The 69,065-nt window shown below is 50.0% G+C and overlaps 5 protein-coding genes across 9 annotated transcripts in view; 2 read left to right on the forward strand and 3 right to left on the reverse strand.

The window, feature by feature from the left end:
* Positions 1-2,439: 2,439 nt before the first annotated feature.
* On the forward strand, positions 2,440-14,915 carry asl (argininosuccinate lyase). The gene is given in 18 exon segments (NM_001292413.1): positions 2,440-2,461; positions 5,945-6,029; positions 6,552-6,746; positions 6,989-7,072; positions 8,054-8,074; positions 8,077-8,109; positions 8,252-8,349; positions 8,765-8,842; positions 8,983-9,060; positions 9,252-9,304; positions 9,665-9,727; positions 11,274-11,388; positions 11,989-12,073; positions 12,566-12,625; positions 12,727-12,810; positions 13,223-13,303; positions 13,982-14,088; positions 14,427-14,915. Coding segments are annotated over 17 exon segments (1,398 nt in total). The 5' UTR covers positions 2,440-2,461; positions 5,945-6,014; the 3' UTR covers positions 14,575-14,915.
* Positions 14,916-17,263: 2,348 nt separating this feature from the next.
* On the reverse strand, positions 17,264-21,091 carry LOC103180626 (acrosin). Its single transcript, XM_007896581.2, has 5 exons — positions 20,826-21,091; positions 19,719-19,908; positions 18,917-19,176; positions 18,384-18,526; positions 17,264-17,745 (listed from the first exon to the last, which is right to left on the reverse strand). Exons 1-5 carry the CDS (start codon positions 20,926-20,928, stop codon positions 17,335-17,337), a joined length of 1,107 nt encoding a protein of 368 aa, XP_007894772.1. The 5' UTR covers positions 20,929-21,091; the 3' UTR covers positions 17,264-17,334.
* Positions 21,092-22,451: 1,360 nt separating this feature from the next.
* On the forward strand, positions 22,452-35,518 carry gusb (glucuronidase, beta). Of its 4 annotated transcripts, none has more exons than XM_007896578.2 (13): positions 22,452-22,660; positions 23,207-23,395; positions 24,685-24,866; positions 25,592-25,734; positions 25,977-26,167; positions 26,568-26,708; positions 27,189-27,367; positions 28,009-28,155; positions 28,644-28,728; positions 29,140-29,316; positions 29,770-29,905; positions 30,282-30,393; positions 35,283-35,518. In XM_007896578.2, the coding sequence occupies exons 1-13, from the start codon at positions 22,478-22,480 to the stop codon at positions 35,332-35,334; spliced, it is 1,917 nt and encodes a 638-aa protein (XP_007894769.1). In that variant the 5' UTR covers positions 22,452-22,477; the 3' UTR covers positions 35,335-35,518. The 4 variants fall into 4 exon arrangements, with proteins under 4 accessions (XP_007894769.1, XP_007894767.1, XP_007894768.1 ...); XM_007896576.2 differs by having other exon boundaries at positions 35,023-35,347; XM_007896577.2 differs by lacking the exon at positions 35,283-35,518 and adding an exon at positions 31,400-32,417.
* Positions 35,519-37,348: 1,830 nt separating this feature from the next.
* Positions 37,349-49,416, reverse strand: vkorc1l1 (vitamin K epoxide reductase complex, subunit 1-like 1). Of its 2 annotated transcripts, XM_007896575.2 has the most exons (4): positions 49,193-49,255; positions 47,225-47,333; positions 38,498-38,607; positions 37,349-37,636 (listed from the first exon to the last, which is right to left on the reverse strand). In XM_007896575.2, the coding sequence occupies exons 2-4, from the start codon at positions 47,314-47,316 to the stop codon at positions 37,410-37,412; spliced, it is 429 nt and encodes a 142-aa protein (XP_007894766.1). In that variant the 5' UTR covers positions 47,317-47,333; positions 49,193-49,255; the 3' UTR covers positions 37,349-37,409. The 2 variants fall into 2 exon arrangements, with proteins under 2 accessions (XP_007894766.1, XP_007894765.1); XM_007896574.2 differs by lacking the exon at positions 47,225-47,333 and having other exon boundaries at positions 49,193-49,416.
* A 12,551-nt stretch (positions 49,417-61,967) lies between these two features.
* castor2 (cytosolic arginine sensor for mTORC1 subunit 2) overlaps positions 61,968-69,065 on the reverse strand; it is a 14,728-nt gene continuing 7,630 nt past the window's right edge. Inside the window, exons 2-9 of the mRNA XM_042338639.1 lie at positions 66,931-67,001; positions 65,004-65,197; positions 64,553-64,685; positions 64,159-64,282; positions 63,654-63,764; positions 63,433-63,515; positions 63,158-63,252; positions 61,968-62,157 (exon numbers count right to left, since the gene is read on the reverse strand). Coding sequence (XP_042194573.1) covers positions 62,092-62,157; positions 63,158-63,252; positions 63,433-63,515; positions 63,654-63,764; positions 64,159-64,282; positions 64,553-64,685; positions 65,004-65,197; positions 66,931-67,001 — 877 coding nt within the window. The 3' untranslated portion in view covers positions 61,968-62,091. The remainder of the gene's footprint in view (positions 62,158-63,157; positions 63,253-63,432; positions 63,516-63,653; positions 63,765-64,158; positions 64,283-64,552; positions 64,686-65,003; positions 65,198-66,930; positions 67,002-69,065) is intronic.

Consider the following 69,065-nt stretch of genomic DNA (forward strand, 5'->3'; position numbering starts at 1 on the left):
AAAAGCCATCGTTAGCGGTCAAAAAGGTTACGAATTTTTCTTTTCTAAGTTTATTTTGATTCCGATGCCTTTGCCAAGGGCCGAAGGTGCATTTAATTCCCCACAGAAACCACTTTAAAAAGACTTGGAAAATAAATGTCAAACTTTTTGCCACTGCTGTTCACTGCTGTGCCCTCTTGTGGCACAATAACCCTCCAAAAAAAAACAATAGTAAATTGGTCATTTTCAATCTACGACTGTTTGTGGGACATTGCTGTGCGCAATTGGCTGCCGCGTTCGCCCACAAATATACAGTCAATTCACTTTAGAGTATATTCTGTGAAGCGCTTTGGGACGTCCTCCCGACGTGAAAAGCGCTATATCAAATGCAAGGATTATTATTATTATATCATATTGCTGGCTCCTCCACCCATCAAACTAAATTGAGACAGCGGGCAGAGAATAACTGTAGAAATGATGTACAAAGACAGATCACACAAGATAAAAGTTTCACATTGTAGAATTAAAAGCCGAGACTCTGCTCGGACTGCAAGATATCGTTGAAGTGGGCCTGCTCAAAAGAATTCGGAGCTTGGAGACGGTAGACCACAAAACTATTTCACTGGTGTTTCCCCCTTCAAAGCACTGGTTCGGTGGAGAAATACAGGACTATAAATAAAATGGGGAAGGAAACAGATAAGCATCTGGCAATTCTGGCCTACAAAAAAGATGCCGAAAGACAATGAGGGACAAGTCAGCACAAATACCGCTGTCAAGACGGTTAAGAGATCTGTTAAACTCGGAAGAAAAATAATCGAGACGGCAGGTGAAACACAAGAAAAATAAGGAGGGAAACCCCGAATTGAACCAGAGAAAGGAGAAAACTTTTACAAGAGGAGAGAGAGGAATCTGGTTCAGGAGGAAACATCCGAAAGCAGCAGGTTAGACAAAAGGAGAAATTTGGAAGAAGGATTAAATACCCACGATTAAAAGTGATAAAAGGAAAATATACAGAAGAACGTCGTGGGAAATACACCCAAGAAGAGCCGAAGGAAGATCCGGGGGTGGCAGAAACATTGAGAACCGCCAGGTCAGGAAAAGGATTGAAAACGAATCCGAAAAGTAATTGAACAAGACTGAGACAGGGAGAAAGAAAAACCAGAAGGAAATAAAAAAAGGGGAAGATGTTTGGATAATCTTTAATGAGAAATGACCAATTAACTGGAAACCAATGAAAGGGGATCAGGAAGTATGGAGCAGGAGGCAGGAAAACTAACTGAAAGACTTTTGGTTGTGTTATTGGATGGTATCAATAACCTGCACTTTCTCCTCGAAAACAGAGGAGAACTTGAAATGAATTTACCTTTGATGTCCACGAGGTGGTGATGTGTTATCACAAGTGGTTGGATGGGTGAAAATTTGATGATGATAACAATAATAATAATAATAATCCTTGCATTTGAGATAGCGCCTTATCGCCTTGTTCCAAGCGCTTCACAGAATAGGCTGTAAAGTGGATTAACTGTTGATTTTGTGGGAGAAACGCGGCAGCCGATTGCGCACAGCGACGTCCCACAAACAGTCGTGGACTGAGTCACCAAATTCTTTTTTTTGAGGCATTATTTAGCCAATCGATTAACAACCAGAACCAGGGTTCTGCTTACTGCTTGGTAAACAGAGGCGTGTGGGGAAAGGAAACATGGAAACATTAATCAAAAGCAGGTCCTCTCGCTTCCGAGTCGAGCGCTCTAACCACTACTCTATGGGGTGCCACAAACAATACCCTTCACTACTCTAACCATAATCGCTAGGCACTTGTTAAGCTCGGTCTCTTTTGCAGCCTCAGCCCTGTGTTATCTGATCGTATCCCACAGAATGTGGTGTGTTTTACCAGATGCAGCAGATTTCACACCAAATTTGTTTTCCTCTGTCGCAACCCGGTGGGTGTGTCTGGGGCCTTGGAGTGTGACCGGCAGAGCGAGGCTGTGTATTTTTATACATTATGCTTTGTTTTTGTCGAGTCTCTCCCCGTCTGTGCCCTGTTCAGGCGGACGTTAAAACGTTAAAGATCCCGCGGCGCTATTAGCAAATAGAAGGGAATTTCTCTCTCCCGATGTCCTGGCCGACAATCAAACTCAACTCATGGGCTATAGTCTCTCTCTCTCTCTCTCTCTCTCTAGGGGAGTCATGGCCTGGCCTGGGGGTGAGGGTGCTGGAGGGGGGGGGTGTTGCTTTGACGTACAGAGCATAACTTACCCGCTATCAGAGCACTGAGCTGCCTATCAGAGAGACACAAACACATTCTTGCAAGTAACCTCAGGGCCATAGATCACGGTGCAGTGACCCCCAATGTTGGGAAACACTGTGAACCAACTTAGGTCACGTGTTGGGGTGGGGGTTGGGGATGACGGGGAGGAGGGTGGGGGATATTGCACGGGGTCTAAAGCTCTGAGCAGATCACTGACACACCGGACAACTTTAGGTAAGCAAGCGCCAGACAGGAGCCTGAGGATTTGGAAATTAACTAGCGGTCGGTCTAACCGTAACACTCAGCGGGGCTCGCGTTCCCTTTGATCACCCAGTGCCAACCTTAACCATCTCCAAACCAAACTACCCTGAGCTTTCCTCTAGTTTGGTAATGGAGTGAGCACTCTTTTAGTCTCTCTCTCTTGACCAGAGAGCATTAGGCGATTGCCGAGGCTCGGTGGTGGGTTGGGGTGGGGGGGGGGTGGGGGGGTGAGGAGCAGGGGGTGACGCGGGGGAAATAACACCCAGAGAGTGCGGATTGGAGATGGGGGTAACTGCTGGAGCAACTAACCAGCTAAAGCTGCGTGGCTTGGCCATTGATATTACCGCCTGACACGCTTTCCCGCTGCTTGTCCAGCTAGGACCACCCTAGCCGTTAAGAATTTGTCTTGCAGGGTTAGCAGGAGCTGAGTGAGAAGAGTCCCTACCCCCCACTGGGTTACTATTATTATTATTATTAATAATATTAATACTATTTTTATTATTGTTGCTATTATTACTACCGTTAGTGTTGCTGTTTTCATTATTATTACTACCGATGTTGTTACTATTATTAATATTATTATTATTATCATCATACAACAACAACAACACGATTACCATACGCAGGATATAAGAGAAATCCAGGCTTGGGGTATTTTAAAGCTTTTATGATTTCACGTTGGGCATTTGCGCACTAATTATTTTCAAAATCGGGCAGGTGGGATTAGAGAATAAATTAATTACAATCGGAATTCAAAAGTGTTTTCTTCCTCTACATATTTAGATAGTGAGAGAGAGAGACACACACACACACACACACAGAGTTATACACAGAGAGAGACACACACACACAGAGTTATACACAGAGAGAGACACACACACAGAGTTATACAGAGAGAGAGAGACACACACACAGAGTTATACACAGAGAGAGACACAGAGTTATACACAGAGAGAGAGAGACACACACAGTTATACACAGAGAGAGAGAGACACACACACAGAGTTATACAGAGAGAGAGAGAGAGACACACACACACAGTTATACACAGAGAGCGAGACACACACACAGAGTTATACACAGAGAGAGACACAGAGTTATACACAGAGAGAGAGACACACACAGAGTTATACAGAGAGAGAGAGAGAGAGACACACACACAGAGTTATACACAGAGACAGACAGACAGACACAGGTCTGGGAGGGGTTTGGGAGAATATAACCAGAACTGCAGTTCCCAGTGATCTCTGGTTCGCTGTTTAGCGTTTTCCGCTTTATAACACTGGGAGTTTCTACACAGAGCGACTGAAAGCGAATCAGGTACAGACACACACACAGGGTACAGACACACACACACACACACAGGGTACAGACACACACACACACAGGGTACAGACACACACACAGGTACAGACACACACACACACACACAGGTACAGACACACACAGGTACAGACACACACACACACACAGGTACACACACACACAGGTACAGACACACACACACACACACAGGTACAGACACACACAGGTACAGACACACAGGTACACACACACACAGGTACAGACACACACACACAGGTACAGACACACACACAGGTACACACCCACAGGTACTCACACACACACAGGTACAGAGATACAGGGGCAGAGAGGGGGGGACTGGGCAGAGAGGGGGGGACTGGGCAGAGAGGGGGGGACTGGGCAGAGAGGGGGGGACTGGGCAGAGAGGGGGGGACTGGGCAGAGAGGGGGGGACTGGGCAGAGGGGGGGGGACTGGGCAGAGGGGGGGGGGACTGGGCAGAGAGGGGGGACTGGCAGAGAGGGGGGACTGGGCAGGAGGGGGGACTGGGCAGAGAGGGGGGGACTGGGCAGAGAGGGGGACTGGGCAGAGAGGGGGGACTGGGCAGAGAGGGGGGGACTGGGCAGAGAGGGGGGACTGGGCAGAGAGGGGGGACTGGGCAGAGAGGGGGGACTGGGCAGAGAGGGGGGGACTGGGCAGAGAGGGGGGGACTGGCAGAGAGGGGGGGACTGGGCAGAGAGGGGGGACTGGGCAGAGAGGGGGGACTGGGCAGAGAGGGGGGGACTGGGCAGAGAGGGGGGACTGGGCAGAGAGGGGGGGACTGGCAGAGAGGGGGGACTGGGCAGAGAGGGGGGGACTGGGCAGAGAGGGGGGACTGGGCAGAGAGGGGGGGACTGGGCAGAGAGGGGGGGACTGGGCAGAGGGGGGGGACTGGGCAGAGAGGGGGGACTGGGCAGAGAGGGGGGGACTGGGCAGAGAGGGGGGGACTGGGCAGAGAGGGGGGGACTGGGCAGAGGGGGGGGGACTGGGCAGACGGAGAGAAAGAAGGAAAGAGAGACAGACCAGGAAAAGGAGACGGAACCAGTGAGAGGAAAAGACGCACAGACACAGACAGAAGGACAGAGACACACAGACAGAGAGAGAGACAGAGACAGAGACACAGACAGAGACACACAGACAGAGAGAGAGACACAGACAGACAGACAGACAGACAGACGGAGAGAGAGAGAGACACAGACGGACAGACAGACAGACAGACAGACGGAGAGAGAGACACAGACGGACAGACAGAGACACACAGACAGACAGAGACACACAGACAGAAGGACAGAGACAGACAGAGAGTCACAGAGAGAGAGACACAGACAGAGAGAGACACACAGACAGACAGACAGACACACAGACAGACAGACAGAGACACACAGACAGAAGGACAGAGACAAACAGAGAGAGAGACACACAGACAGACAGAGACACACAGACAGAAGGACAGAGACAGACAGAGAGAGAGAGACACACAGACAGACAGAGAGACACAGACAGAAGGACAGAGACAGACAGAGAGAGAGAGACACACAGACAGACACAGAAACACACACTGAGGAGTCGGTGGAAAAAGAGACAGAGACACAGAGAGGGAGTGATCTAAGTTGACATCGTGTTGTTACCCAAAGTGGTGAAACTTTGGCTGATCACTGACTGATGTCCTGAGGGACATTCCTGGGCTGTGTGTCTGCTTTATCCTTCTCTGTGTCTCTGTCTCTCTCCCTGTCCCTGTCCCTGTCTGTCTCTCTTTTTTTCTGTATATGTGTCTATCTCTCTTTCTATGTGTGTATCTGTCTGTGTGTGTGTGTCTGTATGTGTGTTTGTGTGTGTGTCTGTCTCTCTGTGTGTCTGTCTGTCTCTCTGTGTGTGTCTGTCTGTGTGTGTGTGTGTCTCTCTGTGTGTCTGTCTGTCTCTGTGTGTCTGTCTGTGTGTGTGTGTCTGTCTCTTTGTGTGTCTGTCTGTGTGTGTGTCTGTGTGTGTATCTGTCTCTCTGTGTGTGTCTGTCTTTCTCTGTGTGTGTGTCTGTCTTTGTCTCTCTTTCTCAGTGTGTGTCTGTCTCTGTGTCTGTCTCACACTAACCAGTTTATCTCTTCCCCCCCCCCCCCCAGACCCAGTTTCCACACAACCAGTCAGTCTCCTCTGCACTTCAGACCCCCCCTTACACCACCAGTGACAATAATGGCAAACTCTGAGGTAAGACATCCGAGAAATACTGTACACAGAGAGATTAAATGTTTATTTCCTCTCTCTTTATTTCTCCACTCACTTCCTCCACCAAAAATTCCTCCTCCCTCCCAGCCTGTGATTACCGGGGGTACCATTCCATGTTTACCCTTTAACCCCTCTCGGCCGTTGGTAGAGAGACAAATCCCTCTCCTGCCCCCCACCCTCCCCACCGCCTCCCCCCACCCTTCCATCGTGAGCAAATTGGTGGCTGCGTTCGCCGACAAATGCTGCAGTCACTACACTTCACAGTGAATCTTGTGACAGTGTGAAGCCTGGGATGGGGTGGGGGGATGGGTGTAGTGGGTTGGATCGAGATTGGGGGAGTGGGGTATTGGGTTATGAATGGGGGGGCGGGGGTGGGGGTTGAGGTTGCGATGGGGTGGAGGAGGGTGGGGGGAGTCCAGGAGGGTAAGACGAAGTGTTGGTGAAATCGGAACTCTGCTCTCCCCCCACCCCTCCCGCTCCCACCCCACCCTCACCCCACCTCAGGGCGCTAAGCTATGGGGCGGTCGCTTCGTGGGCGCCATCGACCCGATCATGGAGAAGTTTAACGCCTCCATCGACTACGACAAGCGCATGTGGGCGGCCGACATCCAGGGCAGCCAGGCCTACGTCAAGACCCTGGAGAAGGCCGGGCTGGTCACCGCACCCGAGATGGTCCAGATTCTGAAAGGTTTGGACCAGGTGAGGAGCTTGTCTTGCGCGTAACCCGCGCGCGCCGGGATGTGCCAGAGCGCGGCCCGCCGCCCGTTTCCATGGCCCGTGCTTGGAAGTTCGCGCAGGTTTCCGGAGCGTGCTCTCTCTCTCTCTCTCGCTCGCTCGCTCGCTGCGTCCCAGAGCGAAGGCATTCGCGGTCGAGCTCCGGGCATTCCAGAGTGGACGCCGCCGGACGGTCCTTTTGATCTGATTTGCTTCCCACCCGGTAGATTTATGAGGAGTGGGCCCGCGGAACGTTCCAGATCAAAGCCGGTGACGAGGACATCCACACAGCCAACGAGCGGCGACTCAAGGTACCGCGGGCGATGGCTGGGTCGGTTCGGGGCTGGTGAGGGAAGGGCGAGCGGGTGTGACCCCAGTAACTCCCGCCTGTCATTCCGGGATCCTTTCCGCAGGTTTAACGGAGAGGCATCGCTGGGGCAGTGAGGGTGGCCTTTGGTGGTTACCTGTGTCTGTCTCAGTCTCTCTGTGTCTCTGTTTCTCTGGGTGTCTCTGGGTGCCTGTCTCTCTGGGTGCCTGTCTCTCTGGATGCCTGTCTCTCTGGGTGCCTGTCTCTCTGGGTGCCTGTCTCTCTGGGTGCCTGTCTTTCTGGGTGCCTGTCTCTCTGGGTGTCTCTGTGTGCCTGTCTCTCTGGGTTTCTCTGGGTGCCTGTCTCTCTGGGTGCCTGTCTCTCTGGGTGTCTCTGTGTGCCTGTCTCTCTGGGTTTCTCTGGGTGCCTGTCTCTCTGGGTGCCTGTCTCTCTGGGTGTCTCTGTGTGCCTGTCTCTCTGTGTGCCTGTCTCTCTGGGTGTCTCTGTGTGCCTGTCTCTCTGGGTGTCTCTGGGTGCCTGTCTCTCTGGGTGCCTGTCTCTCTGGGTGCCTGTCTCTCTGGGTGTCTCTGGGTGCCTGTCTCTCTGGGTGCCTGTCTCTCTGGGTGCCTGTCTCTCTGGGTGTCTCTGTGTGCCTGTCTCTCTGGGTGTCTCTGGGTGCCTGTCTCTCTGGGTGTCTCTGTGTGCCTGTCTCTGGGTGTCTCTGTCTCTCTGTGCGCAGCAGGTTGGCTAACAGAGCAAACACAGTTGAAATGTCAGGGACGGCTGATAACCCGTGTTGTTTGTGATCACCACCGTGGCCGGCGTCAGCTCCAAACCCAGGCCTGGCATTGCCCTCGCTGACCTGAGGCACAGTCATGTGGCAATTCCTCACTGGAGGAAGGGTGGGGAACATTACCTTAAAGGCTCAGTGTGAGTGAATGAGGGAGTGAGTGTGTGTTGAGGTGTTTTTTTCCCCCTGTTTCAGGAGCTGATTGGGGAGGCGGGGGGAAACTCCACACAGGACGAAGCAGGAACGATCAGGTAAATCCACAGCGGAGTGGTTCGGGGGATGGACGGCCGGGGTGGGGTGGGTGGGGGTGGCGGTGGGGTTGAGCGGGAGGGTGAAGGTCAAGGGCGCCGTACAAGTGCAAGTTTTTGTCGGTTCACTCTCTCCCTTTTCCAGGTTGCGACTGACATGCGGATTTGGCTGCGGAGTGGGGTGGACACTCTGACCGGCCACCTGGTGCAGCTGGTCAGGACCATGGTGGAGAGAGCTGCCTCGTGCGTTCAGTTCTACACTGGGGGGGGGGCTGGGGGAGGTGGGGGCTTTGGTCACAGCGTTAGCGAGATCAGGGGACGCTGACCTCTTCCTACTCTCCTAATTCTAACCCCGATATTGTATTGGGGGTGGAGGGGGGGGGCTTGGGATTAGAGAAGAGAATGTGTATCTGTGTGCGTGTGTGTGGGTGTGTGTGTGTGTGGGGATGGGGGTGGGGGGGGCGGAGGGGGTGCAGATCGAGCATCGGCATAGACACAATGGGGAGAGAACTGGGAATGGGGTTAAGGGTAGAGAGCTCCAGTGGGGGAGCGAGCGCCAGCACAGACACGAACGACCTCCTTGCGCTATAAACGTTCTCTGGTGACTTTTCGCCTCTTGGCTTGTGCCCAGCCTGACCCAGTGCCCTCTGTCCTGCAGGGAGATCGATGTGCTGTTCCCTGGATACACTCACATGCAGAGAGCTCAGCCCATTCGATGGAGTCACTGGATCCTAAGGTAATAATCTTCGGTTTGCTCTTGGATTATTAACAGGCGGACGTTAAAGATCACACAGCCTCCTCGAAAAGAGAAGGGATTTTCTCCCCCACTCCCATGTGTTCTACGTCACAGCCACATGCGTGTGTTCTGTGTTACAGCCACGCGGTTGCTCTGCGCCGAGATGCCGAGAGACTGGATGAAATCAAGAGTCGGGTCAATGTGCTGCCCTTGGGGAGGTGATGTATCTCAAGCGAATGTTTCCTGCCCTCACCTCGCCCCCCCCCACCATTCCCCCGACCGACCCACTCTCCCCCAAGCTCAGCGTTGTGGCAGGGGCTCGATCGTGATGGTTTATGACCCCCCCCCACCACCCCTCTCTCCTCCCAGTCTATCTGTTCATTTCACAATCAATGCTTTTCATTTCCAGCGGTGCCATTGCTGGGAACCCCTTTAAGATCGACAGAGAATTCCTGTGTCGAGGTACGTTTAATGTGACATTAGTGAGTTCGGGTTTTTATTCTACATATACAGATATATATATATACGCACACACAGTATATATAACTTGTTATTTATCCCCGGGTAGTTACCGTGTGTTTATTTGTCCTCGGTGAGTTGTCGGATGATTAAACCTGGTTAATTAACGGATCAAAACTAGGGCCTTCTCGGGTGATCTTTGTGGCTCATCGTCTAAGAGATTGAGTTCAGTCAGGAGTTTGAGAGGGAGAGAGAGATGGAGACACAAAGAAAGAGAGTGAAACAAAGAGAAAATGAGAGAGCGAGAGGGGGCACGAGAGAAAGGGAAAAAGGGAGAAGAAAGTAAAAGGTGTTGTCTTTCAGAGCTGCAGTTCGCCTCTATCAGTCTGAACAGTATGGACGCAACAAGCGATCGAGACTTTGTGGGTGAGTTCCTCTCCGTCTCTTTAAAAACCCGCTTAATATATTAAAAACCTCCCAGTTTCTCTTTGCAACCGCACCCACGAGGGAGAATAATAGTAATAATAATCCTTGCATTTGATACACAGCCTTACCACATCATCGAGACGTCTCAAAGCGCTTCACAGAATATACTGTAAAGTGAATTGACTGTATATTCTGTGAGCGAAACCCGGCAGCCAATTGCGCACAAACCGTCGTGGATTGAAGTGACCAATTTATTATTATTATTATTATTATTATTTTTGAAGAAATGGAATAAAAGGGTCCGGGGGAGGAGGAAAGATTAGGAGGGGCACAGGTGAGTGTGGTGTATAAACTCCAGTACAAACTGGTTGGACGATTGTTTTGGTGCTATAATGGTCTATGTAATGAATCGACACACCCTCACACACTCGTACACACCCTGTTCCTGAGCGGTGCTGTGAAATTGCACGTCACTGTTCAAACTTGTCCGGTTTCTAAGCTCGCTACGACTTTCCTTGTAACTTAGATGTATTTTAAAACATACCGGGTAACCAAACTTTTGCAACGGGGGAGGAGATTTCAGTGGCTTTCCTGATACTGATTTACAAATCTAGAGATAAGGGCCGTGTGGGGTGGGGAGAGAATGATCCATGAGCGGGGAGGGGGGAGGGAGATGGTCTCTTACACACTTTTACAGACTCCGCTCCTGCCGCTGAAATCTGTATATGAGAGGGCGGGTAATAGCAGGGATCGGGAGGACAAAGGCAGCGTTTAGTGCAGACATTGCCCGGTGAGAGCCCGAGATTAACTGGGGATTTCAGCCATTCAGTAACAAAGGGAGGATTAACTACACGGGGAGGTTTTGTCTGGTCTGCGTGCATCATTCGTGTCTGCCTGCGTGTGAGTGTCAGCCTTGCGCAATGGTAGCACGCTCTCCTCTGAGTCGGAAGGTTGTGGGTTCAAGCCCCCCCCGCTCCCGCTCCCGCTCCCCCGCACCGGTACTTGGAATCACATAGTCTAAGCCGATGGTCCAGTGCAGTGCTGGGGGCGTGTTGCGTTGTCGGAGGTGCCGTCCTTTAAATGAGAAGTTAAACCGAGCTCGCCATCTGCTTGTTCGGGCGGACGTTAGAGATCCCAACGGCGCTATTCGTAAAGGGAAGGGAGTTTCTCTTTCCCGGTGTCCCGGCCAACAATCCCCCCGGATAAAATCGGTCGCTCACCCCATGACTGTTTGCAGGACACTGCTGTGCGCAAACTGGCTGCCACGTTTCGCCCGCAAAAATACACTCCACTTTACAGTATAGCCCGTGAAGCGCTTTGAGATGTCTCGACGACGTGATAAGGAGCTCCATCAAATGTAAATGCAAGGATTATTGGATAAGAAGTGTGTGCGTGTGTGTGTGCATATCGCGTATGCGTGTGTATATGTATAGCGCCTTTGCTGTAAAATGTAAATGGTTGTGTGTGTGTGTGCGCATGTGAGCGCCTGTGTGTAATACTCCTGTCCAGCTACAGCGCTGACCTGTGTATCTCTGCGCCATCACAGCTGAGTTCCTGTTCTGGTGCTCTCTCTGCCTCACCCACCTGAGCAAAGTGGCTGAAGACCTGATCATTTACAGCAGCAAAGAGTTTGGATTTGTCATTCTGTCCGACGCCTACAGGTAAATCTACGCGGAAAGCCCAATACCTCTTCCTCCCCAAACATTCAGTGGAGTCCTGTTGCGTAATGGTTAGTGTGCTCGCCTTGCAAGCGAGAGGACCGAGGTTCGATTCCCAGGCGGAGCGAAACCTTAGGCAAGTTTCCTTATTCCACATGCCTCTGTTTACCGAGCAGTAAGTAGGAACTCGGCTGTTAGTCGGTTGGCGGATTGCTCTCTGTGGGCAATAATCCCTCCCTCCCCAAATAAAGATAATAATAATAGTTTGGTCTCTCAATCCATGGCTGTTTGTGGGACACTGCTGTGCACAATTCTGCCGCGTTTCACCCACAAGTTACAGTCAGTTCATTATGTACCCTGTGAAGCGCTTTGAGACATCTCAAAGACGTGATAAGTCGCTATATGAAATGCAAGAATTATTATAATGAACGCCTCGTTTAATTCTGGTCTCTGGGGCAATGTGTCGCCCCCTCCCACACACACAGCCCCCCCCCCCCCCCCCCCAGCATCCGATCCCGTCTCCCTGCAGTGCTCCAAGCCGTTATCCTACAGGAAGGTCGCTGTGTAAATAAATGTAAGCTGTTGTTGTTGATGATCTTTCAGCACGGGAAGCAGTCTGATGCCTCAGAAAAAGAATCCGGACAGTTTGGAACTGATTCGCAGCAAAGCTGGCCGTGTTTTTGGCCGGGTGAGAATCTGCGCCTCGCGCATACACACACACACACACGCACACACATGCACGCACACGCGGGCAAATCGGTCGCTCACTTCGCGGCTGCGGAGAAAACGAAGCTAATTGGATCTTTTAGGGAATAAGATCACGGGATGTAGTTTGGGAAGTGACATGTGCACGTGATTGCCACAATGGGGGAAGGCGAATTGGATGGACCCTGGTCTTCTTTCGTCTGGAAATTCTTCGGTTTGTATGTAAGAAATCCCGTGAAGAGTTTTGAGACAGTACATGAAAGGTGCTGTTTATTGATGCTGCAAGGAGAGAAGTGGGCGACGAGGCAAGGGAGAGGGTAGAATCAGGAGGGGCGGAAGGACTTGTAGAGTGTAAGTAGCAGCACAGACTAGTTGAGGCGAAGGCAGATGGCCTGTATGCGCTCTCTGCGAATCTCTACATTTTATCCCCCCTCCCCTCCACCCACCCTCTGATGAAGACCTCTTTCCTCCTCAGTGCTCGGGATTCCTGATGAACCTGAAGGGTTTGCCCAGCACCTACAACAAGGACCTGCAGGTGAGGAGCGGTTCCCAGTTTTCGGTCAAATTGCCTCGTTGTGCCGGCCAGGAAGCCAACGCCCTGAACGTCCCGTGGTTTTTTTCTCTGTTTCTGCGCAGGAAGACAAGGAAGCCATGTTCGACAGTTTTGACACGATGACCGCAGTACTGCAAGTGGCTACTGGGGTGATCTCCACACTACAGGTGACCCCAGCGCTGTGAGCATGGTTCAGGCATTCAGCCTTTCTGCCCCCACCCTCTGGAACTCCATCCCGGAGCCCCTCCGCCTCGCCCCCACCCTCGCCTCCTTCGAGGCCCGTCTCGAGACTCTCCTTTTCGACCGTACCTTCGTTCACCCTCTTACCCTTAGCCTCACGCTGCCCTCAACCCCTCCTGATCCCAACCCCAGGTACAAACCCCTCATTGTCCAGCGCCTTGGGACATCCGCCCAACGTGAACGACGCTATATAAGTGCGAGTTGTTGTTGTCGTTGCTGTTGTTGTTGTTGATGGGGTGTGGAGATAGGATTGGAGATGTGGGATGGGATGAAATGGGTGGAGAGGACTCCGGGCAAAACCGTGACCCAACGAAACCGAACCTCCTTCTCTACCTTCAGATCAACGAAGCAAACATGAGGGCGGCCCTGAGCCCGGACATGCTGGCCACCGACCTCGCCTACTACCTAGTCCGCAAGAAGGTGAGTGTCTTTACCCAACAAAGCTTGTGTGTGTGTGTGTGTGTGTTAGTACCACTTATTTCACCAGCCTCGCATTTGGTACATCGCATCGCGACCTCCCAAAGTGCTTCGCAGGATCTTTCTGTGAATTGTAGTGACTGTGTGTTTTTGGAAGCAAATGTGGCGGCCGATTTGCGGGCAGCGACGTCTCCACGAATGGTCGTGAAGTGAACGAGTGGTTTTATCTGTTTGTGTGTGTGTGTTGGGGGTGGGTGGGGTGGGGGGGGGCATTATCAGCCAGGACACCACGGGGGAGAAACTCCCTTCCCTTTTCAAGTAGCGCCGAGGAGATCTTTAACATCCGTCTGTCTGAATAGGGCACGGGCGGGGAGTGACGTTTAATGCCTCAACTGAAGGACAGCACCTCCGACTCCCCCCCACCCCCCCACCCCACCCCAACACTGATCTGAAGCATAGCCTAGACTTTGATCTTAATGTGCCCGACCCACAACCTACAATCTCGGAGGAGAGACTGAGCCTCAGGGTTGCAATCCACTTCCCCCCACCCATCACCCTCCTCCCGTGTGATGCAGGAATATTAGCAAACTACCTGTCCCTCCAGCGAGGGGAGGGGTCCTAACGGCTCACTCTGTGTGTGTGTGTGTGTGTGTGTGTGTTTGTGTGTGTGTCTCCCTGCAGATGCCGTTCAGAGATGCTCACAGTGCCTCGGGGAGAGTGGTTCATTTGGCCGAAACCAAGGGAGTGGCTGTCAATGAGCTGTCACTGGAGGAGCTCAAAACTGTGAGGTACGAACAATCTGCTGTGTCTTGGATCTCACACAGGGCGGGGAGGGGGAAGGGGTGTCTGGGGAGGGTTGATGGGGGTGGTGGGGGGGTGATTGACAGGCTGGGAGGGGGGGGGGAACTGACTGACTGGGGGGGAAGGATAACACTGACTGTGAGAGCCAGGGCTTCACGGGTTATATTGTAGAGTGAATTGACTGTACATTTGTGGGCGAAACGCGGCAGCCAACTGCGTACAAACAGCTGTGGATTGAAGTGACTGATTTATTCTTTAAAATTTTGATGGAGATTGTGTGTGCGCGTGTGTGTGTGTGTGCACGTGTGTGTGTTTCTCTCCGCAGTTCGCTGTTTGAGAGCGACGTGTCGCAGGTGTGGGATTACACGCACAGCGTGGAGCAGTACCAAGCCACAGGGGGGACGGCCTGTGATAGCGTCTTACACCAGGTCCAGCAACTCCGGGAGTGGATGGAGAGGAGGCAGAGCGTCTGAACCACTTCCCAACCTCTCCGTCACCCCTGACTGACGAGGCGGGGGGGTGATGGGGAGAGGATACAGCTCCTGTTTGGCCCCTGTATTTTGTTGGAAGCTGCTGGGGCGGCAGCGAGGTAGTGAGGGGGTGGGTGGGAGGAGTGGGGAGTGAGGGAGAGAATGGGTGGGCTGTTTTTCTGAGACTCTTTCCCCACCACCGCGCCCCCCCCCACCACCCCCAGGGGAGGTTGCATTATGTAATAAAGCTCTCGTTCTCTGCAGCTTTGCAGACTTGATGTGAAGGGTTAAGGACCTGTGTGTGAGACTGGTTACAGGGACTTTGAATACAGACCATTTTCATCATAAAAGCAGCTTGTGTTTTTTTCCCCCACCCCCCCACACCGTGTCGTTGCCTGTGTCATTTGCGCTCTCTCTCTCTCTCTCTCTCACAAATTCCTGCTCTCTGCTCGTAAACTCACGGTGAACGACTGATTCTTTACCCACGCAACCTCCTGCTCGGGTCCAAATCCCTGACTGTCCTGCACCTCGGGACGTCCTCCTGACGTGAAAGGCGCTCTATAAATGGAATCTTGTTGTTGTTGTGTGAGCGCCTGTGTGTATCTGCGTAATAAGGCTGTTGTTGTTGTTGGTGGGGGCGGAACAGAAGGGGAGCTGGGTTTAACATCTCATCTGAATGATGGTACCTCCGACAACCACCCCCTTCCCCCCACCCCCACCCCGAACTGTGCTGAAGCATCAGCCTGGACTGATGGACACAGGGTGTGTTTGTGGGTGTGTGTCAGTGTGAGCTGAGCTGCCCTGTGTCGCTGATCTCCCTGCTCTGTTGCGTGTGTGTGTGTGTGTGTGTATTGCCTGGCGCTCGGCAAGTCGTGTCCCTGTGTTTAAAGTGCTAGAACGCCCCTGGGCAGGACGCGCAAACCAGCAGCACAAAAGGCCAATCGTTCTAGTAGAAACTGCCCAGAGCCAACAAAACCCACACGCGTGAGCAAGTCAGCCTTTGTGTTCTCAACACCGTGCGCCCTGGGTTTGTGCTGTGAACACAGAGAAAGCTGGAGAGGCAGAGGGGGAGGGGGGGGGGCTGGCGGGGAGGGGGAGGTGGTCCTGTAATGATATGACAGCGGCCAGAGTCTGTGTGTGAACAACCTATCAAGAGCTGTGTTACATCAACAAGGACGCCACGTGTCAGCAGTGTTCATGTCCGTCCTGGTGCTCGCTCCCCCTCCAGCCCCCCACCCCCAACGCTGGAGCTCTCTGCTGTAATCTCAGTCCCCTGCTCTTCTTTCCACAGCCCCCCACCCACCCCGCCCCGCAATGTATCCTCGGTGGAGCTCTCTAATCCCATTCCCCTGCTTTTCTCCTGTGTGTGTTTTCTGCTCCGTTCCGACAGTCTATCTCTGGAGTCTCCGTGGGTAACTGGGATGCATGGAATTCTCAGTGCGGTCTGGGTACACTTACGCGCAGTGATGTCAGACACCTGTCTGGCCTTTTCTCTCCCCCACCCCCCACCAACATCTGTTTTTTGTAGGCAAATGTGACAGCCAATTTTCACCCAGCATTCTGGCCCAGAGATGCGAGTGCTACTAACTGAGCCAGGCTGACACCCGACCACAGTGATCTGCGGGTAACTCGATAGCTGAACATTGGGAGCTTCAAGGGTTGTGCGGGGAGTGTCACCAGCTGTCTAGCAAGATTCCCAGGACCACCCTACCCCTCAGGGCTTTGGCTTGCAGTGTTAACATGAGCTGAGTTCCCTGCCCCCAGTGACTGGTCTGCCCTCTCAAGTCCTGCCGATGAGCCAGACTGGGTGGGCTGTGCTGTCTTCAACAGCGCCCTGGAATACTGCGGACCCGCCTGGCTCAGGACCCGGGGACTGGAGACCTCCACAGAGGGTGGGCTTGACTAATCCAACGTTCTGTGGCCGGTCGGGCTCATAAGTCTCGGTCGGAGCCCGGTTTGCACTGATTGTCCAGCGCCTTGGGACATCCTCCCGACGTGAAAGGCGCTATACGAAGGCGTAATTTTGTTGTTCAGCGTGGTGACTGTCTCGGGCTCCGGGCCGGGGAGACAGCAAAGCCGGTGATGGAGCTCCAGGTGTGAGTCGAGGCAATTTATAGCGATCCCCTCCTCTCGCCCTCCCACCAGCAGCTGCTGCCTGTCACCCCGATCAAGTGACTGCTTCGTCTTGAAGAAAATCTCAATCTGCTCCAGCAGCTTGCCATGGGATAGCGCTCTCAATGCTCAAGCTGTGTAGGTTTTACCCGGTTAGACTCCAGCAATTAACCCAGCTCCATCGCACACTCTGGGGTTGCCTCCCCCCACCCCCACCCCCCCAAGCCTTGCCTCTTGCCAACCTGTGCCTAATACTTTCCAGAATTAGTTAAGTAGGATACATCCCCCTATAGGGTGGGTGAGAGAGAAAGAGAGGGAGCGCATTGCATTCCAGCAATCTATCGCTGGGATTTCCATGTGTAGGTGGAACGTGTGAAAATCTCAGTCTGGTTTGGAAACTCTTTAAAAACCGGGCAGTGTAAATACCCCGACCCTTAAAATAAAATACCGACAGTGTGAAAGTTGAGGCCTGAAACGGGAAAGATTAAACTCCACTGTTTATTTTTCGAATAGAATTTTTTTTTTTACTAATGGGACTTTACGTAACTTTTTCCTGTGTGTGGGGTGTGTGGGAGGTGGGGGCGTGAGGGTGGGGGTGGAAGGGAAAGGAGGTATTTCTTATAAACATTTCTTTTCTTAGCTTAAAAGCACCTAGAGGTGACAGAGGAGAAGCGAGGCGAAGATGGTGGCGGTGAGGAGGGTGGGGGGCTGTGCAGTGCGGGTGGACGAAGGTTGGGTGGCGGTGGGTGTCCCCTGGGGGTAGACAGTTGCGGAGGCTTTGTTGGTCTGGTGTGCGTTGGCCCAGGTGCCGCCGCTGGTGTCCTGGTGCATGACGTGGGGGTGTTCCGGTTCCCTCTCCGACTCTCGCTCTGGTTCTTGCTCCGGGTCTGAAGCAGAGAAACGACTTGTCTTCTTGTTGATCCAGTTGATGTAGTTGCTGGTGCGAGTGTACACTCCGGGCCGGAAGCGCTCGGCACAGCCCTGCCCCCAGCTCACCAACCCCACCAGGTAAAAGCGCTCCGTGTGTTTGTGTCGGCACGACAGGGGTCCCCCGCTATCACCCTGGGGAGTGGGGCAGAGAAAGGACACCCAGTCAGTACAATAATAATAATAATCCTTGCATTTGATACAGCACCTTCTCAAGTCGTTGAGACGTCTCAAAGCTCTTCAAAGGATATATTGTAACGTGGATTGATCGACGGTGTATTTTGTGGCCTAAACGCGGCAGCCAATTGCTTTTGGCTGAGGTCAAGTGCGGTGACTGTGCTTTTCAGTGACTCCTTGAGCTACATGACTGGCAAAAAAGGTCTCCTGTTGAAACCTGCCTGTGTATTACAAGGAGCCTTGTATGAATCCAATCTCACCATAATAATGTATTGTGGGAGGATGAGCTCCTGGTAGGAGCTATGCCTTTGGTCCTCTGATGGCTGAGATGGGTATTGCACAATTTCCACCTCATTACGAGGGACGGAATAGTCTAATCCTGTTCCTATGAATCATTCTTTGACAATTTGGGGCCAAGAGAGCTTTTTTGTTTGATGGGGTGGGGAGGGAAGGTTGTGTCTTAAGGTTGCCTCGTTCTCTTAACGAATTCATTTCGATTTAATTCGCCCTAAAGTGGGTGGGTGAGCAGAGCTTGAACTCTAACCGCGCTCACCAGAAGAAAATGAAAATAATTCTAGCTAAATCAAGAGTCCTACCTGACAAGCATCGATCCCTCCTCCTGCAAACCCAGCGCACACCATGTTCTCGTTGACCAGCCTCCCGTACCAATCGGGCTGCTGGCATGTCGCCGTGGGAATGATGTTAACAGCCGCCTCCTGCAGGATATGGGCGCTGGTTCCTATCGGGAGTTAAACGCACATCGGGTTTTTAAAACAATAATAATTATTAATAATAATATTAACAATCCTTGCATTTGATGTAGCGCTTTATCACATCTCAAAAGGGTTTCACGGGAATGCATTGTAAAGTGTAGTGACCGTATATTTTTAGGGGCGAAACACAGCAGTCAGTCGCGTACAGCAGTGTCCCACAAACAGCCATGGAGTAAGACAAACCCAACATTTTATTTGGAGTAAGATCGTTGGCCAGGACACCAAGCGAGAGAGAGAGAGAAACTCCCTTCTCTTTCTGAATAGAGCCGTGGGAACCTGACGCATCCACCTGAACAGGTAGATGGGATATTGGAGCGTCCACTTAGATTGTTGTTGTTGTTGTGGGGGACGCCCACCTTTCTCCATCCGTCCCCAGCCGGTGACGTGACAGCCTTTCCAGGTGTTCTCCACAGCCTCGCCCTGGGAGGGTAAACACACCGGCCGGATGTTCTCCCCGAACTCGATGGCCTTGTCCACGCGGAGCAAGGCTACGTCGTTGTTGATGTTGGAGTAGTTCTCGTGGATGATGAGGGCGTCGATGTCTCTCACCACTGTCCAGCTGTCTGGCTTCCACTGGTCTCGCAGCCCCAGAGATGCCCGCCAGGCCGTCTTCCTTCTACCTCAACAGAGCGAGAGAGAGTGGGTGGGAGGGGGTGGTGGTAGGTTAGGAGTAAGGCAGACAATGCACACAGCGCAGTGCACACAACCCAGCATTTTCCTATTTACTCTTCCTTCCTCACTGCCTTGTTCCCCTCATCACCCGTCTTCACATTGCACCTGAAGAACTTCCTCTTTGACCCCACCTACAGCACTCCCCCCCACCACCAAAGTGGTGTCAGGCTCCGTCACTGTTAAGCGCTCCAAGACATTGCCCCGTGGCGCTGACAAGCTGTTGTCACTGGAGCGGAACGTTAGTTAATAGTCTCTCCCACTCCCTCGACTCCTTCAAGGCCTGACTCAAGACCCACCTTTTCGACTGCGCCTTTGGTCATCTAACCCTCCATTGCCCTCCACTGCTCTCTAATCCCAACCTGCAGCTCAGGTGCAAAAGCCCTCATTGACCAGCGCATTGGGACGTCCTCCCAACGTGAAAGGCGCGATACACATGTAATGTTGTTGTTGCTAATATAGTATGTAAATATTGGTACGCGCACGTACTTGTAGGTGCCGAAGCAGTGAGCGGCTGAGATCAGCCACCAGTCGCTGATGATCGAGGCTCCGCACACATGCTGATGGCTCCTCCCCAGCTGGAGACTGACCTGCCAGGGCCAGGCACCCGTGATGGCGTCTTTGCCCCCCACGATCCGCGAATAGCTGGCCCGAACCACCACAGCGCTCGTCCCGCACTCTGGAAGAGAATTTGCCTTTAGTGTCTGTCCGTCAAGCGCTCTCTCTCTCTCTCTACCCCCCCACCCCCCCCCCCCCCGCCCCACCGGATTCCATCCTATATTGTCCGACCTCACTCACCCCCCTCCTGTGGAGTCTTGAGGCATTGTGGTTAGAGCACTCGCCTCGCAAGTGAGAGGACCCAGGGTTCGATTCCTGGCAAGGCAGGGCGAAACCTTGGGCAAGTTTCCTCACCCCGCGCACCCTCTGTTTACCGAGCGGTACGCAGGAACCCGGTTGTTAGTCGATTGGTGGATCGCTTTCCGGGGATAATAATCCCTTCACAAAAAATAATAATAATTTGCTCACTCAGTCCACGACTGTTTGTGGGACATCGCTGTGCGCGATTGCCTGCCGTGTTTCGCCCGCAAAGTATACGGTCACCGCACTTTACAATATATTCTGTGAAGCGCTTTGAGACGTCCCAACGACGTGATAAGGCGCTATATCAAATGCCAGGATTATTAATATAATTGTCAGAGAGAGGTGAAAGAGAGATTATAGGGAAGGGGGGGGACAAGAGAGGGAGGAGAGGGGTTAAGAGAGAGATGTACGTTTTTATGTCTTTCCAACATACTTTTGGCTTTTACCCTGAAAGTCACATTGAGTGAGAGAGTGAGAGAGAGAGCATCACATCACCCATTGCCCTAAAGTGTCTTGCAGTTTAGTTCCAGTCGGACATAAGCTCTAAGTGTGTGTTTGACAATAATAATAATAATAATAAATAATAAGCCACAAGATAAATCTCTTTTCATTAATGCTCAACACCACACCACACCAGAGGTGACAGAGCAGCAGCCTGACTTGTGGAAAGCACTCTCGTATTTATTACTGTCTCGGCAGAGAGAAGTGGGTGTACTGGGGGGTGAGCAAACTTACGTATATTCGTTTCTCCATTCGCTAAAATCAGGAGAATCGACCACAGGACAGCACAGGACAGAGGGACATGGCTGAAATGCAGGTGGGAGTTTGTGTGCATCATCCAGACTTCATTTGGCCAAAGCAGCTGAGCGTAAGAAACCTTTAGCGAACGTCACCGAGTGGCGTATTATGACGAAAATTCGCAGCGGATCCACTTCATAATGTCTCTGAGCAGAAATGGTCCCTGTAAGAGAGTGAAGTGGGTTGTTTTCTAAGGGCTGGAGGCAGCGAGGAAACCTCACCTCACCTCACCCAGGACTGGGAGGGAGGGAGGGAGGGACAGGGGGACACATAGAAATAAGTCCTGGCTTTGCTTTTAACTCGTGGTTTTATTATCTGAGCTCTCTGTCTGCAGATGGAATCACGACTCTGTCCAGATTGTTTTTCATTTCTAGGCGCTGTTCTAAGTTCTGATGTTTTGGGAAAATATACAATTTATATATATGTGTATATATATATATATTTCTTGCTGCACTTTATAAAACTGACACTGTACTCTTAACATTTAGCACTTTATTCGACATTGTAATGTGGCTCAAATCTGCATTTTTTCACACTTAAAGGGAATAATAATCGTAGTGTTGAGTTGCAGCACAACTGCATGTTATTATTTCCTGAAAATTAAGGAAGTTGATTGAGAAAATAAACTAAAGCCTGTGTGTGGGTGTGTTTTGTTTTGCCCCGTTTATATGTTTTAAAATATTTCCCTCTTAAACATTCGACCATGTTTAATGTGTATCACTTTGGACTCGTTTGTGTTTCGGAAAAAAAATCGGTAAAGCTGTTGTTAATTTATTAAAGAACATTTTTTAAAAACTTTTTTGATTTGTTTAAATAATGTGAGCAAATGTTGCGATAGAGGCCAGCGAGAGGGACAGAGCATTTCACAGAGAGAGAGAGAGAGAGTGGGAGAGTGGAAGGATTTAAGAATTTAAAAGAAATAACATTTTTTTAAAATGATACACAAATATAAAAATGTAATTGTTTTTAAATATCCTTTACATGTATCATACTATTAGACAATTATATTAGCTACAGGGAATCAACAAGTGAAGATTTTTAAAATATACATTTTATCTCCAAATATGCAATTGTTAAATATTTTTATCACATTATAATTCTATTACTTCATACACGTGTACAGGGAATCAATCAATAAAGCAATGTTTTATACTTTATATACAAATGTAAAAATACACACCTGTGCGTGTGTGTGTGTGTGTGTGGATATAGATATAGACATATTATTACATTATATTATGATTTATTACTCATATATTTGGGTGTATTTTTATATTCGTTTATATAAAAATAAATTTCTTTATATTTGTTGGAACTTTTTATAAGGAACATTAACGGTAGGACTGTATGAGCTCGACATCGCCGACAGAGAGAGAGAACCATAAATAATAAAGAAATTAAAAAAAACGGTATTGGGGGGGAATTTGCCCCTAAAACTTTTTTTTCACAAACTTCCGGAAGCGGTGGAACGTTCGCGCAACTTTGTATCGAGCGTTTCATTCATAGAATTCGGTCACGTGACGGTGTGAGTGTGTGAGAGAGTCACGTGACCGGTCTGGTTCCTCTCTCTCTGTTCCCCACAGTGGACCATGGGGTTGGCCTCTGCTCTGCTCTCAGCCGCTCTCCTGGCACTCTCTCTGGCTCTCACCCCCAGGGACACCCCGTCCCGGGAGCTCAAGGACCTGGGCGGCCTGTGGCGCTTCCGGGCGGATCGTTCTGACGCCAGAGATCGCGGGTTCCAGGAGAAATGGTACCTGCAGCCCCTGAGGGAGGTACTGGACCTTCGCTGCTAACTCTTGTGTGTTGTTCTGGCCGGTCAGGAAGGCAGGCAGGCAGGCTGGCAGGCAGGCAGGCAGGCTGGCAGGCAGGCTGGCAGGCAGGCAGGCAGGCAGGTAGGCAGGCTGGCAGGCTGGCTGGCAGGCAGGCTGGCAGGTGGTGGTGGTGGTGGAAGCAGATTCGATAGAGAGACGGAGACAGGAGGGGGGCTATTCAGCCCCTCAAGCCAGTTCTGCCATTTTCTAAGGCGGTGGCTGATCTGTACCTCAAGTCCAGTTACCCGGCCTTTGCCCTGAAACCCCTCCATACCCCGAGCTGACCAACCGCCCCCTTGAAAATGCGAATGTTCCCACAACAGCTTTCGAGAGGGAATTGGATAGGAACTTGGAAAGATACGCAGTGCGCTGGGGTAAGGGGGGTGAGTGGGGACTGGCGGGTGGCTATGATGGGGCGAATGGCGAAATCCTCCTGTGCTGTAAGGTTCTACGTTAAGTCGTCCCTGTGTAGAAGGCGCAATGGAAATTGTTGTTGTTGTTGACCAGACGGGGCCGGTGATGGACATGCCGGTGCCGGCCAGCTATAACGACGTGACCCAGGAGCGGTGGCTGCGGGACTTTGTGGGCTGGGCGTGGTACGAGAAGGAGACCTGGCTCCCCAGACGCTGGCTAAAACCCGGTGCCAACCAGCGGGTGGTGCTGAGGGTGGGCAGCGCCCACTATTACACTATTGTCGTAAGTCGTCTTTTTATTCTCTCGCTCTCGCGCTTTCTCTCTCTCTCTCTTGCTCGGGAATATTGTCAAACTCGCAGAAGTCTTATCTTTTGTGAATAGTCTAATCGTCTAAGCTGTATACTTACCCGAGTCCCAATCAGTTTCCTTTATAAAAGCACTTAGATTTCTCTGATCTAGTCATAATAATCACCTCCTATCTTGTAACCCCACTTCCCTTCCCTCCATTACTCCCGCACTTACTGGCTTCATTGAATTACACATACTCAGTGTAGTTTTATACAGGATATACAGTTTGCCCGCAACTCAGACCTTGCGTAAGTCACATTATGTAACAGCCCCGACTGATACGACTTGTGTGAGTTTTACTGCATTTATGTCTCTATAAATGCAATCTTGTTGTTGTTGTTTCTGCGATAGTGTACGCTCACTCCGTCAGAAGGATCGTGGGTTCAAGCCCCCTCCCTCCCCCTCCACCAACATCCTCCTCCACCAACCACCCACCCACATCGGGGTCTTTGAGCTCACAGTCCAGGCAGGCCTCGCAACTGTGACGGTTTAAGGAACAAGGCTTGCCATTTGTCTGTTCACCACAGAAGTTATGTGCGTGCCTATGGGTTTAGCCTCCCCCTCCTGGCCTTAAGTGGCTGCCAATCCCCCAAATGAAATCAGTCCCTCACTTCTCGGCTGTTTGTTGCGCAAATTGGCTGCCGCGTTCTGCCCACAAACTACACAGCTGCCGCACTTCACAGTAAGACCCTGTGAAGAAGCCCTTTGAGACGTCTCGATGACGTGATGAGGCGTCACATTAAGTGCTCGGTCTATGTGTTTAAATCAATGAAATCTCCTGATAAGGTGCAGCCACAGCATTGGCGCTCCCTCTGGTGCCAGAGGCGAGTCGTGCAGAGGGCTGTCTTTATCGGTGATTGTGTTGAGATTGTGTAACAGTGAGATCTTGAGCTCACGGTCCAGATCAACGCTCCTTTGCGGTGTTGGGGGGAGAGAGAGAGAGAGAGTCCTGCATTGTCGGAGGCGCCGTCCTTCGGATGAGACCTTAAACCGAGCTCCCCCCACCCCAGATGGCGGTTAAAGATCGGCCCGCAAAACACACAGTCACTACACTGGGAGAGGCAATTTCCGCACGTGCTAGGAGATGTTTTGACGTATCACAGGCGCTGTGCGTCGAGTGCGAGGGTCGCTGTTACACCGCAGCGGGAACGTTCCGCTGGGATGCGGCGCAAAGAGCCGGAATGTTTGCGGAGCCCTGATGCGGGTTCGCGGTCTCCTTTCAGTGGGTGAACGGGGTCCAGGTGATGTCGCACGAGGGGGGACACCTGCCGTTCGAAGCCGAGGTCACCAAAGTTATCCGGATCAACGGGAGCGTTCCCTGCCGGATCACCGTGGCCGTCAATAACACGTTGACCCTGCACACACTGCCCCCAGGGGACATCCTGTACATGAACGACACCAAGAGGTGAGGAGGGTGGGAGCGGTTCTGTGTGTGTGTGTGGGGGTGGGGGTGGGGGGCGCGCTTGCGTGGGTTGGGGGGGGTGAAGTGACACAACGCGAGGTGAAACAGCTCGTTCCAGTTCATTTTTGAACGCAGTGGGTAGCGCTCTCACCTCTGGGTCTGATGTTTGTGGGTTCAAGCCCCCCCCGACCTTCGGATGTCTGAGACGTCAAACCGATTTTTTCCCCCCCCCCCACTACCCCATCCCCACCGCCTTTTCACCCCGTCGACCAACTTTACTGTCTGCCCTGTTCAGGTGGACGTTAAAGATCTGGTGTGGCCACCATTCGAACGAGAGAAGAGGGGGTTTCTCTCTCTCTCCCTCTCCCTCTCTCTCCCGGTCTCCCGGCCAACAATCCCCTCCCCCCAAATAAAATTGCTCCCTCGCTTCACGTCTGTTTGTGGGACGTGTCTGTGCGCAAACTGGCAGCTGTGTTCACCAGCATAAGAATGATCCGTGTGTGTGACGTAGCGCCTTATCACATCGTTGCAACGTCTCAAAGCGCTTCACAGCGTACACTGTAAGGTGGAGTGACTGTATATGATACACACAGCATATACACAACACTTTACAGTGAATCCTGCGAAGGGCTTATGATGACCTCCTGACGTGAACAGGCTCTGGGTGAAAGTTTAAGGGTTATTATTTTCCGTCAATCTCTCCGTTCGCTCCACCCTCTCGCCCTCAGGTACCCACCCGGGTATTTTGTGCAGCAAACGTACTTCGACTTCTTTAACTACGCCGGGATCCATCGCCCCGTCCTCCTGTACGCCACCCCCGAGGTTTACCTGGATGACATTATCGTGGTGACGGACATCGTAAGTGATTTGGGTAAGTCACCGCTCGCTCAGCCCGACCGTAGAGTAGCGGTTACCAAGCGAGAGAGAGGCCCCGGGTTCGAAACCGATATGATTTGCCCGTTATTGCCTCGTATGATACGATACTAAATGGCATTTACGCAGCGCCTTTCATGTCGAGAGGACGTCCCAAGGTGCTGGACAGTCAGGGAATTGTAGCGCAGAACCCAAGGTTCGGTTCTCTCTCTCCCCACCCACCCCCCACCCCTCCCGCAGGGATCGTGGGCTACAAAGCGTCGGTGAAAGGGGCTGCGGAGTTCTCCCTGTCGGTGACCTTGCGAGATCACACGGGCAAAGTGGTGGCCACCGTGAAGGACCAGCCCTCGGGGCAGCTGAAAGTGCCTGGCGCTACCTTGTGGTGGCCGTACCTAATGCACGAGCAGCCAGGATACTTGTACAGTCTCGAGGTAAGGACTCCTGCGGCCAAACCACACTCGGCTTGAAACAGCAGCAACAACAACAGCAGCTTTGCTTCCTCCCTCCCTCCCTCCCTCCCTCCAGCCTCACCTCCCCCAGTTGCAGCCGTTTCTTTAGCACAATAACAACAGCAATTTGCAATTAATTTGCAATTAATAATAATTTGATCACTTCAATCCACCGCTGTTTGCGGGGACGCTGCTGTGCCCGAATCGGCTGCCGCATTTCGCCCACAAAATACACAGTCAATTCACTTTACAGTATATTCTGTGAAGCGCTTTGAGACGTCTCGGAGATGTGATAAGGCGCTGTATCAAATGAAAGGATAATTATTATTATTATTTCTTACCAAGCCTGGCTTTGTCCCTTGTTTCTCTGGTGGATGCTCAGGTGTCGGTGAGGACGGAGAGGGAGGTGGATGTTTATACTCTGCCGATCGGAATCCGCACGGTGAGAGTCACCCAGACCCAATTTCTCATCAACGGGAAAGCCTTCTACTTCCACGGAGTCAACAAACACGAGGACTCGGACGTGAGTCATATCGATAATTAATAATAATAATAATAAATCAATAACAATCAGTAATAATTCATCAATCGTGATAGCAGTTAATGAGAATGCTCAGCCGCAGAAAATACTGATAGCGAATCCGGATCAGCACCAATTAATAATGAGTAATAATCACTGATCATGAATAATAACAAGTAATGGTGACGATAGATAATCAATAATATATAATATTAATATATAAATAATATATAATCAATATTAACAGGAATGACAGTCATTATAATGACACAATATGAATAATGATAAATAACAATTCAACAGTTATTAGTGGAAAAACATTTATTATTAATTAACCTGTTGCCAGTGGGTGGAGGGGGGAGTGTTATCCGGGGCGGGGGAGAAGTGGGGGTTGGCCGAGGGGGGGGGGATTGTTCGGGGCAGGCCCGGGGGGGTGGGGTAGGGTTACTAGCCCAGGGTGACACGCTGACCTTTCGTCCGCAGGTCCGTGGGAAGGGCCTGGACTGGCCGCTGATTATGAAGGATTTTAACCTGCTGCGGTGGTTGGGGGCAAACTCGTTCCGCACCAGCCATTACCCCTACGCAGAGGAGATCATGGACATGTGCGATCGGTACGGCATCGTGGTCATTGACGAGTGCCCAGCCGTCGGCATCAAAAACCCGTGAGCACAGCCTTTACCTTTACCCTGTCCTTCCGACACCGCGGGGCTCTATTATAATAATAACAGTGATAACAGCTAGTTAATAATAATAATAATATAATAATGATGTGATAAAAACAACAATGATCACAATAAATTCATAATAATATATTACTTACTAATAAAATAATATAATTATAATTGCAGTATATAATGTAATGCATAATTATATAATAATTTAATAATAATGATGATAATCCTTGCGTTTGATACAGCACCTTATCACGCTGTTGAGACGTCTCAAAGCGCTTCGCAGGGTATATTGGGGAGTGTTTTTTGACTGTGTATTTTGCGGGCGAAACGCAGCAGCCCGTCGCGCACGGCAGTGAACCACAAAAGCCGCAGATCGAGTGACCACATTTGTTTTCTTTGAGGGATTATTACCCCCGAGAAGCGATCGGCCAATTGACTTAACAACCGGGTTCCTACTGACTGCTGGGCTAATAGAGGCGTGTGTGCACGTGTGTGTGTGTGTGCGTGTGTGTGGAGTAAGGAAACTTGCTTAAGGTTTCGCCCGGCCCGGCCGGGGAATCGAACCCGGGTTTGCGAGGCGAGCGCTCCCTAACGTTTAACTCTGAGGCCCTTTTCCGTTCGCCTTTCAGGCTGAGCTTTGGGGACAAATCGCTGACCAGGCACCTGCAGGTGATGGAGGAGATGGTGCGGAGGGACAAGAACCATCCGTCTGTGGTCATGTGGTCCGTGGCGAACGAACCCGCCTCCAGCCTTCCGGAAGCCGATCATTATTTCAAGTGAGGCCGAGTGGCTTTGGCGCCGGTTCCGATTCGTTTTTGTTTTAAAATCTAAAATAAAAGAGCTTCTCGGGCTTTGCTCTCGTAAGTCCTGACCTTCTCTTACGAGAGCGCGTGAGCGAGACGAAGAGAGGAACGACAACCGATCGAACGGTTCAAAGCAATTCGTTCCCTCGTTTAATGTTCTCTTTCAATTTACATTGAATTCTCAAACCGTTCTCTCTCTCTCTTTCTCTCTCTCACTCCTCTTCCCCCCCTCCCCCACCCCTCACCCCCTCCAAGACCCATCTCAAGACCCTCCTCTTCGACTGCGCCTTTGGTCACCCTCCTACCCCACCCCTCCCCACCCTCTCCTCATCCCAACCCGCAGCACGGGTGCAAAATCCCTGACTGTCCAGGGCCTTGGGACGTCCTCCCGTGTGATGTGTTGTTTGTTGTGGGGGGGGGTCACAGCCTGGGGTTGACTCTGTTTTGCTCTGTATACACAGGACCGTCATATCCCACACTAAAGCCCTGGATCCCACCAGACCCGTCACCTTCGTCTCCAACACGGACTTCAGGCACGACAAAGGGGTGAGCAGCCGCAGGCGTGAGGCGAGGTTTATTAATGACCATCTGACAAACATTCCTGCGATCAATGGGGCGTTCTGGAGAGTAGGTGGGTGGGGGGGGTGGGGGGAGGTTGGGGGGCGTTGGGCAGCGATCGCATGAGAGCTCACAGAGTGAGGTGAGGTGGGGAAGAGCTCTCTGTTCAGTCTCGCTCCCCTGCCCTGTCCACTGTTCTTTACTTCCTCCCACCCACCCAAAAAAAAATCCCTAAACGTTCCTGCATGTGTGCGCGGAGGGCAGGGTGTGTGTGTGGGTGTGGGTGGTTGGGTGTGGAATGGGTGCTCTGTGTGTGTGTGTTGTGTGTGTATATATGTATGCGGAAAGGGTGCTGTGTGTGTTTCGCTGTAATGCTATGTCTCTGGTTTGCATGACCAGGCGCCCTACACGGATGTGCTGTGTGTGAACAGTTACCTGTCCTGGTATCATGACCCGGGTCACCTGGAAGTCATCCAGTTACAGCTGATCAGCCAATTCGAGGACTGGTTCAACCTGTACCACAAACCCATCATCCAGAGCGAATACGGAGCAGGCACTGTCCCTGGCCTCCACAGCGTGAGTAACAGCAACAACTTACATTTATACAGCGCCTCCCCCATCCCCCGCCCCCCGCAGGGTAATGTGCCAGAGCGCTTGACAGTGGCGGAGTCAGGGGGAGGGGGAGGCGAAGAGTGAGGGGGAGTCAACCCTGGCCTGGGCATCTCCGAGGAGCCAAACCTCCTATTTAATATTATTTTCTACGATTCGATTGTTATTTGGTGATACGTCGGGAGGACGTTTCTCAGACGCTTCAAGGGATACACAGTGTAAAGCGTAGTGACTGTTTTGTAGGCGAACCCAACAGCCCGGTTTGCGCACAGCGATGTGTCCGCAGAACACAGCCTTGAAGGAGCGAGCGGTTTGTTGGTCTGCGTGTCAGGGACATAAGACTGGCAAACAGAATACATCCTGACTGCTCGAGCGCTCTCTCTGCCTCCTTCCCCCTCTCTTCCGCCCCCGCCCCTGTAGGACCCACCGCTGATGTTCACAGAGGAGTACCAGCGAGCCGTCCTGCACGAGTACTTTACCATCTTTGACGTGAAAAGGAAAAGCTACCTGATCGGGGAACTGATCTGGAATTTTGCCGACTTCATGACCAGTGAAAGTAAGCAACCTTTTTCACGCTGCACGTCGTGGGTTGGGGGTAACTGCTGGAGTTTAACCAGCTTTATAAAAAAAACTTAACGCTGAAAAATAATCTCAATTGCCAGGTTAGAAAAACTACACCTGCAGTTAGTTAACAGGCTTTCTGAAGCCAATTGCCAGTTGAATATTTAATACGATGCTGCTGGGAGTCCTGACCTCGACTTTCAGTCAAGTAATAATAATAATAATAATAATCCTTGGATTTGATGTAGTGCCTAAGGTTTTGTCCTGCCCGGGAATTGAACCCGCTTGCAAAGGGGAGTGCGTTAACCAACCACTAGGCTACGAAGCTTGTATCTGATGGATTGGTTTCTCCTCCCTCTCTCCCGCTGCAGGTAATACCCGCGTGGTCGGAAACAAGAAGGGGATATTCACTCGCCAGAGGCAGCCCAAGTCAGCCGCCTTCCTCTTGCGCGAGAGGTACTGGAAACTGGCAAACGAAACCAGGTACATCTCTGAGGGACGTGTCGGGCACTGACTGACTGATGCATGAAGGTGCCCTCTAGCTGCCAGACACTCGCTCGCTTATCTTTACCGGTGCGCCACCGACATCATTACAGCGTTTTTTTACATTAGGACGTCGGTGGCTGCTTCAGGGCAAAGCTGCCGCAGAGCAGGAAGCGGGTTCATGCGTCCAAATTAGCCGATCTGAGCCAAGGCTTGGGAGGTGTGGGAGAGGGCAGAGAACAGGGACAAGAATGATGATGATAATCCTGGCATTCGATATAGCGCTTATCACGTCGTTGAGACGTCTCAAAGGGCTTCACAGAATATACTGTGAAGTGGGTTGACTGTATATTCTGTGGACGAAACGCAGCAGGCAATTTGCACACAGCAGTGGCCAAAAAATATAAATACAAACTCCGCTAGTGTTCCTCACTGCTGTGCTGTGCCTGTCTCCACCCACCCGCACCCCCCACCCCCCCGACGTACTCCTGCTCACCCTATTATGCTCGCGTTAATAGTGAGTGAGGGTTTGAGTGGGTGCGGAACCAACAGAGAGAGAGAATGGTCAGCGTGGGAGGAAAGCTTAGCTTTTTTATTAATGTGATATTGCAGCTGCCCAGCTGAGTTTTATTTTATAATCTAGTTTACAGAGATGCTTTATACGGGATTACTGTTTACACCTGTAACATGTTTAATGACGGTAAAACTCACATAAAGTCGTATCAGTCGGGACCACGCAATCGTATAAAGTCAGACTTAATCAATAATCTACACCGCTCGTGAGTAACTCGATGCAATCGGTAAGGGTGGGAGTAATGGAGGACAGGCGCTACGTGTCGGGAGATAATTTTCTTCAGAAATACGACTCGTACAAAGAAATCAAAGTCCTTTTGATGGGAAACTGAACGGTACTCTGGTGCATGTATGATTTCTAAAGTTACGACTTGTGGGTGTTTTTCCAGTGAATGTGAATGCTTCCTCATTTGACAACAGTATTACTTTTCAGAGCTGAACTACGCAGCCTCGGACACGGTCATTGTTCAGTGCTCCAAGACTCTTGGTGCTAAATGCGAGTTGGCCTTGTTGTACCTACATGTGAGCGTCGGGGTATTGTTTTCTTAAAAAAAACGCAGCAGTTCAAACGATGTAATGTAATCTCAGATGCCCTGCACCTTTACAGTCGTGTACATAGTTTGCAACTTGTACTGTGCGCAACAACTTGAAATTCGTTGGTTGATAAAATTGGTTTCACTGCTCAGCGACGCCAGTGGTGTGTTTGTTATCTTGGTTATGTGTGTTTTCCTCCCCACGGTGTGTCAGTGTGAGTACGTAACTGTGTGTGTGAGTGTGTAACTGTGTGTGTCTCAGTTTGAGTATGTAACTGTGCGTGTGGCTGTGTGAGTGGCGGGAGGCGGGTGGATTGATCGATGGAAATCCACCTGTGCTTTGCCTCATAGTTTGCAGTGGGCAGGACTGATTTTGATGAAAGCTCGGCTTATGAGAATGAATTACCTGCCGTATGTGTGCGTACCTGTGTCTGTCTGTCTGTCTGCCAGGCCGTCAGCACACAGCGAGCGATCAGCTCACAGCCAGCAGCCGGCGCTCCGAAATCCGTTTAGAAAACAGTCGCAGAATACTGCCGCAGTGTAGATTCTACATTTTATTTCATACCAAAAAAATTTCTGTGCAATGAATACTCTCATTCGTACATATTTACAGTTTTTTCTTTGCCATTTCAGCAAAAAAAATCATATTCCTGAACCTTGCGTATAAAACGTTTTCTCTCTCACCTGTGGCTGTCAACAGGGGGACAAAATACCCAGAAAGTCCGCCTTTTTTTTAAAAAAAAAGTCCATTTTTTTTGAGAAAGTCGTTATCACGTGCTCATGAGCTTGAAGCAGCATTAATAAATAACTTTGATGGAAACATATTACACAGATCAAGAAGACACATCACTTCTGCCATGCTAAATACAGTTTACAAAAATAAAGAGCATTTGTCACCCTGCAATTTCCCACATTGAATTAACTCTCGACAGTGATTTTGTTGTGACGCAAAAAACGTTTGGTTTGACCGTTTTATTTTGTAATCGGAGGAGTGGGTGGGTGGGGGGAAAGGAGGAGAGGAGGTTCCACTAACATGTGGATTGACTTCACGTGAGCGATAAGTAGTGATACACCGATCAGCACTGGAAATCTATGCCTCTCGTTATCTTTAATTACAGTACATGGAGAGCGGTAAATATTGGCTGCATGCTAGAGACGGTGCAACAGCAACAAAAGACGTCTTGCGGGACAAGGGGGGAGGGAAAGAGAGAGAGAGAAGGGGAGGGTGGGGGGATGAGGTGGGGAGGCGTGGAAGGTTAAAACACACAAGGTAGCTGTTGAGTTTTCCAGCTAGAATCCACTCCCTCCTCTCCGGCCTGTAAAAGGAGCCAAACACGAGGCATAAAGTGAAAAGGAACTTTAACTAAACCTTCCACCACCAGCCAACCCCCCCCCCCCCCTCACCCCTCCTCCACGCACGGGAAAAAAAAACATTAAAAAAAAGAAATTAAAATAAAAAAACTCTAAGGGCTGAAACCAATTTGTATTAAATGTGTTACTAAAAATCACTTTGCTCTAAAAACATCGGTGGAAATATAGTCACACGCTATATATAGTATTACTGCACAAATGGGTTGAAGGATATGAGCGCAAAGAGGTATCTACATCCAAGGTAATAAGTATTGGTGCCGTAGCATCAGATCAAATCAACCCTCTGTAATCTTTTTTTTGGGGGGTGGGGGAAGAGGTTGGAGGAATGTTTTAATAACAGTACAGACATTCAGTGGTCTATCCATCTGGAATTTGGGGAAAGAGACGGTAACATTAATGGAGTGGCAGGAATTAGCAAGTATAGAGTACTGTGTCCAGGACTCAATCCTCGGGACAAGCTTTAACTGTAGCATTCTCACTCCCCCTCATCCACCACCACCACCACCACCACGTCAGGACTTGGAATCACGTAGTCTAAGCTTTAGTTTGCCAACGTTCTTAGCACTTTATCAAATCGTTGAGATGTCTCAAAGCGCTTCACAGGATGCACTGTGAAGTGGGTTGACTGTATTTTTGTGGCTGATATGCGGCAACCAATTGCGTACAGCAGTGTCCCACAAACAACCGTGGAGTGAGTGAACGATTTTATATGCAGATTGTTGTTGTCTATGAGTGATTGTTGGCCAGGATACAGGGAAAGAGAATCTCTCTTCTGTTCAAATAGTGCCGTTGGGATCTTTAACACCCACCTGAACAGGCAGACGGGACCTCAATTTAATGTATCATTCGAAGAATGGCACCTCCGACAATGCAACACCCCACAGCAGTGCACTGGGGTGTCATCTTAGACTGTGTGATTCCAAGTCCTGACGTGGGGCTTGAACCCCACGTCTTCTGACTCGAGAGGCGAGAGAGCACAACCACTGCGTCAGGCTAACACATTTACATTTACAGTGTAGAAATGTTTTTAAAACAGACGAGACGGTGTGTTAAGGACACAAGATGAAAGCATACCAGGCAGCTGTGTTTCTAGAAATACTGCTTGCATAAATCACACGTTTACATGCGCAGAATGTAGTGATTTTGCTCTTGAAGGTCCCGTCACCCTTCCACTTAGATTGACCCAGGCCATTTCGGGGTGAAGCCCGACAAATGGCACCCTGTCTACCAGCACCAGATAATAATAATAATAATCCTTGCATTTGCCTCATCACATCATTGAGACGTCTCAAAGCGCTTCACCGAATATATTGTAAAGTGAATTGACTGTTTATTTTGTGGGCGAAACTCTGCAGCCAATTGCGCATAACAGTGTCCCACAAACAGTAGAGGATTTAGTGGTCAATCGCTTTTTTTAAGGGTTTATTACCCCCGCAAAGCGATCCGCCAATCGACTAACAATCAGGTTCCGACTTACTGCTGGGTACACAGAAATGTGGAGCAAGGAAACTTGCCTAAGGCTTTATCCCGTCCGGGAATCGAACCCAGGTCCTCTTGCTTGCGAGGCGAGGGCTTTAACCACTACACTATGGGTCTCCATATCCTTTCATACCTTCCGTTTATGAGTTTCTCGCGTTCCACAGGAAGGGAGGTGCAGTAAATACTTTCGAGAGCTCATCATGGCATCTAATCGGGTGGCTAAAACATTTCTTTCTTTTAAATCGGTGTCGGGTGGATGGATCCTGTGCATGTAAACGCTATTGGAGGTATTCTAAAGTCCACGCTATACATTATACTGCAGAATTTATGTACAATAATACAAACATTGAGAGGGAAGCGTTATTGAAACCAATAACAAGGTTGATTGACAATAACACACACTCCCCTCCTCAAAGCACTTTTGCAAACAGTCAAACAGGCTGCTTCCAACTAAATAAAAGTAACCTCCTTCTCAGGAAATCATAAGCTACTCGGGGAAATTCACAAAAGGCTGTTAAGGCCAAAAGTCCCTTCAAAAGAAAACCTTACAACACTCGATGGTTCAGATGGCTTTTCTTTTTAAATTTCTCTTCACTAAAATCCTATTTACATTAAATTTGGACTAAATACTCCGTCTTTTTTTTTTGCTCCAACGCCCATACAATTTCATCAGCGGTGTCATCCGCAGTGTAGGCTTCAAGCAGAATCGCTTTCCTTCGCTTCCAGCAAAAACGCACCGAGGTGCGTCAACCAGGAAGTTGGTGGGGGAAAGTGGGGAGAGGAAAAGATTTCCTTTCTCCAGAAGGTCTGGATTGTCCGTGACTGCGGAGTGAGCAACTCTTAACGTCTCTAACCAGCGAAGTACGCGAGCAGTCAGAGGGACACTGGAAGAGAAGTTTGAAACCGTGTACAAATAAACCTCTTTCCATCCAGTTTTCTGGCTGAACAGAGAATCGTTTGTGAGAAAGAGGCAGCGAGCAGATGAGCAGATATCGGATCAGATGATGCCTCGGTCAGCCCAGCCCTTGGGTTTGTGGTCTCCTCGGATTTCACGCAGAGAGAAAAAAAAACTGATCTTAAAACCCATCTTGAAATGCCAAAAAAAAATAAAAAGCCAAATCGAATCCTCTTGTTTATTTAATGCCATCAAACATATCCAACATGTGGGTGGGGGGGGGGGGGGGTTCTCATTACACCAAAAAGAAAAAAAAATGGGGCATCTACCCACTTAATACAATCTACTAGTCCGTAACGGTTGCAGTATTAAGGTGGCACGGTTAAGGAAGCAGTTGTCACATCAGTCCAGATTACTCCTGCTCCAATGCATTGGCACAGCGGCATTAAACAGCATTTTTACCATTCATACATTGAAAGTGCACAAGAGCCTCACTCAAAGAAAGCTTTAACACAATCGAAACAGAATACTTCTCATAAATAGTTGAATGCAACACACAAAGGTGAGGGTCTGGGGGGGGGGGGGGGGTGGAATGATACTGGGATCCCTTGAAACAAACCCTTTTATCAATCTGAACAGCCACCATAATCTGATGCAGCTCAAAGCTAATTAATCGTCGGCTGCACTTGATTCACAATATAAATGATCAAGTGTGACCGACAGTGGCAATCTCTGCTCTCAGTGCATTGGGCCTTTGTCTCTACCGTTATGTCACATTGCCCAGCGGCCATTAAGGAATGTGGTCCAAGTTAATCCAGGTTACTCTTGAGAATGTGGGTCCCCGACCATCGCAAGACAAAGCCCTGACAGGTAGGGTTGTCCTAGCTGGACGAACAGTGAGTGGGAAGCTCGCCAGACAGTGCTTGCATGGGCAAGTTACATGGTTTTATCAGCTGGTTAAACTCCTAGCAGTTTACCTCCCGGGTTCGCCTAGAAAACCCGCCCCTAATACTTTCTGTGGAGAGAGAGAGAGAGAGAGAATGTGCGTGCTCCGTTCCAGACCGAGGGAAATTTCCAGTCACACGTGGAACTCTCTTAAGTCGTTTCGGAGACTCTTAAAGCACGGAGCTGGGGCTTTTCCACGTGTGTCACGATACCCGGCTGACCCATTTGCGGTCAGGGAGTATTAAGTCTACTTTGTAATTAATTAATTAATTGATTGATTGATTGGTCTTACAATTCTAGCCAACCAACTGAGGCAAGCTTCCCCTTGTGCAGTGCAAAATGGTGCTACTTGCCGAGTGGCTGTCTCGCATCCTACATACATACATTGCCTGCACTGAAAAGGCAAAGTCCAACATGCATTTGGAACGAAGAGCAGGCCTAGAAACCTAACATTAGTAATTCAGAGCAGCTTGACTGCTGAGCACCTTCTTTTATACACCCATACAGATAGAATTAAAAAATCATTCACATTGGAGAATTTTATGCGTCAAAGGGTGAAATATTACCATTTCCCTGGCACATTGAGACGAGCAATACTGACTCATACCAAACCTTGAAGCCATCAACAGCATAGAAATGTGCGTTCTTTCCCTTTCTGATCTCTAAACGCCCAGGCAAATTATTTCCATAAGCAAAAACCACGAGAGTTTTCTTTTTCTTTGTTTAAAAAAAAAACGACGACGACACCAACAACAACAACAACGTCAACAACTGTGGAATTAGAAGAAGGCACTTTCAGCCACGCCTTAAACACAAGAATTGCAACTTGGGAAAGGAGAGGAAAAAAAGGACACAAGTTTCTTTTTTCCAAAAATAATAATAATAATAAATACCGCTTAGTGTACGTAACTTTCTCTCAGACCTTCCATTGGGGAATGTGCATACAGTTAAAGCTTGCCTTCCATTCGGTGGGTAAATCTCGAATCCTCAGTCCTTCAGGCAGGGTAAAAACCAAAGTAAAGTCCAGGATACCACACAACAACAAATATTCATCTCTGTTTTAAAAAAAAACTGGTGCTCAATGATTTTTTTTCATTATACCATATACCTCTGGTCCAAAAAAGAACAAGACTACTGCCAAACAGGCATCGTGGAGGCAGGTTCTCTGGGTGTGTATGTGTGTGGGCCTTCTTTTTGTTTTGTTGCGGGTTGTACATCAGCTATTCCTGTTTGGTTTGGAGCTGCTGTTTCCAGGCCTCGTTCAAGTAAACCAGTCGTTTGTAGTTGATGATGAGAAGGATGATGTTCAGGATGTACATGGCGATGCAGATTATACAGAAGTCCTTCAGCACAAAGTACAGGATGTAACTGAGGTACATTGCGCCCACCACTGACACGATGGACGATGTCATTAGGATTAAAGCAGCCATTGCGCTCACTGTCATCCCTGTGGAAAGAGGAACAGAACGACTGGTCACAAACAGAAAGAGCACTCTCCGATCAACAGCCACCGCACATTGAAACGTATACTCTCCGCCTACAAAACACACGGTCACTGCACTTTACAGTAAATTCCCACATTGCGCTTCAAGACGTCCTCCCGGCGAGAAAGGTCCTGCTCCAGACATAAGGATTATTATTATTAGTACGCCCTGAAGCTTTGGAACTCTCTCCCCCAATCCCTTCACTTTGCCCCCACCCTTCCCCTCTTTTAGATCATGATTCTTCCTGTTCGACCGTGCTTAGGGTCATCTCCTCCCTCCCCCAGCTCGGTGTCAGGCTCTGCCATCACTAAGTGCTCCGCGATGCCATATAAATTTGTTATTATTATGCATGTTTTTGATCGAGAAGTCAAACGCTGTCGTGTATTTTACCATTGGGGCAATAAAAAGATGAGCAGAACATTTGCCATGGGCAGATTCTGCAACACCAGACCAGACCATTGTACCAATAATCCCCTCCAAAATAGAGCGAATATAGCGGCCGGCACACAGCACTTGCAAAGCGTTCCCATCACTGGAAGTAAAATCTTCCATTAGAATAAAAATACATGCAAATAAATTCCCCTCCCCTAAAAGCCAATCTGCCTTTTGGGATATTACCTTAACAAAATGCCTCTTTGTTAACACTGAGGTTTTGTTGACCCCCTGCCCCAATTCCTAATAGAATCATATCAGTTTCATCCACAAAATAGTCAATTCGCTTCACAATATACTCTGTGAAGCGCTTTGAGATGTCGCAACGACATGATAAGGTGTATATCAAATGTAAGGATTATTATTCTAACCAATAAAAGCAAAGTACTCACCCAATAACAGCTGTAGTGTGTAGAATATAAGTCCATATATACTGTTTGGTTGATTCAAAGCACTATCCGTTCCAAATATGATTTCAACCAGGCCAAATCCTCTGCCCCATCTGCAACAAATGATGAGGTAATTGGCATTGCAGTGAGAGACACAGCACGAGTGAGTGTCTTCAATACTGAAAAGAGCGAGTGACCGAGCATCCAAGGAAAGGGGAATAATTCCCATCCCATTTCCTGTCAGAAGCAGAACCAGATCAACCGCTCTTATTGATCTGATAATCGCAGAACAAAAACACCCCAGCAATTGTGAAATTTCAGTTGCTTCTAAACCACAAAAAACTCCTGACGGTCCAGAGCCCAAGAACGTCTTTCCGAAGTGAAGGCTGCTATAGAAGTGTAAATTGTGTAAAGTGCTGGTTCTATACAGCCACCCCAGGCCCAGGTGTCTGTCTGCTTCTCCCTGGGTAAGTACGTTCCTTTCAGCATCTGGACCTAACGGCTCAGGATTCAATGCACAATCATGTCAATGACTGGACCCAGCAGGTTACGTGCAAGCTGTATGTATTTGTGTGCAAAATGCAATATTTACTGACTAACATATTGTGTATATATATATATATCCACAAACACATAAAGTGGGTCGGGGTGCATGCATGCACACTCGTTCATGTGTTCAAGGTCATAGAAAGTTTTACAACACAGAAGGAGGCTGTTCGACCTATCCCAGTTTGTCAGTGCTCCTTCACTGGAGCTCTCTACTCTCATTCCCAAACCCCTACTCTTCCACAACAATATTTTTCCTCAAGTAAGCAAGCATTTAACGTGCTGCCATGGAGTCAGCTCTGCAACCCTTTGGAAGTACGACATTCCACAACCTAACTAAGCACCGTGTAAAACAAAATTCTTCTAACCTCCCTCCCTGTCCCTTCCTTCTTCCACAGAAGTGCGATCCTTTATTTATGCCCCTCGCCAGTCCGTAAAAATAGTTTCTCTCTATTGAACCTATTTAGAGGTGGGGAATCACATTAATACTGGCTACGGTTTTGCTTTGGGCTGATGTGAGCCGAGACGGGATGGAGGAGGAGGATACAATATTGATTTAACAACAAAGTTGAATGTGACCTATGTTAAAATTCATGGTTTATGTCTAATTATATCCCCCCTGCTCTTCATTTGTGTCACCCTGCCCACGCCGGATGTCCATATGTCCTTGTAGCCAAAAGCTCCTACTGATCAGATCAATAGTGGTATCAGACGCTCCTCGACTGAGAACGCACTCGCACAACACACTCACTCCCACTTGTGGTGCAAAATATTTTATTTAGATTTGCAGAGTTTTCGGTCTGAGAGGGGAGACAAAAGCCTGCAGACTTAAGCGGAGCACGAGTTCAGGGTCTGTGAAGGACAACGTCAGAGCAGACCCCAGGCAGCAGGCCTTCCCACAATAAATAATGAAGGGATGGTACAGAGTTTTCAAGCAGGCAGTTGACACTAAGACACCAGGACTCATTTAAGGAACAGCTCAGCGCTGTAATGGGAAGATGTTAGGACGGGCATTCTTATCCAGCGGATCAGCATTTTTTGAACCAATCTCACCTTTGCATAAGATTGTGGATGCACTTGAAAATGAGAAAATGCTGAGATTTCACCGATGGTCAAAATCAGTCCAATAAATGGGGGATGATGTAGACCTGGCGGTTAGTAGATTATAGAGTCTCAACGTTTCATGTGGGAACGAAGAAAACCAAGTTGAAAGCACAAAAGAGATCTAAGTCTATTAAAAAAAAATTATGAAGGGAATGTTGACCCACAAAGTACAGAGTCACTACACTTTACATCACCAGTGGCAACCTGGATTCTTTCACCTTCATAATAATAAGCCCTACGTGAGAATGATTCAAAGTGTTTCATGGGGATTTTTGTAAAGTGGAGTGAAGGCAAATGTAGCAGCCAAATTGTGCACAGCAATGTCCCACAAACAGCCAGGAAGTGGATGACTAACTTGTCCAAAAAAGATCTGGGGGCTTTCTGGCCATGTCAGGGAAACTCCCTTCTATTTTCGAATAGCGCTATGGGATCTTTAACACCTTGATTTAATGTCTCATCCAACATGTGCTCCCTCATTAGTGTACTGGAGTCATCTTAGACTGCGAGCTCAAAGTCTTGATGTCGGGCTTGAAACCACAAGCTCCTGAATCAGAAGCAGGATTATTATAAACTTAAGCCTGGCTGATACTCACTTAAAGGTTGGGGGGTTGGGGGGCGGGGGAAGGAGGAAGAAGAAAAAGTTCCAACTGCATTAAATACTGAAATCTCAAAGGTCGTCAGCGATCTTTTTCGCTCCCTGAACAATATGTTAACATTACTCAGTGTAAGTGGTGGAAACTTGAAATGAAATAAATATTCTAACTAAATGCCTAATCAAACAGTGCTGTTAACTTAAGGGAGAGGGTGGGACAGAGAAACCTCTGAATCTTTTATGTGCCTTTCAATAAGTAAAAAGGGCTGCCTGAATTGGAAGGACAAATTAAATTAACAGGAGGATTGTGAGCCAAGACAGTGCTGGGAGTGTTAGGTTTGGATTATTTAATAAAAGCCCCATTTGTACTAGTTTGGAAAGCTTCCACAACCAATTCTATACTTGTGTACATTTCTCCCAACAAACCAGGGTTTGGGCTGTATACAATGCACAAGACTGTATCCTGGCTTGGCACCATCTTCAGGCTCCACTCATCACCTCTAAAACTGTAATCGCACTACATTAATCCCCTCACAGCCTAGCATTCTTCCATACTTGCAGGAGTTACATGAGTCTACTTCGTAAGCTGAGTCCCCTAATTCGAGTCCCGATGCTGTTGTGGACAGAGCCGCTGATTTTGACCCAGGAGTTTAACAGTTCAAATCCCGGTCCTCGCTGAGTTTCTTGGTTTTAGCTGAAAGGATAAATTGTCCCATACCGAACCAGGGTTAGGGAGGAGAAAACTATCTACGGTTCCTGATCCTAGTCCCTTTCTTTGTTCAGTCTCATACATGAACAATGGCCACTTGGATAGGGTATAGGAGGGGAAACAGTGTCCATGGAACCGCTAGAGGAGGCCGGGGGCAAGAGGCAGAGGTTAATGCCAATGATGAGAAAAATTAGAGATAAAATTTGACACATGTCATTTTTTTTAAATGCCCCGAAAGTATTTGATTTGAAAGTACGAAGAAAATAAAACTTGGAACCAATGTTAAACACTTGGTGCTGGCAGAACACTTTGAACAACAGGTGCTTTTAATACAGTTAATGCATGGTAGACTTCGAGCAACCACAACGCACAAGTTAAATGGCATAGAAATGCCGACAGGATTTCGGTCATTGCTTCCAATCAGTTTTGGCCATTCTCTCAACGCTGCTCCCACCGCACCCCCCCACACCACTGCCACCCCCACCAGCTATTGAGCTATTGTGTACAGCCAGCCGCTGAATATAGTCGTTAGCATCTTTCAAAGCCAAGCCTGCAATGAATACTGTGTCTCATTCCTGACTGCTAAGTCAGAACTAAACCGGTTACACTCTTTCGGTTGAGCAGGAGTCATTTGCCTCCAAACTACAGAGCACTTTACAGGCTCCGCAATCCGCCATCGCAGTCGCGTTCCCCGCTTTGGGGAGCTCGCAGCATCTGTACCCAAGAGAATCACCAACATCTTTGTTTAACAGTTCTTCAGCGCGCCGAGATGCTGCTTCCCTGCATGCAGGCTGCTAAATAAATGCAAGGTGTTGTTTCCTTCATCTACAAGAACTTAATTAATGAACCTTTCGCCCAGCTATCATAAGGGGACACTGCATAACATCAAGGCCAAGATGCAAGCTGCTGCAGCCACTTCAGCAACTGCCCTGCATCAGACTGAAATGCATTCAATTAACCCATGGTNAAAAAAAAATCATTTTGCAGCCTAGAATGACCTAGAAATAAGGGTGAATGGTGTCATTGCTTCAAATGATGGGAGAGGCTTTAAACCCAAGTCCCCAACTGTTTGTATAATAATAATAATCCTTGCATTTGATATAGCGCTTTTCACGTCTTCTAGACGTCTCAAAGCGCTTCACAGAATGTACTGTAAAGTGAATTGACTGTATATATTTGTGGGCGAACGCGGCAGCCAATTGCGCACAGCAATGTCCCACAAACAGTCGTAGATTGAAAATGTCCAATTTATTATTGGTTTGGGTTTTGGAGGGATTATTATTAGGCTCTGTGTGGAGTAAGGAAACTTGCCCGAGGTTTCGCCCTCTGCCTGGGATTGAACTCAGGTCTCTCACTTGCAAAGCGAGTGCTCTAACCACTGAGCTACAGGACTCCACAAATAAATCAGTATTATCAAATAACAATTAAGAGGGCAATTCAATACCTCGAATCTGTGAAGCCAAATTCACCCAAACGAGAAGCCCACACGGAGGACGCAATATTTCAAGCACCAGAAAACAAACTACAGTAATTAACAAATTTCCGCCTTGCTACTATAAAGACAAATCTGCTACTATAATACAAGCTCTTCAGGTCAAGGGGAAATGAGACAGAGCTTCTAGTCTTGTCTAAAAGCCTTGGTGCAATCTCTTAGAATGACTAACAAATCGGTTACTCACAACTCAGCCAAGATTGTCACAGCCTTTGTTCTTTGTTCCTCTACCCATTCACAGGAATGCTATTCGTAACCGTGATAGCATTGACCAAAGGTTTACTCAGGGCTGGAGGGTAAGTAAGCCAACTAAGTACCTTGAGAAGGTTCAAGTGTGCTTTATTTCACTTACCATGTACTCACGCTCAGCAGTTTGCTAGAACCTCTCTCCGTCAGAGGGTCACTGCACTATTCACTATCACTGCTTTAATATTAGAGGGTTTTTTTTGTCAAAAAAGTAAATTTAGAAATTATTTTTTTTTTTTTTTAAAAATCACAATGACAAGTGATCAGTGATCCCAGCTGGTGTCCGGGCCGACAATCCCTCACATAAAATTGCTCATTCGTTTACTTCATGGCTGTTTTGTGGCACATTGATCTGCTTAAATTGGTTCACCCACAAAATATTGCACATTAATGTAAATCCTGTCAAGCGCTTTAAGATAAGATGTCCTCCAAGCGCAAAAGGCTCTACAACAAATGCAAAGGTTATTAATATTATTATACCTTGTAGCCCTATATACAATGCCATATATAGGGCAGAAAACCTTAAATGGGTGTCTGTCTCCCCCTCAATGAAGAGAGAGAGCTGCAAGTTACTGATAGGAACAATTTCTGAAGCATAATGTGATTTTATCTGTTTATCTAAACTACAACAGTTACCACCCCCTCCCCCAAGCCTCATCTCTGGTCAACCTGCACCTAGTACTCTCTGTAATTAGGTAAGCGGATTGCGTCCCTCTGGGGGGGAAAGAGAGTGCATAGGTGGCACACATACTTGGATCACTCAGACTGGTTTGATATATTCTTAAGCGTGATGTTGGCTTTCTGCAGACAAGTAGCTGACGCCCATAAAAAACAAAACAAAGCACAGACACGAAAAATGTAAATCGCCATCAAAAGCCTTCTTGTTTTTTTTTAAAAAAAAGCCCCAGGACGCTGGCACACTCGCATTCCGCCTACACGATACAAACTCGAGCAAGCTTAGCAACACTCCTACATCTCAACCGGTTCAGTTCAGCTCAGTGCTGTAGGTGTCTGTCTGACCTGCCCTCGCCTCTTAAAAAATAACGAGCCTTTATGAATGTCGATCAGACCGTTCTAATTGCTGTGCTTTCATCTCGGGCACTTGTCACCTCGGTCAGCTGGCTGCTCTGCACCTCTGCCTCAAGCAGAATCAAGTGGCCAACACCCTCCATTGTGGGCAAAAGAATACCGATGCCATATGACCTGCCTTCTCTTTGTCAGGAGAGAGCTGGTAGGCACAATAGCTTTGGGAAGAAATGCAGATAGTCTGCTTCTGTGAGGCATCGTCTTTTTAAAGTCGTGTGAAACTCCCACATTACCGCAGCCACACTTCAGGACGGTGCTTAGTTACAGCGTGATCTTGCCGGAGCTCTATCTGAGATGTCCCTGACAAGATAGCTGTGGCACCTGAAGCAGAGAACGGTTGGTTGTCTGTAAGCGGAAGTCACAGCAGGCACTGCAGTCAAAGAGAGAGGTTTTTAAAGAGGGGTTTTGAAAGTGGAGGTGGTGGTGGGGGAGGAGGGGTTATGGGGACACAAAGCAAAGTGATTTTGAAATTAGAGTTCTAGTAGACCGGTTGAAGACAAAGTGACTGAAAGCAGCCCTTCCCCCAAAAAATCAACTCCCTTAGAAAATACCAGCTGCACATTACTGACTTGTTCCAACTCAGGCAGCCCTGGGCTCTGCAAGCTGAGATCTTTGTTTTTCCATGTTCACCTACAAGATATACAACTCCTACACTTTACAGTAAATCCTGTGAAGCTCTCAGAGATGTCTCTCCGACGGGTGCTATATGAAACACAAAGATTATTCATTATCAGGCATCCTAAGAGCAGCAGAAGGAATTCTTCAACAGAGTGTGCTGCAGGTATCGTGGTGCGCTGGAGGCAGATATTCCAGAACTCTGCTGGGAACTCCAAGCTCCGACTTCACTGAAACTCAGATCAGCTCCCAAACTAACACACGGGCTTTGATAACCCACGTGGGCCATGTGGAGTCCAGTTTTCTTTTGCTTTCTTTCTGCTACTCGAAGAGTCTGGCAATTATTACACGTCCCGTCTGCCGGACGATGAGAGGCTCTGAGCACCTGCCAAAGGTCCCGGGTTCCGTTCGTTACACTTTCTAGTCCACTGCAGGTTAGTGTTAGGGTTGCACAGCCAACTCTAATACCACAGTCACAGGGCTGAAGTGGATCCAGATGGATCATTACTCACTGCTAAATTCATTCCCGTTAGTGTGGGTCAGCAGAGGTTTCAGATCTGGAGTCAGAAGGTTGCGGGTTCAAGCCCCACGTCAGGTCTCGGAATCACATAGTCTAACATGACGCTCCAAGCGGGGGAGTGTTGCATTGTCGGTGGTGCCGCCCTTTGCATGAGACGTTAAACCGAGGTCCCGTCTGCATGTTCAGGTGGATGTTAATGATCCAGCGGCGCTATTCGAAAAGAGAAGGGAGTTTCTCTCTCTCCCGGTGTCCTGGCCAACAATTCCCTCACATAAAATTGTTCACTCACTGGATGGCTGTTTGTGGGACACTGCTGTGCGCAACTGGCTGCTGCATTTCGCTCACAAAATGCAGTCAATCCAGTTTACAGTATATCCTGTGAAACGCTTTGAAAAATCTCAAAGCCGAGATGAGGCCCTATAACAAACGCAAGGATTATAGTATAGTATTAGTAGTAGTATTACTATTGGTTGTTAGGATTATTTAAACACCAAAGGTCATGAGGAATGATGAAAATCTCCACCACCACCAGAAGCACTGAATCGTTTGTGCGGAGAGAGGATGTGCGGGGGGGGTCTCGTTGCTACCGTGAGTAAAACAAACGGACCCGGCCACAGGATGGGGTTAAGCAACAAAAAAACAGGGCTGACTGACCTGGCCAGATGCATTTTGTTTCATTGTCAGAAATGAGGCTGTGGCCAGGTTTTGAAAACAAATCGTATTGAGACCATAGGTTGCACATTCCCATAGCAGTGGCTCAACCTGTCAACCTGCAAAACTTTACTGGACTTAGCAACATGACCATGATCCACTGACTGAAGGAGAGTGCGTTGCTTTTTGACGGTTTTTTTGTGGGTGGTGAGGGGGGGGGGGGGGGGGAGGTTGGGTTGACACTTTCCAACATGACAGTTGTGGACAAGATGGCACAAAGTCATGAGGTTTCCAAAATCGTTTCTAGCAATGAGGAAGTAAGAAATGAACTTAAAACAGGTTCACTATCCGAAACATTTTGACAGAATTTAAAGCAACCTCCCACATTCCACTTTCTTTCTTAATTCTCCTTCAAACAGTGAGTGCTCGTGGGAGGGGAAGGGGGAGGAGGAACTGACTAGAGCAGCACATATTTTCACCCGGGGGTGGGGTAACTGGTCAATACCATTTACCTCGTGTGTTACTTTCTTACTTGGACTTTAACCAACCATTTAGCTTTGAACACTGGGGTCATTAACTATTCTTCCCACTACCAATTTGAGAACTCACAATTTGTACCTTTTCAGATAGATAACCTTAAAGATTTTCTCTATTCCCCCCCCCACCCCCATCCCAAAACAAAAATTAAAAGAAAAACTTCCTTGTAACCATTTTAGTTTTTAACAAGGGATCCTCACACAGCAATGTGATAATTTTAGATAAAGAGATGTGTGTTGGGGCGCGGGGGGGGGGTGGGGGGGTGGAAGGGGTTAGAGAGGGAGGGAGGGAGGGAGAGGAGCATAGATCTGCACCTGTGATCACCATGCATCCATCACGCGCACACAGTGGATTCCCCATCTCAGGGGTGTCACCGTGGGGTATATCACAGAGACTCCTGTAGTGTCCCATATGAGAGAGTAAGGGAGGGAAAAGTGGGGAACAGAAATCATTGCAGGCTCTCCTTTAGACATAGGCAGTGGAGATTCTCTTCTCTCTCCTCCCCCACCCAGTCTATGTTACAAGATGGGCCTGTCATTAGGGATTTAAGTTCCTTTCTTCTTCATTGCTGAAGTTGCCAAACTTTTTTTTAAGAAAAGTAAAACCACGACTTCATGCCATCTTACCCATACCTGTCACACGGCGATGATATGCGGAATGAGTTTTGCCACATGATCCAGTCAAGTAAACCTTTGCAGTCCCAACGGCTGAACCTGGCCTTCATCTCTTGCTTGCTCGCGACTGTAAATTATAAAAAAATGAGTTTTCTTTTAAATACATCCCACATCTTAGGTCAAATTGATCAAAGTGTTTCCACCAGAGTTCTAATAAAGCAGCTAACTCCCACAGGCACTTGAATCCTTCCCTACGTAGTCTTTTGAGAGCTGATGTCTGTAACTCCCACATTAAAGGTCCAAAGGGCTATAGTTCAGCTCTTTTCAAGTTTGTCTGAGTTCAATGGTTAGGCTCAATTTACATCCAGTGGAATAGCATCAAATGGAACATTATTTCCAGTGAAAGAAACTGCCATCAGACAAAGATTCCTTCAGAAATCATTCATCTGCACTTCTTACTGTTGGGGGCAATTCCGAAATGTGCACATATTACTCCACCTAAGATTACAATCCATCACCTTGTGATAGAGGCTATAATTCCATTGGTGACAAACCAACCTACGAACTGCACATGAAATCCTGACAATATCCAAAGTAATCCATTGTGCAGAGAGGGAACATTACCGAAAGCAAAAGCTGCAACCATGACTTGCAGTGGTCACTTTAACAGATATCTAATGCATCCCTCTCGCTCCCCAACCAGAGTAAAAGCACTTCAATGTGTGAAGAATTTACAGGTCAGCTACAGGCATCTTGCCATTATCAAATCCTCTTTATTTATTAAATCAATGCAACAAAAATGGGTGCAACCTCCTATCTCCGTGGAGTCCTGTAGCTCAGTGGTTAGAGCACTCGCTTTGCAAGCGAGAGAAATTCAATTCCAGGCAACCTTGGGCAAGTTTCCTTACTCCACACGCCTAATAATAATCCCTCCAAAAAACCAAAAACAAAAAATGTGCGCAATCTGCTATCTCTGTCTTGCCTGCCTGCTGGTGATGCTCTCTCTCTCTCTGCCTACTGTATATGTGTTTCTTTCTCTCTGTCTGTTTGTCTTTAACCCACCCCACCTTTGTCCATCACTGTCTCTCTCTCTCTCTCTGTCCATCCATCCCCACCCGCCTGCCAACCACCACCCATCATCCCAACTGTCACCCATCCCGTCTGCCCACCCATCTATCCACTCGTCACCCACTGCCTGTCCTCCAGTCCATCACCCAATCTGTCTACCTGTCACTCGCCCCCATTTGTCTGATACTCTCCACGTCCCAGGCATATCTCTCTCTCTCTCTGAAGGTTGTCCATCCTCCTGTATCTTTCTTTCTTTCTTTCTTTCTTTCTTTCTGACTATCCACCTTCCTGTCTTTGTCTCTCTCTCTCTCTCTCTCTCTGACTGTCACCTTCCTGTCTTAACGCACACTCTCGTTCTCTCCCTCCCTCCCTCCCTGCTTACTCTGCCTTTCTCTCTCTCTCCCCCCCCCACCCCTCATCTCTCTCTGCCAGATGTCATTCTCCTACACACACACACACCCCTCCCCAATTGTGTGTGTGTGTGTCTATATGTGTGTGTGTGTGTGTGTCTATATAGGTGTGTGTGTGTGTGTCTATATAGGTGTGTGTGTGTGTGTGTGTCTATATAGGTGTGTGTGTGTCTATATGTGTGTGTGTGTGGGGGGGGGGGGGGGGAAGGAGTGGTGGTGGGTGAGTGAGTGGTGGTGGTGAGGGTCACAGTGATTGAATGACCGAGACTGAGAGGCCTATGAGACACCCACCCCCACTTTGCCCAGTGCTGCTGCTGCTTGTGCTGCGGCTGCACAATGAGAGGAGAGAGGGGGAGAGAGAGAGAGAGAGTGAGAGAGAGAGAGAGGCCTACACGCCGCCCTCTCCTCTCCCTCTTCCACCTGAGCTCCGGCCGCTGCCAACTCACCCCCTCCTCCTCCTCCTCCTCCCTCACCCCCTCTCCCTCTCCCTCTCCCCTCACTCACTCACCTCGAGCCCAGCACACTGGTGCAGCTCACCCGCTCGCTCAGGTCGCACATGGCGGCGGCGTGCCCGGGCTGCCCGGCCCTGTCGCTCTCCACATGGTAGGCGTAGAGGGAGAGGAGCACCCCGAGCAGGCAGACGCTCCCTCGGGCCGCTTTCTCCCAGCCGGGGATCGCCACTTTCAGGATGGGCGCCGACATCTTTTCCCCTCCCCTCACAGCCGCCGCCGCCCGCCCGCCCGCCCGCCGCCGCCGCGCGCCGCCGCCACCACCACCACCGCCGCGCGCCGACACCCGACGTCGCGCGTTCCGATTGGCCGGCGGCGGCGGCGGCATTGTGTCGCGTCACGGCGTCGGCGTCGGCGCCTCCCCGCGACGTCACGGCGTCGGTGCCGCTCCGCGACGTCACGGCGTCGGCGCCGCTCCCCGCTACGTCACGGCGTCGGCGCCGCTCCCCGCCCACCTCACGCTCGCTTCTTCTGCGCACGCGCGCTTCACGCTGCGCTGAGAGGGGCGGCAGATGGGTAATAGTAATGATAATCATAATCATAATAATGATAATTAATAATCCTCACCACGTCTTCGAGAGGGTCTCAAAGCGCTTCGCAGAATGTACCCTTACAGCAGACGGACGTTGTGGGAGAAACGCGGCAGCCACTGTCTGTCTCACACACAGCCGTGGCTTGAGTCACGCCAATGGCTGATGATGGGTGGTTGGGTTGGCGGGTGGGTTGGTGGGTGGGTTGATGGGTGGTTGGGTTGGTGAGTGGGTTGGCGGGTGGGTTGGTTGGTGGTTGGGTTGGTGGGTTGGTGGGTGGGTTGGTGGGTGGTTGGGTTGGGTGGGTTGGTGGGTGGTTGGGTTGGGTGGGTTGGTGAGTGGGTGGGTGGGTGGGTTGGTGGTTGGGTTGGGTGGGTTGGCGGGTGGGTGGGTGGGTGGGTTGGTGGTTGGGTTGGTGGGTGGCTGACACACAGCCCAGGCTTGTTGAGAGGTGCTGGCGGGTCCACTTGCATAATGATATGTTTGCCGTCTCGTCCATAGGACCCAACTCCGACAATGCGGCGTTGTGTCCTCCAGCGTTGCACTGGAGGATCAGCCAAGACTACGAGTTCAAAGTCCCGGCATTGGGTTTGAACTCACAAACCTCTGGCTCGGAGGTGGGAGTGTGTCCCCGGCTGAGCCCAAGGTGACACTATCGTATTTGTGTTTCAACTTCCATCAGGAAAGCAAGTTCCAGGTTTCCACCGCCAAGCAATACGTTATTCAATGATGTGCATAAACAAGTGCGAGTGAGTTTATGTATCTTTTTTTTTAATCAGGAATACAATCAGGAAGCAGAACTCAAAAGATTGTAATGTAAGCTGTGACCCTGGGAGAAGAAAAGATGTAATGTTACGTTCAGGCTTCCGCTCTAATGCAGTGCTGGGTGGCTGGGGTGGGGGGCGGGGGGGGGGGGAATCGCTGCCGAATTATCGGAGGTGCTGGCCCTTGGGATAAGAACTTAACCCAAGCTCCTGTTGAACATCTTGGGGTGGACGTTAAAGATTCTATGACTATATTGGAAAAAAATAGTTTTTTCCAGTGTCCTCTAGCCAGCCAGTTACATCAGCCATTCACCACACCGCCAGGGACCTTTCTCGTGGCAATATGGTGGCTGGGTTTGGCTACAGTCACTACACTACACTACACCAGAATTATTTACCGTGAAGCACTCTGAGTACTGCTTCAACTTCAACAAGGCTCCAAGATCTCTGTCCAGCATCTCCCTCTACTGGCAGGGATAGATATGGAACTGCGTCCAACACAAGCTCACAAGGGAGGTTCAGAGATACAGATGGTCTTTCAGCCCATCTGATCCAATCCTTGTTGAACACCCAGCTCCCTGTCCTCCTGCAACAGCTTCAAGCTGTTTCCTAAATAAGCCCCAGTGTCCTGGCCTGAACCCAACCTTCCTGGGAACCTGTTCTAATTATGGATAATTATTTGAGGAGGACAAGTTTGCAGGGCTATGGGAAGAGAGCGGGGGAGTGGGATTGATTTAGCTAGTTCTTTTCAAAGAGCCAGCTCAGACACGAAGGGCCGAATGCTGTATAATTCTATGATTCAATGATTAATAGCTTTATTTTTCTTCTGCACCCTCTCCGACCTCCCCTTCTTTAATTCCTTTCTTTCCCCTTTCCAATTGGTGTGTTGTTCCCCACGACTAAGGGAGTTGCTACGCAGAGAGAAAAATAGCGTTGCAAAGTTTTCAACATCTGCCTGAACACCTCCCAACAAGACCGCGGTTCAACATCTCAATCGGATGGACGGAAATGCAGAGCTCCCCCCTCCCCTATCCCTATCTCCCTCCAGCACTGTGCTGGAGAACCAGCCCAAATTGTGAGCTCAAAGTCCTGATGCAGGGTTTGAACACGTGTCCTGTTGACCAGGAGGCCAAGAGATTGACCCAACCCACCCAGGCTGACAAAAGACATTCCTCTGAAGAATGCCCTTTGAAGAGTTAATGATATCCTGTTGGGACAGTTGGACATTTTTGTCAGGTCAGGGTATCAAGCGATATGGGTCAAAGACGGATAATTGGAGTTGATGTATTGATCAGCCCATGATCTAATAGAATGGCGGAACAGGCTTGAGGGTCTGAATGGCCTCCTCCTTGTTCCTATGCTTCAGCATTATCAAGTTCACTGCATTGCTAGCAAATGCGAACCGCTGCTCGCCGCCCACATGTAGCCACGTGGATGTGGTCAGTGGTCAGTGGAAATTTAAAGAATTGGCCCATTCCGTGTGTCAATGATTGGCCACAAGGCGGCGCCTACACAACACTGCGCTTGTGACAATCCTCCACCCTCACTGCTCTGTCATATAACGTGCTTCACGGTGATTTGATGGTCAAATCCTCTCCTGTTTCTCTTCACTCCCCTTCCCTGTGATGTCCTCACAGAAACGCCCCCTTGTTCTGGATTCCCTCACCGGGGAGGGGAAATAGTTTCTCTGTAGCTACCCTATCGAATCCCTTTATTATTTCGAAAACCTGGGTCAGGGAACGGGAGAATGGGTCAGTGTTTTGATGCTGCTTTTAATGACTATCCAGGAAGTCTCCACTGAGAAGAAGAGGAGTTCCAAGGACTTCCCACAGAGGAACAATCTGTCAACACTCAGCGCCAAGACTCGCCTGTGGACCTTGGGAGGGTTGGCATAGGAACGTTCCCAAAAAGGAGAAGGAAAAGCAGAGAGGAGAGGTGTTTCGGGGGAGGAGAAAATAGGAGGGAAAAATCCTCAATAATTTACTCAGCTGTTCCCAGCAATCAACCAACACCAAACCCTGGCACACTCATGATAATAATAATCATCATCATCATCCATTTTTGCATTTGATATAGTGCTTTATCACATCGTTGAGACGTCTCAAAGTGCTTCACAGGATATACTGTAAAGTGAATTGATTGTATATTTTGTGGGCGAAACTTGTACTTTCCTGATACATGTGATTTTTTCTATTGTTTGTAACGTCAGGTGATTAACATCCGTGTGGAATTGGACATGAGATGAACGAGCGATTTTTTTTCTGGGGGATTGTCAGCCAGAAACCCGGGGTCGGGGGATGAGGGGGGAAAAAAAAACTGCTTCTCTGTTTCTAGTAGTGTCGCGGGAATCTTTAACACGACACAGATAGGAGCCTCGGCTTAGCTGATCTGACCTGAAATACAGCACGTTCAAAAGGGACATTGCTCCCCCTCCCACCCCACCACTGCACTGGAACGTCAGCCTAGACTGTGAGCTCAAAGTCCCTGACATGAGGGTTGTGAAGCTGTGACCCTGGGACTCAAGAGGAGAGAGTGCAAAGTGGCTGAGCCCGGCTGACACCTAAGCCAAACAAGTGATTGAGTTAAATTGCTGACCACAATTAGGTTAGGACATGGATAGGGGCACATTCACTGCGCGGAGAGAAGACTCAATCAACAATCTGCACAAATAAAAGATAGGTTTGTCAAACTGAGACAGCATTGTGCGCGCGATAAAGTACCTTAAATAATCCATTAGAGGCAGCATGATGTCTCTTTGTCTTCAGCCACTAAATTATGGAGCAATGGAAAGGATAAGGGCCACCACTGAAGTGGGTTGTGTTAAGATAAGACAGTACCCCACTGTCTGCCCTGCAGCCCACTGTGTGCGCGATCCGGAGTCTTAACCCGTCTCGGTGGCACTTTACAACGGGAATGCAGGCCAATGGCTTCACGTTGTGACTTGGCTGAACTTTTAAGAATCCATGTAACTGCGTCAGAATTGCCAGTGATTATTCTGGTGCACATCCACCCACCCATGTCGTGGACTTTGAGCTCACGGCCTGGGTTGACGCTCCAGTGCAGTGCAGGGGTACGGTGGTGTGGGGGTGGGGGAGGGAGTGAGTGGGGGGCTAGCACTGCCTTGTCAGAGATGCCATCCTTTGGATGAAATGTTAATCTGGAGAATTCCCCGTTCTGTGGCCTGTTCAGGTGGACGTTAAAGATCCCGCGTCGCTATCCCAAATAGAGCAAAGAGTTTCTTCTCTCCCGGTGTCCTGGCCGACAATCCCGTCCGCCCCGTCACCCCGATAAAACCGGTCGCTCACTCCGTGGCTGTTTTGCAGGACGTCGCTGAGTGCAAATTGACTGTTGTGTTCCACTACCAAATACACAGTCACTACACTTTACAGTAAAAATCCCGTGAAGGGGTTTGAGCTGTTCTGAACGTGATAAGGCGCTGGATCAAGTGGCAGGATTATTATTATTATTACAGACAGAGGGAGAGTGAAACTAACTGGCCTGAGTTATTCACACGGCTGCGATTGAGTATGCGAAGCATTCACCAGCTATGTTTATATGACTGCAGCGTCTGGTAATAGCAGCCTCAACGATACTCTGAGCTCCTATTTATTTCAGACATCTGCGGTGACAGCTCGAGTCAAAGCATTGGTCACAGCTGGCTTGGAAAAGTACTGAAGATTGGCTTGTGACCCGTGCATCGTTTGGTGAAGGGTGCCAACTCCACAATGGACTTAGCCCACATGTTGCCAGTTTGCCACCTCGTCCTGTCAGTATTTAGATCAACAACGAGCATATAGGATAGAACCCTCGCTTCACCAGTGAGAAGACATGGGTTTGATTCCCGGACGAGGCGAAACCTTAGGCAAGTTTCCTTCCTCCACACGCCTCGGTTTACCTCGCAGTAAGTAGGAACCCGGTTGTTAGTCAATTGGCGGATCGCTCCTGGGTAATAATCCCTCCGATATAAATAAATTAGTTGGTCACACGATCCACGGCTATTTGCGGGACTCTGCTGCCACGTTCCGCCCACAAAATACACTTTACAGTATATCCTGTGAAGCGCTTTGAGACGTCTCAATGACGTGATAAGGCGCTGGATCAAATGCAAGGATTATTATTATTAACACCAGAAGCTTGCATTTAAACAGCACCTTTCGAGCAGGATCACGTCTTGGAGCGATTTACAGGAAAGGGGTCGGACCCCAAACGGGGGGCGGAGTGCGGAATTAAAGGCAGTCGAAGGGCTAGGTTTTAAGGCTGGTGATTTGCAAGGATGCGGTTTGTTGGTTTAGCTGCAGAGAGAAAGACAATGGCAAATTCCTCACCGTTTTATGACAAAGAATAAAAAGCCAACGCCGCCTTTGCTTGTACTGAGGTCAGGCAGACAATTGTACTTCCTCAAGAGCTGGATGCAGATCAAAGGCAGTTGCTAAACTGTGTCTGACCTCAGTGCTGTCGCTCTCACTGAGCCTCTCCGCTCCTCACAGAGCATCTGCAGGTCATTCCCTCGCTCAGCTGCTCACTCCTCATCCTCCCAACACGGCACTTCCCCCTTTTCCCCCACCCCCACACACGCACACACATTCTCAATATCCCCCCCTACCCCCGCGCCCCCCACACACACTATATATTCCCCAAAGATACAAACACATTCTTCAGACATTCACCAGAACAAAACAAAACACCAGTCTTCAGTTCAGCTCTGGTATCACTAAATAATTCACATGTGTATGTACGTGCGTCATATAAATATGTATTATATATTTTGTGTTATATGTAGGATTGCATATAGTATGCAATACATACATCTGATAATATACAAGGGATTCAGATAGTTTCATGCGAGACAAATGGCTTGGAGGGCAATGGGGTTGGGCAGGGCATTGGTATTGAATGGACAGCTTGCCCTGAGAGCCGGTGCAGACTTGATGGGCTGAATGGCCTCCTCCTGCTCTGTAAATGTCTTTGATTCTATAATAATAACCCTTGCATTCGATATAGTGCCTTATCACGTCTTCGAGACGTCATCACAAAGCGCTTCACAGGATACGCTGTAAAGTAAATTGACTGGGTATTTTGTGGGCATTATTTTACTCAGCGAGCGCTTTCACCTAAAAGCAGACACGTCGAAGAGCTTCACAAAATAATATTCATTAGGAACTGATCGATGGGCGAGATCAGAACGCACGGTGCTGCTTTTAAAAAGGGGCAAATATTTACCTTGTAAACTCGAGCTGCCCTGTCCACGTTTCCTCCCCCCTTGAGGATTCGGGGTTGGGGATCCATCCCCCACCTCCACCCCCAGTTACACCGCGACCAAAGCTGCGGTCCTGCCCGTCCAGACGGTATTAACACCGGTAACGTGAGGTCAGAGATGGGCTCGGAATGAAAGGGGTCCCTTCGGCCCAATTGATCTCGTCTTTCCAGAACCCCCGTCTTGGCTGTTCTCCCCACCAAAGCACAGACAAAGGTGGAGGTGGCGAGGAACGAAGAGAGCTGAGAAGAGAGCAAGGAACAAGCAGAATGAGGGACAAAGAGAGGGAGGGACGAAGAGAGGGAGGGATGAAAAGAGGGAGGGGCGAAGAGAGCCAGGGGGACGAAGAGAGGGGGAGACGAAGAGAGGGGGGGATGAAGGGGACGAAGAGAGAGGGAGGCAAAAAGAGGGAGGGGCAAAGAGAGGGAGTGAGGAAGAGAAGGAGCGACAAAGAGAAGGAGGAATAAAGAGAAAGAGGGGATGACTTCACAAAGCTGACCCAAGCCCAGTACGAAATCGCAACAGAATATTTATTTTTTTAATTTTTTTTTTACAATTTTTTTTGGCTATTTTCAATTAACACATTACAAAGTACAAAATATACTGTCATTTCTTTTCAAACATGAATTAATTTTACATACAGTACATAAACCTCCCGTTTCCAGCTTATTATTAAGACGCGCCAACGCAAAAAAAAAAAAAAATCCAAAAAAAAATAAAGCAGGGATCAACTCCTCGTGGGTATAACACACAGAGCGGAAACCCCGCTGGAGCTTCAAACCCAAACCAGCCACTTGTCAGAGGCTCATCCACCCATCGCTCTTATAGTTCACTAATTAAAGCAACAAATGCCTACTGTTGACCTATGCTCTTGGGACTAGAGATGGGAGGCAGTGTCTGTGGGTGGTGTGTGGTGAGTGCGTGTGTGTGTGTGTGTAGGTGGGGAGTTGGGGGTGGCAAGTGGGGCAGGGGAGAAGAGAGGGGTTGGAGATAGAAAGCCCTTAGAGGCTCTGGAGGGAGGGGGAAAAGAGAGAGAGAGAATGGTGGGGGGGGAAGGAGGGAAAGGTCCATTTCACAGCCCAAGGTGATGATGGCTCTTGAACGAAGAGGTTGAGTGGCCAAAGCTGTCAGCCTCATTTTCTTTTTTAAAAAAAGGGTGAAACGTAACTTTCAAATGGTTTTCTCCCGCTCGCTCTGGGTAGTTCGGGACATGTGTGCCTGCGACCGCCAGGAAGGTGGAAGGATGGACCTTGGTCTTTTTTCGTCTAGTATTTCTTATGTTATGTTCTTGGGGTTTGGGGGGTGGGGGTGGGGGGGGGAGGGGGGAGGAGAGGAGGGAGGATGTCCCAGACACATATAGATCCACACCCAAAAGAGGAGGGGTGTGACCCCGCCACTCAGTGCAATAACCCGAGAGATAACTCCCTACCATGGCGAGCGCACACTTTAATAAGCGAGTGAGCGAGGGCACCGGAGGTGCGGCTGGTGGTGGTGGTGGTGGGGGTTCGGGGGAATGGGGGAGAGTGCGGGGTGGGGGTGGGTGGGGTGGAGGGTGCGAAGGCAACAAGTAAAATTTCAATAAACTAACCCATAACTAAAAGCTCAGCGACAGGGCATTTAATCATCAATCTGTTGTTGTCGCAGGTTTCGATAAAGTGAAATGAAAAGGACATCTGTATGCAATTGGCACCGTGTGCTGCCTCGGTCAAGTCTCTCTCAACGTCAAGTGCTTTTCTGTGCTTCCCCCACCCCGCCTCACCCCACGCCCAAGAATCCTGGAGTCTTACAGTCACTGCTCACACCCCCCCCCCCGCCCCATTCCCCTCTCCTCCACTGATAATGTAACACTGCCTCCCCTTCTCGCGAGAGATCATCTTACTGGGTTGAGCAGGTTTTTCCCCACCCACCCCTCCACCCCACACTCTCTCTCTCTCGTTTCTGTTCTTCGGATAAGTTAAACCAAATAAGTTAAACCTCCCCATTAGGCGGACGTTAATGATCTCGCTGTGCTATTCGAGAAGAGAAGGGAGTTTTTCTCTCTCTCTCTCTCTCTCTCTCTCTCGCCCCGTCTCTCTCTCGGTGTGCTGGCCGACGATCCCCGCCACCCCCACCCCCACCAGATAAAATTGGTCGTTTACTTCACTGCTGTTTGCGGGGATGTGGTTGTGTGCAAATTGGCTGCTGCTTTTCACCCACAAAATACACAAGTCGCTGCACTTTACAGTAAATCCTGTGAAGGGCTTTGGGACATCCTCCCGACATGATAAGGCGCTATACCAAACGCAAGGATTATTATTATTATTGCTCTGCTGACTAATCCAGTATCACTCCAGATCCCAGACTAACTTCCACAGCCATTTAAAGAGTTAGGATAAACGCAGCAGCCGATTTCAGCAAATCAAAAGTCCCTTTAAACAGTCGTGAAGCGAAATACAGTCAAATTACCAAAATATCTGGGAGTGGGGGTGAGGGGGGGGGGGGGGAGAGAAAGTAGGGATTGGCAGCCAGGACAGTGACCGGGAAGACACACTTTATGTTGCAACAACGAGTGTGATATTCATATCGTCACGTTTCCTCTTCGTTCCCCCTCTCCACACCCGCTCACCCACCCACCCACCCAAAAAAGATCCTTCTGCAAATCAAATCAAAAGCAGTCACTATTTGTGCGATATTGTGCAAATATCTATTACCCCACCCACCCCATCCCTCCCCCCCTACACACACACACACACACGCACACACAGCAATTTCTATAAACACACATATACACAGGCATCTCTTAGTGAAAATACCTTTGAATACTGAGTGGGTGCATTCACCACCCTTCACTTTACAGCACCACAGTAAGATAAAAAGCATTTTACTGTCAAGACATTCAAAACAATCATCCATTTTTACTTCTTCTCCCCGACACCCCCCCCACCCCCCCCCCCCCCCCCCGCCCGCCCCTACCCTCCCCACACCCCCACATCATTTTTTTTTAAAAAAACAACCTCTATTCCCAAGGAAACCGCTTTTTCAAAACCTATACATATTGCTGCTGCAGGTAAGCTCGTAACTGCAAAGTAACTGCAAAGAAGTGCACGCATTGTCAATCTCAAAGCGCTAAGTTTTTGGCGCTTAGAAGCTTCTGGTCGGTCAAAGCAGCTGAACTGCGCTTCAACTGAGCTGGGCAGTTCGCAAGGTTTTTTTTTTACTTACTGCAAAAAAAATTGGGATTGTGAGTTTCGTAGTCATTATTTCTCTAAAACAGGATTAAAAGTGTGAGAAAAGACTCTGATCGCCCCGGTAAACAGGTCTCGGTTTATATTAAAATACCTTTTTTTTAAAAAAAACACACACACACACACACACACAAACGCGCACAGCCGGTACCATTTTACTCCCGGACACCTCAGTGCTTATTGCCCCGGAGTTGGTTTGTGTGGGGGGAGGGAAGCGGGGGGATTTAAGAGAGGAATATTAAACAAACAGCCTGGTTATAACTGGTTAAACACTAGCAGTTAACCCCCCCGACCTGTCCGTCCGTCCGCCCCCCAATCCCCCTGACCCACCGAACTGCCCTCCAACCCCCAGCCCCAACAACAACAACAACAACAACAAGATTCCATTTATAAAGCGCCTTTCACGTCAGGAGGACGTCCCAAGGGGCTGCACAGTTGGGTCATGACCCGAGCAGGGGGGAAATGGTCAGGGTGAGGGGAGGGAAGGGAGGGAGCGAGGAGGGGGGAAATGGTGAGGGGAGGGATGGGAGGGAGCGAGAAGCCCCAACACTTAGTTCTTTTCAACCTGTGCACACGGACCTCTCTGGGATTAGGTGAGAAGTGTGGAGCGAGCACGACTGAAGTGACTTGCCCTTACAGTTCTCGCCTTAACCTCGCCGGGAGAACGGCTTCCAAGGGCGTCGAGACACCCGGCTGACCGCGGCGGTGGGTGCCCGTCTGCCTGCGTCAAGACACACCCGGCTGAGTGACCAAACCCAAAAGAAACAAAAATCACTCTGTTCCAACAACATCCCCGGCACCATCTGCCGTCTATTTACATTCCGCTTAAAACGCTTCACATCACGCGCTTCCTCGCTTAAGCCACAAAAAAAATTAGACGCGAGCTTTTTGCTCGTGTTCGTTTTACAGAGCGCTCGCAAACAGAGGGAAAGAGGTTGTTTCTCTCTGCCCTCCCCCCACCCCCCCCCCCCCAACCCCACCCTCCTCCTTCCCTCCCTCCCCCACCCCACCACCCCACGTAAACTTTGCTCCCGTTCGTGAGGCTTCAGGGTATTTCTTCAACTCAAATCCTTAAAAGCTCGGCTGATTTATCTATTGGGCTCTGTTAACACAGCGCGACTCTGCGCCGGGGTGGTTTGACTCCATTAACGCGAGCCCCCGCGTCGTAACGCGAACCGCTTAAAAAAAAATATGTACGCGGCCGCCTTCTGACTGGTCGGATCGCCGCTGATGTCGTGTACGGCGCGCCGGTGAACAGGGAGGTACGCCAACGCGTGCCCGGCGCACAGGACGTGACGGAAGCAGCGACGGGGTGACTGGCCCTACGCGACCTAACGAAGCAGTCGCAACGTGGTCAGGCGGGCGGGTCAGCTCTGTGGGGGCAACGGGGAACAGAACCAACTCCCCCCCAACCCCCCCCACATTGAGAGAGAGAGTGACAGAGAGAGACTGTGAGATAGACAGACAGACACACAGACAGACGCACACAGAGAGGCAGACAGACAGACAGCGAGCGAGCGAGCGAGAGAGTGGTTGGAGAGATGTACGAGAGAGTCCCCTCCATCGGCTAAGATGCGATCAAAGGCAATCAAGCCCTTGGCGTTCAGACTACGGGGGTCAGCGGAGCCTGATAAAGAACACGGCGCTCTCCCCCACCCCACCCCCTCTGGGGCTCAATTAGCACTCGGTCACTTCAGGACCGCAGATAACGGCCGGTTAATGCAGACACGAGGGCCTGGGGTTAACAGTGTCTCCCTGCGGGGAGAGAGAGAGAGAGAGAGAGAGAGAGAGAGGCTCCCACAGCACTGCCTTCGTAAACCAATTAACAGTCGGGTGCCAATTGCTCAACGCAACCAATAAAACAGAAGGACCACTTCTCACCTCCCCGCGAACGAACGAGTGGTTTGGGTGGTTTGGAGATCTCGCCGCGCGAATAGTAATTATGAGAAGAATAATCCTCGCACTTGACACAGCCCCGGCGCCGTTCGCATTGGGAGGATGACGAGCCTCAAAGCGCTATCCCCAGGGCTTTCGTGTAAAGTGTGGCGACTGGGGGTCTCGTCGGCTCAACGTAGGCACAACCCCGACTGCCCACAGCGACACGGTTTCATCAGCTGGATTTTTACTTGACAACAATTCTAAATTATGATTTATAAAATTATAATTTGATATAAATCCCTCGTCGGCCCCCTTCCCCCCACCCTCCACCCCACTCCCCCCCGCTCCCCCCCACCCACCCCCCCGCCCCCCGGCCCGGTTCATTATAACCTCAGGCCCCTTTGTGGTGAAAGCCAACTGGGTCATCACAACAGGTTATGCGCCGCGTGTAAGCCGTGTCCAAACCGTGCGTACGTCATGGGTAAACGTGCAATGAGGGAACTCTGATGTAATTACCCAGAGAACGGTTGTTGTCTGGTTATTAACTCTGCGCAACTGCGATTCACTCTCTTTTACACGGGTGCACGCGACGATAATCCTCCCATTTGACAGAGCGTCGTTATCACGTCTCCGAGACGTCTCAAAGCGCCTCACAGCACATAATGCAGCTGCGTTAGCACACGGTTAACACGTGGTGCATAATGGACGGGGCCGTGTTTGCACGTGGTTAACACACGGTGCAGAGTAAAGTTCCCCCCCCTCACCCCTCCCCATCACTGTCTGTGCTCGGAAACACACAGCCCAGAGCTCACATCACAAAAGCTCTTGACCCCCTCCCCCCCTGGGAAGAGACGGGGGTGGGGGGGCGTTGGGCTGAGGGGATGGGGAAGTGGGGGTGGGTGCGAGGCATCGGCGGTGGAGCGCGGGGGGTGGGGGGTTTGGTGGGGAATGGGAAGGGGCTACATCAAGGTGTTAAAAAACAATACAAATGTAACACGGATTCACACAAAGACCACAGTGGTTAACATTCACGTTTTGGGTTAGGGTTTCGAGCAGTGGGGCGGGTTATTCCACCCCCCACCCCCCCACCCTCTCCTCTCCCCCTTCCCTGTGTCTCTCTCTCCCCCACCCCCCACCCTTGCACCCCCGCCCTCACAAAACTAGCCGCCTGCTCCCGTCACCGTCCTCCCGAGAGGATTCTCCCCTGAAATTCACCATTCCCACTCCGCGCAGCATCTACCGACCACTTTACTGCTTCTTGTTCTGACTGACTTGGAGAGCGTTGATTACGCTGTTGATATTTTCTTCGGGTACCTGGAAATCAATCACACTTTCAAAACCTTCGGCACAGGAAAAAAAACACACTCACGCGTACACACACACCAAAGCATTGCCCACCCCCCACCCCCACCGCCACCACCCCAACACACACGCACACACAAAAGGAATCAATTTACAATAATAATGATAATTCCAATATTACGATTACAATCCTCGGGTAAATGCAACAACAACTTGCATTTGTACAGTACAGCGCGTAGGGGTAATACTGTCTCTGCGATCACATCAGTGACTCGGGGCTGATGACAAACTAACAAGAGGAGACATTGCTGGACAAACAACAGACCACACACAACAGCAGCTCATTGAGCAGGAAAGGTCTAGGAACGCTGGCTGCAAAAAGCGATGAGTCAGGGAATTTTTGTTTTGCACACGAGCCCAGCCCCACTGAGAGTGAATAACAAGCGGGCGGTGTAAACTCACATTGGCAAGAGAGACAGACAGACAGAGACAGACAGACAGACCGACCGACACAGAGAGAGAGAGAGAGAGAAAAAACACACACAGTGTCAGAGAGAGTGAAACAGACTAAGACGCACACATAGTGTGAGAGGGAGACCCACACACATACACAGTGTCTCACACACACACACACACAGAGTGAGAGAAAGACGTGTACACACCCTCACAGCGTGAGACCGTGAGAGACAGAAACATGCGCACACAGAGGGAGGGAGGGAGGGAGGGAGAGAGAGTAAAACCACAGCAAGCGCAGCACCCAGTGCCGTGCTGACATTCCCGGCTCACACACACAATGAGCAATGTGCTGACAGTCACTGAAGCGAGCGAGCGGGGAGCGGGGAGTAAAGCCGTACACGCAACACACACAACACATCCACGTCTTATAACTGTAACAGAAGTGGCCAACATGGACATGCGAGGATCAGCCCACCCCCCACCGCCCCTACCCCCACACAACCCACCCTCAAGCGCGGCCGCACGAGCAGGCGGGCGGGCGGGCGGTGGAGCTTACCAGGGCGTGGTCGAAGATGAAGGTGCTGATGTAGTAGGCGGGAATGTCGGCCGCGGCCAAGGGCTCAGCGATCTGAGCCACGATCCCGCACTCATCTGCCGGGGAGAGAGTCGCGCTGTTACCGTCTGCACACTCCCCCGCCCTCTCTCCCCCCGCCGCCCCTCCCCGTTACGTCCCGAGTCGTAACAACACGTAACCCCCCCCCCCACCCCGCCCCGCCCCACCCACCCACTCCCCCCACAACTCAGGGCTCGGTGCGAGCGTGGGTCACTTACCGAAGCCGAGCGGTTGGCCACCGATACGAACCATCTTCCAGAGCTCACCGGACGCGCTGGTGAACAGGAGATTGTTGGGGAACCTGGGGGAAGTGAGACAACGGCAGAGAGATAAGAGCAACAGAGCAATAATACTACTACTACTACTACTACTAATAATAATCCTTGCATTTGATATAGCGCCTTATCACGGCGACCAATCGCCAAAGCCCCATCGTTACCTCTGCTGTGTCTGCACGTCCATCACCAGGGAGATATAGCCCTCAATAAGGGAGAACGAGAAGAAGCGAATATGTCCATTGTCGTCGCAGCTCGTGGCCGAGTCCTTCATCCTGGAGACGCAACGGCACTTGGGTTATCACCGCTTCCGCTCCCCCCCCCCCAACCCCCGAGAAACCAAACCAGGTGCCAACACTCCGCACCTCACACTCCCCGCGCTAGAAAAATGTTCGACTTCCAGATCCAACGTATAACAATAATAATCCTCGCGTTTGATACAGCGCCGTATCACGTCGTCTCAAAGCGCTACCCAGGATACAGCGTAAACTGGATTGACTGCGTACTTCATGGGCGAAACACAAATAATAATTTTAATTCGCATTCGATATATACAGCGGGAGGACATCTCAGAGAGAGTCACCAAGGGATTGAACAGACAGCGTGTGCGGCTTGATTCCTATCCTGTTGCTTCAGTCTCTCCCCTTACGGTGACCCTCGGGAACTTACCCGTTGGAATAAAACATGACGTCCATGAGGAGGGTGGCTACGCTGGGCAGTGTGTCCGGGTCCAGGCTGGTCACGCAGAACTTGTTACTGGGGCTGGAGAGGGGGTGAATGACCGGCCTCTGAACTGTGTGACAGACAAGAGAACAGCAGTCGCTCATAAGGCCTTTCAGCGCAGACACCGACACCCAGTCTTGGGCGCTGTAGCCTCCACGTACGACACACCTTGCGTTTCATTCCATATGTATACGTGTGCCTCTGTGTGTGCATGTGCGTCCGTGTGAGTGAGTGAGTGAGTGAGTGAGTGAGTGAGTGAGTGAGTGAGTGAGTGAGTGAGTGAGTGAGTGCGTGCGTGCGTGAGTGAGTGAGTGAGCCTCTCTGTATGGCTCTCACTCACCTAGCTTGGGTTTGACGAACCCGTTGGTGATCCCTAAGTGGTCGGCAGCGACGGTCTCACCGTTGATGACCCTGAGGATGGTGAACTCTGCCGACAGCGTGTGGATCACCAGCGGCAGGTCTCGTTCCCGCACCTGGGGGAGGGGGGCGGGGGGGTTGAAAACGCAGCATAAAAAACCTCTCGGACCATCTCAGTCTTCACATCGCGCCTGAGGCCCTTCCTCTTCGTCTGGGCTTACCTCCTCCCAGCGCCCCCCCAACCCCCCCAACCCCATTCTACTGCTCAGCTCAGCGAGAGACGTCACACAGAGCTTCACAGAACATACTGTAAAGTGAAGTGACTGTGTGCGATTTGTGGGCGAGACGCGGCAGCCAGTTGCGCGCAGCAGCGAGAGGTTGGGGTGGGGGGGGTGGGGGTCGGGCATTGGGGGGGGGGGCGAGCTGAGCCTTACCAGGATGAAGTCGGTCTGATAGGTGGAGAGCATGAAGACAGAGATGTTGTGGTCGGCGAGGGGAGCGATGACGGATTTGGCGATCTTGGTGACCCCGATGGGCTGTGAGCTGGAGAAGCTGCCACCCCCCGACACCACGTTCAGCGCCAGCCAGGTCTCCCCCGCCACGCTCAGGAGATCGGTGACCGGCAACTCTGCAGGGGGGAGGGGGAGGGGGCGAGGGGGAGGGGGAGAGAAGCCAGCAGCTGTGTTAGTGACCGGATTTCCTTGCAAGACCGTACCGACTTGTCCGACCTCTCCACTCAGCGGGCTCCGTCTAACTCTAACTCCATGTCCCCCGCCCTGCCCACCCCACCGTCTCGAAGAGATTCGCAGAGTATAATAATGATAATAATTTCATTTGACCGTTTACTGTAAAATGACCCCCTTCTCTTCCCTCCCCCCCCCCCCCCCCAACCACCCCACCCTCCCTGCGCAGCCTTCGGCGTTTGCCTACAAACACACAGTCACTACACGTGTCAGCATGACACCAATACAGAGAGCTTGTCTTTGAGATTACTGAAAGAGGGAGAGAGACAGACAGACACACACACGCACACACAGGCACCAAGACACTCTTGGTTTGAGCCTAGAGTGTGCTCACAAACACACATGCGTGCACACACACACACACACATACACACACACACACACACACAAGTGACCTTGACCAGCTTTGAACATGGCTGTTGGGGACAAACAGTCAGCAGCTCGGGATTAGTTGACCTTTGAGAACAAATCTGACCAAAAATTAAATGAGGCAAGAAGCTAGTTAATTCAATTGATAAAATTGGATTAAAAATGGCAAAATTAGTTCAGCAATTATTAACCGGACGACATGTGACTCCCCAGCCTCACAGTCCGTCCGGCCGTCCCGTCACTGTTTACGAATGAGACGTTCGCCTACAAAAGCAGTCACTACACTGAAGTGAACCCTGTGTGGGAGACGTCTTCCTGAGTCTGAGACGCCAGGAAACGGGGTGTCAGGTCTGTGCCCGGTTGGTAATAATAATAATAATAATAATAATTCTTGCATTTGACACTAGCACCATATCACGTCTTAGCGACGTCTCAAAGCGCTTCACAAGTTATAGTGTAAAGTGAAGTGACTGCATAGTTTGCGGGCGAAACGCGGCAGCCAATTGCGCACAGCAGCGTTCCCACAAACAGTCGTGGATTGAGTGACCAAATTATTATTATTTTTAATTGCACCTCACCTCAAACCCCTTGACCCCAGCTACATCCCTGTCATACTTCCACATAGTCTCTCTGCGTCTCTCGGTCTCAACCCCTCCCTCCCTCCCCGCCATCTGATTTCTCCGCACGCCCACCTCTTAATCTGCCGGGGATGGGGGAGGGGGGGCTGTATGTGGCTCCCCGCACACTCCACACCAAGCAACTCATACAGAAATAAAGCGAGAGATTGTTTTTGGAGCGATCAGCTAACGGCCTCTCTTAAAAGCTCCTGGTTAATCCAACACTAGTAAACAATTAAATCCTTTTCCATTCCAAGTCTCAGCACCCCCTCCCCCTCACTCACTCCCACCCCCCACCTCACACACAGACACACACACACACCCTCCCAAAAACAGACCCTCCTCTGTTCTGTAATTATAGATTTAGAATCAAACAAGTTGCCAATTGTTAGTTTGGCAGCTCTTGGGAGCAAAAGCATCCCCTCGCCGCCCCCCCACAGGTCAGGGAAACGCTCCCCCCCCACTCACCCCCACCCACCCCATTTCAGTGTCGAGACATCTCAAAGCACTACCCTGGACTTTTGCTGTGAAGTGCAGTGATGGTGCGTTTTGCAGGCGGGTGACTTTTACAGGGAGATTCTTACCCCTGAGAGACAGAGAGTGTGTGACGCTTATTATAATTATGTTCTCACCCTTGAAGCCCTCCTCGTCCACGATTATAGTGTAGTCTTCGGGCGTCTCCATCAGGCTGAAGAACTTGCATCTGGAGGAACGAGAGAGAGAGAGAGAGAGTTAAGAGTGTGAGAGTGAGAGAAAGAGAGAGAGCAAGCGAAAGAGAGTGAGAGTGAGACAGTGTGTGACACTTAATAGAGAGATAGCGGCACGAGAGAGAGAAAGAGAGAGAGAAAGAGAGCGTGTGAGAGTGAGACAGAAAGCGGGAGAAAGAGAGAGAGAGAGAGAGAGAGAGAGAGAGAGAGAAACGAGAGGATGTGGGGTAGAAAGGACAGTTGAGGGTCAAACAAGACACCTAGGTTCCTGACTGACCCTGTAAGGTGGAGTGAGCATCCATGGATGGTGATGCTGTCAGTGCCTGAGGTGCGGAGGCGCTGACGGGAGCCAATTAGGAGGGTCTCGTTGACATTCAACTGGAGAAAGTTAGCTCTCGTCCAATGCCCATCACTTAATTTAAAGCGTTTTAATATTAACGAGGGATTACAAACACTGTACAACGTCTAACCACAAGATAAAGACTTTAACACTGACACCTTGCTGTTTGTACTTGCCGTCTTTCCTCTAAAATAAACTCGTCGAAGAGTCGGATTGATGAGATTGATTGGGGGGACGATTGGGGTCGAAGTGAGTGCTGTTATGGAGACATGGAGGGGAGACAGAGAGATGGGGTGGGGGGGGGGGGGTGGCGTTGGGAGATCAAAGGCGGCTATGAAAGTGGGAACGGAGGAGAGGGGGCAAGTCAGAGGAGCTTGTGAAAGCTGAGTGGACCGTGAATAAAACGGACCCCTCAATCAGTGACAGCAATGACAACTTGCATTTATACACAGCGCCCTCCCGACGCGGTTGATGAGTGGGAATGTCTGGTAGAGAGAGAGAGAGAGAGAGACTCCTGAAAAGTTTGCTGAGTTTCCTTGTGAAAGGAGCCGGTCTCACATTTCAATCCATTATTTACGTGACCCAGGTCCGTAGACTTCCTGTCCAGCCAATGCGTTATTACCGTGAACGGGTGAGCGAGCGACCCAGTTAGCGAGCGAGCGGGGGCCACGCACTACACTGACGAGGGCTGAGCCTTGAACTCTGTCCTTGCGCCAACGCAACACTGGGTTCCTTGTTCCGAACACTCATTAATTGGGAATAACAAAAGTCAGGGCAATCCTCTTAATTCCCAGAGTTTTCCGCGAGCTGCGAGGCCGTTCTAATCCCACTGTGGAATTTCCACGCAATTGGATTAACATTTTTGGGGGAATTTATATGAAGCCCACCCCTCCTCCCTCCCCCCCAAGCCCCTGCTGACGTGACTGGACACTGTGTACACCTCAGTTGCTTTAGCATCTCTTAATCAGCTCAGGACCCCTTCCTAGAACCTTACAGCACAGAAGGAGGCCATTCGGCCCACCATGCCTGTGCCGGCTCTTTGAAAGAGCGACCAACTCGTCGGCTGGGTGCCAGGCTCTGCCACTGTTAAGCGCTCCAAGACTCTGCCCACGTTGTTGTTGTTGATGATGATGTCCCACTCCCCCACAGCCTTGCAATTTTTTTTTTCTTTTCCGGTAAATATCCACTTCCCTCCCTCCCGCCCACACATTCCCTGCGGCAATTTCCCAGGAACCAGAGAGAGAAAAACAGCCTCGTGGACAAAACGACACCCGAGTTGTTTGGAGTGGACAAAGGTGGTGAAGTGTCGTGTTGGGAAACTTCAGATGCGGAGTGTCAGCCTGGCTCAGCTGCGCTCTCTCTCACTCTCTCTCTCTCTCTGGGTCTGAATCCCACACCCCCACCACCCCCCCCACCACAACCCCATGTTCAAGTCCAGGCTGATGCTCCGGTGCAGTGCTGGGGGGCCAGGGGAGGAGGAGGAGGGGAGAGGGTGAGGCCGCAGCATCGCCTGAGTGCGTCACACGCCAGACACACACACGCACTCACCCACGCCAACTCCGCTTGGAATTAATTTCGTAGAACGAGTTAGGTTCACGTGCAGCCCTCGAGGGTCTAGCCCAGGCTGGCACCAGCCAAACCGACTAAATATAGGGCCTCTGGCACTGGCTCCGGCTGTTTACTCTCTCAGGCTCCACGTTTCCTCCAATAGCCGAGAGGG

Source organism: Callorhinchus milii, unplaced genomic scaffold (genome assembly GCF_018977255.1).
Source record: "Callorhinchus milii isolate IMCB2004 unplaced genomic scaffold, IMCB_Cmil_1.0 Scaffold10, whole genome shotgun sequence".
Taxonomy (NCBI): Eukaryota; Metazoa; Chordata; class Chondrichthyes; order Chimaeriformes; family Callorhinchidae; genus Callorhinchus; species Callorhinchus milii.

What these genes read in the sequence shown, in the direction of transcription:
- LOC103180626 (XM_007896581.2), bottom strand. Translation starts at nt 20,928, where the DNA reads ATGATGCACACAAACTCCCACCTGCATTTCAGCCATGTCCCTCTGTCC. An exon ending in CACTGCTTCGGCACCTACAA is followed by an intron (nt 19,177 to 19,718) that starts GTACGTGCGCGT and finishes CTGTTGAGGTAG; the next exon opens with AAGGAAGACGGCCTGGCGGG. An exon ending in CTGGGGACGGATGGAGAAAG is followed by an intron (nt 18,527 to 18,916) that starts GTGGGCGTCCCC and finishes AACTCCCGATAG; the next exon opens with GAACCAGCGCCCATATCCTG.
- gusb (XM_007896576.2), top strand. Translation starts at nt 22,478, where the DNA reads ATGGGGTTGGCCTCTGCTCTGCTCTCAGCCGCTCTCCTGGCACTCTCT. An exon ending in TACATGAACGACACCAAGAG is followed by an intron (nt 24,867 to 25,591) that starts GTGAGGAGGGTG and finishes TCTCGCCCTCAG; the next exon opens with GTACCCACCCGGGTATTTTG. An exon ending in CTGTCCCTGGCCTCCACAGC is followed by an intron (nt 29,317 to 29,769) that starts GTGAGTAACAGC and finishes CCGCCCCTGTAG; the next exon opens with GACCCACCGCTGATGTTCAC.
- vkorc1l1 (XM_007896574.2), bottom strand. Translation starts at nt 49,386, where the DNA reads ATGTCGGCGCCCATCCTGAAAGTGGCGATCCCCGGCTGGGAGAAAGCG. An exon ending in ACCAGTGTGCTGGGCTCGAG is followed by an intron (nt 38,608 to 49,192) that starts GTGAGTGAGTGA and finishes CATTTGTTGCAG; the next exon opens with ATGGGGCAGAGGATTTGGCC. An exon ending in CACACTACAGCTGTTATTGG is followed by an intron (nt 37,637 to 38,497) that starts GTGAGTACTTTG and finishes CTCTTTCCACAG; the next exon opens with GGATGACAGTGAGCGCAATG.